At 39.1% G+C, this 72,089-nt stretch overlaps 1 long non-coding RNA gene across 1 annotated transcript; it reads right to left on the reverse strand.

Annotated features, from left to right (window-relative positions):
• Positions 1 to 44,909: 44,909 nt before the first annotated feature.
• Positions 44,910 to 56,643, reverse strand: LOC148007194 (uncharacterized). The gene is made up of 3 exons (XR_015649604.1): positions 56,478 to 56,643; positions 54,791 to 54,836; positions 44,910 to 45,397 (listed from the first exon to the last, which is right to left on the reverse strand). It is a non-coding gene; the product is annotated as an uncharacterized LOC148007194 (long non-coding RNA).
• Between the last annotated feature and the right edge of the window lie 15,446 nt (positions 56,644 to 72,089).

Below are 72,089 nucleotides of genomic sequence, written 5' to 3' on the forward strand. Positions count from 1 at the left end.
TGGTTTCTCCATCTATGTTAATTGAGAGTTTATGGATACAGTAACCTGGGATGGCATTTGTGTTCTCTTAGGCTCTGTATGACATCTGTCCAGGATCTTCTGGCTTTCATAATCTCTGATGAGAAGTTTGGTGTAATTCTTATAGGTCTGCCTTTATATATTACTTGACCTTGTTCCCTTACTGCTTTTTTTTATTATTAACTTGAGTATTTCTTATATACATTTCAAGTGTTATTCCCTTTCCCGGTTTCCAGGCAAACATCCCCCTCCACCCTCCCCTTCCTTATGGGTGTTCCCCTCCCAACCCTCCCCCCATTGCCGCCCTCCCCCCATAGTCTAGTTCACTGGGGGTTCAGTCTTAGCAGGACCCAGGGCTTCCCCTTCCACTGGTGCTCTTACTAGGATATTCATTGCTACCTATGAGGTCAGAGTCCAGGGTCAGTCCATGTATAGTCTTTAAGTAGTGGCTTAGTCCCTGGAAGCTCTGGTTGCTTGGCATTGTTGTACATATGGGGACCCGAGCCCCTTCAAGCTCTTCCAGTTCTTTCTCTGATTCCTTCAACGGGGGTCCTATTCTCAGTTCAGTGGTTTGCTGCTGGCATTCGCCTTTGTATTTGCTGTATTCTGGCTGTGTCTCTCAGGAGCAATCTACATCCAGCTCCTGTCAGTCTGCACTTCTTTGCTTCATCCATCTTGTCTAATTGGGTGGCTCTATATGTATGGGCCACATGTGGGGCAGGCTCTGAATGGGTGTTCCTACAGTCTCTGTTTTAATCTTTGCCTCTCTCTTCCCTGCCCTGCTAAGGGTATTCTTTTTCCTCATTTAAAGAAGGAGTGAAGCATTCACATTTTGATCATCCGTCTTGAGTTTCGTTTGTTCTAGGGATCTAGGGTAATTCAAGCATTTGGGCTAATAGCCACTTATCAATGAGTGCATACCATGTATGTCTTTCTGTGATTGGGTTAGCTCACTCAGGATGATATTTTCCAGTTCCAACCATTTGCCTACGAATTTCATAAAGTCGTTGTTTTTGATAGCTGAGTAATATTCCATTGTGTAGATGTACCACATTTTCGGTATCCATTCCTCTGTTGAAGGGCATCTGGGTTCTTTCCAGTTTCTGGCTATTATAAATAAGGCTGTGATGAACATAGTGGAGCACGTGTCTCTTTTATATTTTGAGGCATCTTTTGGGTATATGCCCAAGAGAGGTATAGCTGGATCCTCAGGCAGTTCAATGTCCAATTTTCTGAGGAACCTCCAGACTGATTTCCAGAATGGTTGTACCAGTCTGCAATCCCACCAACAATGGAGGAGTGTTCCTCTTTCTCCACATCCTCGCCAGCATCTGCTGTCACCTGAGATTTTGATCTTAGCCATTCTCACTGGTGTGAGGTGAAATCTCAGGGTTTTTTTGATTTGCATTTCCCTTATGACTAAAGATGTTGAACATTTCTTTAGGTGTTTCTCAGCCATTCGGCATTCCTCAGCTGTGAATTCTTTGTTTAGCTCTGAACCCCATTTTTAATATGGTTATTTGTTTCCCTGCGGTCTAACTTCTTGAGTTCTTTGTATATTTTGGGTATAAGGCCTCTATCTGTTGTAGGATTGGTAAAGATCTTTTCCCAATCTGTTGATTTCCGTTTTGTCCTAACCACAGTGTCCTTTGCCTTACAGAAGCTTTGCAGTTTTATGAGATCCCATTTGTCTATTCTTGATCTTAGAGCATAAACCATTGGTGTTTTGTTCAGGAATTTTTTTCCAGTGCCCATGTGTTCCAGATGCTTCCCTAGTTTTTCTTCTATTAGTTTGAGTGTGTCTGGTTTGATGTGGAGGTCCTTGATCCACTTGGACTTAAGCTTTGTACAGGGTGATAAGCATGGATCGATCTGCATTCTTCTACATGTTGACCTCCAGTTGAACCAGCACCATTTGCTGAAAATGCTATCTTTTTTCCATTGGATGGTTTTGGCTCCTTTGTCAAAAATCAAGTGACCATAGGTGTGTGGGTTCATTTCTGGGTCTTCAATTCTATTCCATTGTTCTATCTGTCTGTCTCTGTAACAATACCATGCAGTTCTTATCACTATTGCTCTGTAATACTGCTTGAGTTCAGGGATAGTGATTCCCCCTGAAGTCCTTTTATTGCTGAGGATAGCTTTAGCTCTCCTGGGTTTTTTGTTATTCCAGATGAATTTGCAAATTGTTCTGTCTAACTCTTTGAAGAATTGGATTGGTATTTTGATGGGGATTGCATTGAATCTGTAGATTGCTTTTGGTAAAATGGCCATTTTTACTATATTAATCCTGCCAATCCATGAGCATGGGAGATCTTTCCATCTTCTGAGGTCTTCTTCAATTTCTTTCCTCAGTGTCTTGAAGTTTTATTGTACAGATCTTTTACTTGCTTAGTTAAAGTCACACCGAGGTACTTTATATTATTTGGGTCTATTATGAAGGGTGTCGTTTCCCTAATTTCTTTCTCGGCTTGTTTCTCTTTTGTATAGAGGAGGGCAACTGATTTATTTGAGTTAATTTTATACCCAGCCACTTTGCTGAAGTTGTTTATCAGCTTTAGTAGTTCTCTGGTGGAACTTTTGGGATCACTTAAAAATACTATCATATCATCTGCAAATAGTGATATTTTGACCTCTTCTTTTCCGATCTGTATCCCCTTGATCTCCTTTTGTTGTCTGATTGCTCTGGCTAGAACTTCAAGAACTATATTGAATAAGTAGGGAGAGAGTGGGCAGCCTTGTCTAGTCCCTGATTTTAGTGGGATTGCTTCAAGTTTCTCTCCATTTAGTTTAATGTTAGCAACTGGTTTGCTGTATATGGCTTTTACTATGTTTAGGTATGGGCCTTGAATTCCTATTCTTTCCAGGACTTTTACCATGAAGGGATGTTGAATTTTGTCAAATGCTTTCTCAGCATCTAATGAAATGATCATGTGGTTCTGTTCTTTCAGTTTGTTTATATAATGGATCACGTTGATGGTTTTCCGTATATTAAACCATCCCTGCATGCCTGGGATGAAGCCTACTTGGTCATGGTGGATGATTGTTTTGATGTGCTCTTGAAATCGGTTTGCCAGAATTTTATTGAGTATTTTTGCGTCGATATTCAAAAGGGAAATTGATCTAAAGTTCTCTTTCTTTGTTGTGTCTTTGTGTGGTTTAGGGATAAGAGTAATTGTGGCTTCGTAGAAGGAATTCGGTAGTGCTCCATCTGTTTCAATTTTGTGGAATAGTTTGGATAATATTGGTATGAGGTCATCTATGAAGGTTTGATAGAATTCTGCACTAAACCCGTCTGGACCTGGGCTCTTTTTGGTTGGGAGACCTTTAATGACTGCTTCTATTTCCTTAGGAGTTATGGGGTTGTTTAACTGGTTTATCTGTTCCTGATTTAACTTCGATTCCTGGTATCTGTCTAGGAAATTGTCCATTTCCTGAAGATTTTCAAGTTTTGTTGAATATAGGTTTTTATAGTAAGATCTGATGATTTTTTAAATTTCCTCTGAATCTGTAGTTATGTCTCCCTTTTCATTTTTGATTTTGTTAATTTGGACGCACTCTCTGTGTCCTCTCGTTAGTCTGGCTAATGGTTTATCTATCTTGTTGATTTTCTCAAAGAACCAACTTTTGGTTCTGTTGTTTCTTTCTATGGTCCTTTTTGTTTCTACTTGGTTGATTTTAGCTCTGAGTTTGATTATTTCCTGCCTTCTACTCCTCCTGGGTGTATTTGCTTCTTTTTGTTCTAGAGCTTTTAGGTGTGCTGTCAAGCTGCTGACATATGCTCTTTCCTGTTTCTTTCTGCAGGCACTCAGCGCTATGAGTTTTCCTCTTAGCACAGCTTTCCTTGTGTTCCATAAGTTTGGGTATGTTGTACCTTCATTTTCATTAAATTCTAAAAAGTTTTTAATTTCTTTCTTTATTTCTTCCTTGACCAGGTTATCATTGAGGAGAGCATTGTTCAATTTCCACGTATATGTGGGCATTCTTCCCTTATTGTTATTGAAGACCAGTTTTAGGCCATGGTGGTCCGATAGCACGCATGGGATTATTTCTATCTTTCTGTACCTGTTGAGGCCCGTTTTTTGACCAATTATATGGTCAATTTTGGAGAAAGTACCATGAGGAGGTGAGAAGAAGGTGTATCCTTTTGCTTTAGGATAGAATGTTCTATAAATATCCGTTAAGTCCATTTGGCTCATGACTTCTCTTAGTCTGTCGACATCACTGTTTAATTTCTGTTTCCATGATCTGTCCATTGATGAGAGTGGGGTGTTGAAATCTCCCACTATTATTGTGTGAGGTGCAATGTGTGTTTTGAGCTTTAGTAAGGTTTCTTTTATGTATGTATGTGCCCTTGTATTTGGGGCATAGATATTTAGGATTTAGGGTCGTCTTGGTGGATTTTTCCTTTGATGAATATGAAGTGTCCTTCCTTATCTTTTTTGATGACTTTTAGTTGGAAATTGATTTTATTTGATATTAGAATGGCTACTCCAGCTTGCTTCTTCTGACCATTTGCTTGGAAAGTTGTTTTCCAGCCTTTCACTCTGAGGTAGTGTCTGTCTTTGTCTCTGAGGTGTGTTTCCTGTAGGCAGCAGAATGCAGGGTCCTCGTTGTGTATCCAGTTTGTTAATTTATGTCTCTTTATTGGGGAGTTGAGGCCATTGATATTGAGAGATATTAAGGAATAGTGATTATTGCTTCCCGTTATATTCATATTTGGATGTGAGGTTATGTTTGTGTGCTTTCATTCTCTTTGTTTTGTTGCCAAGACGATTAGTTACTTGCTTCTTCTAGGGTATAGCTTGCCTCCTTATGTTGGGCTTTACCATTTATTATCCTTTGTAGTGCTGGATTTGTAGAAAGATATTGTGTAAATTTGGTTTTGTCATGGAATATCTTGGTTTCTCCATCAATGTTAATTGAGAGTTTTGCTGGATACAGTAACCTGGGCTGGCATTTGTGTTCTCTTAGGGTCTGTATGACATCAGTCCAGGATCTTCAGGCCTTCATAGTGTCTGGCGAGAAGTCTGGTGTGATTCTGATAGGTCAGCCTTTATATGTTACTTGACCTTTTTCCCTTACTGCTTTTAATATTCTTTCTTTATTTTGTGCGTTTGGTGTTTTGACTATTATGTGACGGGAGGTGTTTCTTTTCTGGTCCAATCTATTTGAAGTTCTGTATGCTTCTTGTATGCCTATGGGTATCTCTTTTTTTAGGTTAGGGAAGTTTTCTTCTATGATTTTGTTGAAGATATTTACTGGTCCTTTGAGCTGGGAGTCTTCACTCTCTTCTATACCTATTATCCTTAGGTTTGATCTTCTCATTGAGTCCTGGATTTCTTGTATGTTTTGGACCAGTAGCTTTTTCCACTTTACATTATCTTTGACAGTTGAGTCAATGATTTCTATGGAATCTTCTGCTCCTGAGATTCTCTCTTCCATCTCTTGTATTCTGTTGGTGAAGCTTGTACCTACAGCTCCTTGTCTCTTCTTTTGGTTTTCTATATCCAGGGTTGTTTCCATGTGTTCCTTCTTGATTGCTTCTATTTCCATTTTTAATTCCTTCAACTGTTTGATTGTGTTTTCCTGGAATTCTTTCAGGGATTTTTGTTTCTCCTCTCTATGGGCTTCTACTTGTTTATTTATGTTTCCCTGGAATTCTTTCAGGGATTTTTGCGATTCTTTCAGGCATTTTTGCGATTCCTCTCTGTAGGCTTCTACTTGTTCTCTAAGAGATTTCTTCATGTCTTTCTTGAAGTCCTCCAGCATCATGATCAAATATGATTTTGAAAGTAGATCTTGCTTTTCTGGTGTGTTTGGATATTCCATGTTTGTTTTGGTAGGAGAATTGGGCTCCGATGATTCCATGTAGTCTTGGTTTCTGTTGCTTGGGTTCCTGCGCTTGCCCCTCGCCATCAGATTATCTCTAGTGTTACTTTGTTCTGCTATTTCTGACAGTGGCTAGCCTGTCCTATAAGCATGTGTGTCAGGAGTGCTGTAGACCTGTTTTCCTCTCTTTCAGTCAGTTATGGGGACAGAGTGTTCTGCTTTTGGGCGTGTAGTTTTTGTCTCTACAAGTCTTCAGCTGTTCCTGTGGGCCTGTGTCTTGAGTTCACCAGGCAGCTTTCTTGCAGCAGAAAATTTGGTCTTACCTGTGGTCCCGAGGCTCAAGTTTGCTAGTGGGGTGCAGCCCACGGGCTCACTGCAGCGGCAGCAACCAGGAAGACCTGTGCCGCCGTTTCCGGGAGCTTCAGTTCACCAGGGTTCCAGATGGTCTTTGGCTTTTTCCTCTGGCGTCCGAGATGTGTGTGCAGAGAGCAGTCTCTTCTGGTTTCCCAGGCTTGTCTGCCTCTCTGAAGGTTTAGCTCTCCCTCCCACGGGATTTGGGTGCAGATAACTGTTTATCCTGTCTGTTTCCTTACTGCTTTTAATATTCTTTCTTTGTTTTGTGCATTTGGTGTTTTCACTATTATGTAATGGTTGGAGTTTCTTTTCTGGTCCAATCTATTTGGAGATGTTTAGGCTACTTGTATTATTATGGGCATCTCTTTCTTCAGGTTAGGGAAGTTTCATTCTATGATTTTGTTGAAGATATTTATTGGTCCTTTGTGTTGGGAGTCTTCTCGCTCTTCTACACCTATTATCCTTAGGTTTGATCTTCTCATTTTGTCCTAGATTTCCTGTATGTTTTGGGCCAGTAGCTTTTTCTGTTTTACAATATCATTGACCATTGCGTGGATGTTTTCTATGGAATCTTCTGCTCCTGAGATTTTCTCCTCTATCTCTTGTATTCTGTTGGTGATGTTCGTATCTACGGCTCCTTGTTTCTTCCTTTGATTTTCTATATCCAGGGTAGTCTCCCTTTGTGCTTTCTTTATTGCTTCTATTACCACTTTTAATTCTTTCACCTGTTTGTTTGATTGTGTTTTCCTGCAATTCTTTCTGGGATTTTTGCATTTCCTCTGTATAGGCTTCTACTTGTATATTTGTGTTTTCCTGCACATCTCTAAGGGAGTTCTTTATGTTTTTCCTGAAGTCCTCCATCTTTATGATCAATTGTGATTTTAAATCTAGATCTTGCTTTTCAGGTGTGTTTGGATATTCAGTGTTTTCTGTGGTGGGAGAATTGGGCTCTGATGATGCCATGCAGTCTTGTTTGTGTTGCTTGGGTTTCTGCTCTCGCCTCTCACCATCAGGTTGTCTCTGGTGTTACCTTGTTCTGCTATTTCTAACAGTGGCTAGTCCGTCCTATGGGGCTGTGTGTCAGGCTTGCTGTAGACCTGTTTTCCTGTTTTCTTTCAGCAAGTTAAGGGGACAGAGTTTTCTGCTTTCAGGCGTGTAGTCGTTCCTGTCTACTGGTCTTCATCTGTTACTGTGGGTGTGTGTCCTGAGTCCACCAGGTAGGTCACTTGAAGAAGAAAAATTGGTCTTACCTTTGGTCTTGGGCCTGAAGATGCTCTTTGGAGCTGGTTTTCAGCTCTCTGTGAGGGCAGCACCCAGAAGGGCCTGTCCCACCTTCTCTGAGGTTCCTGTGCACTGGGGTCCAGTTGTTGTTAAGCATTTTCCTCTAGAGTCAGAAATGTGGGCAGAGAGTAGTCTTCTGTGGCTTCCCAGGTATACTGCCCCTTCCAAGGTCTAGGCCTCCCTCCCACATGATTTGGGTGCAGGGAGCTGTTTGACTGGGTCTCTTCAGATTCAGGCGAGGTCTGGACTGCAGTGTTCCTGCAGCTTGAGTTTCCCTATCTTCCTGTCCCCAGAGGCCCTGTACATTTTCCTTTTGGGCCAGGGATGTGGGGAAAAGTGGGCAGTACTTGTGGTCTCTCCTGCCCTGCAGTCTCAGGATTACACACTTGTCTGAGCGATGAGCTCTCTCTCTCTCACACGGGGTTTGGGATCAGGGAGCTGTGGGCCAGGATCATTGAAGTTCGGTCTCCATATAGAAACTGGAGTGTCTGGTCCCAGAGGAATTTTGCCTTTGTGTGTCCTGAGTCTACCAGGCAGGTCACTTGGAGCAGAATAGTTGGTCTTATCTCTGTTCTCGGGCCTGGAGTCACTCCTCAGGAGCTGCATTTCAGCTCTCTGTGAGGACAGCAACCAGAAGGGCTTGTGCTGCCTTCTCCAAGGTCCCTGTGCACAGGAGGCCCAGATAAAGCTAGGCGTTTTGCTCTAGAGTCAGAAATGTGATCAGAGAGTAGTCTCTTCTGGCTTCTCAGGTGAGTCTGCCTCTCTGAAACTCTAATTCTCCTTCCAGTGGGATTTGCGTGCAGGGAGCTGTTTGACCAGGTCTTTTCAGATCTGGGAGAGTTCAGGCCACACTGTTCCTGCTGCTTGAGTGCCCCTATGTTCCTTTTCCTAGAGGCCCTATACAGTTTCCTCTTGATCCAGGGATGTGGGCAAGGGTGGGCAGTACTGGAGGTCTCTCCTGCCCTGCAGTCTCAGGAGTGCCCACCTGTCTGGGTGATGAGCTCTCTCTCTCACAGGGTTTGGGACCATGGAGCTGCAGGCGTGAATCAGTGATATTCGAACTCCAGCTAGAAAATGGATGTGTCCGGTCCCAGAGGAATTTTGCCTTTGTGTGTCCTGAGTTTACCAGGCAGGTCACTTGGAGCAGAAAAGGTGGTCTTACCTCTGGTCTCAGGCCTGAAGTCACTCCTCGCGGGCTGTATTTCAGTTCTCTGTGAGGGCAGCAACCAGAAGGGCCTGTGTCACATTCTCCGAGGTCCCTGTACACAGGATTCCCAGATGGCTCTTGTCACCCGAATTCTTAATCTTTGCCATTCTGACTGTAGTAAGGTGGAATCTCCCAATTTTTTGTTTAGTATTTCTCTGATAACTGAGTATGTTGAACATTTCTTTAGGAGCTTCGCAGCCATTCAATATTCCTCAGTTGACAATTCTTTGTTTAAATCTGTACCCCGTTTTTAATAAGGATGTTTGATTCTCTGGAGTTTAACCTCTTGATTTCTTGTATATATTGGATATTAGCCTTCTACTTTACGTAGGATTGGTAAATACCTAATCGTATCTATTCTTTGCAATTTTGTCCTAAAAATAGTGTCCTTTGCCTTATAGAAGCTTTGAAATTTTGGGAAATCTTTTTTTTTCTTTTTTTTTCTTTTTTTTTTCTTTTTTTTTATTAACTTGAGTATTTCTTATATACATTTCAAGTGTTATTCCCTTTCCCGGTATCCGGGCAAACATCCCCCTCCCCCCTCCCCTTCCTTATCGTTGTTCCCCTCCCAACCCTCCCCCCATTGCCGCCCTCCGCCCACCAGTCTAGTTCACTGGGGGTTCAGTCTTAGCAGGACCCAGGGCTTCTCCTTCCACTGGTGCTCTTACTAGGATATTCATTGCTACCTATGAGGTCAGAGTCCAGGGTCAGTCCATGTATAGTCTTTAGGTAGTGGCTTAGTCCCTGGAAGCTCTGGTTGCTTAGCATTGTTGTACATATGGGGTCTCGAGCCCCTTCAAGCTCTTCCAGTTCTTTCTCTGATTCCTTCAACGGGGGTCCTATTCTCAGTTCAGTGGTTTGCTGCTGGCATTCGCCTCTGTATTTGCTGTATTCTGGCTGTTTCTCTCAGGAGCAATCTACATCCGGCTCCTATCAGTCTGCACTTCTTTGCTTCATCCATCTTGTCTAAATGGGTGGCTGTATATGTATGGGCCACATGTGGGGCAGGCTCTGAATGGGTGTTCCTTCAGTCTCTGTTTTAATCTTTGCCTCTCTCTTCCCTGCCAAGGGTATTCTTGTTCCCCTTTTAAAGAAGGAGTGAAGCATTCACATTTTGATCATCCGTCTTGAGTTTCATTTGTTCTAGGTATCTAGGGTAATTCAAGCATTTGGGCTAATAGCCACTTATCAATGAGTGCATACCATGTATGCCTTTCTGTGATTGGGTTAGCTCACTCAGGATGATATTTTCCAGTTCCAACCATTTGCCTACGAATTTCATAAAGTCGTTGTTTTTGATAGCTGAGTAATATTCCATTGTGTAGATGTACCACATTTTCTATATCCATTCCTCTGTTGAAGGGCATCTGGGTTCTTTCCAGCTTCTGGCTATTAGAAATAAGGCTGCAATGAACATAGTGGAGCACGTGTCTTTTTTATATGTTGGGGCATCTTTTGGGTATATGCCCAAGAGAGGTATAGCTGGATCCTCAGGCAGTTCAATGTCCAATTTTCTGAGGAACCTCCAGACTGATTTCCAGAATGGTTGTACCAGTTTGCAATCCCACCAACAATGGAGGAGTGTTCCTCTTTCTCCACATCCTCGCCAGCATCTGTTGTCCCCTGAGTTTTTGATCATAGCCATTCTCACTGGTGTGAGGTGAAATCTCAGGGTTGTTTTGATTTGCATTTCCCTTATGACTAAAGATGTTGAACATTTCTTTAGGTGTTTCTTAGCCATTTGGCATTCCTCAGCTGTGAATTCTTTGTTTAGCTCTGAACCCCATTTTTAATAGGGTTATTTGTTTCTCTGCGGTCTAATTTCTTGAGTTCTTTGTATATTTTCAATATAAGGCCTCTATCTGTTGTAGGATTGGTAAAGATCTTTTCCCAATCTGTTGGTTGCTGTTTTGTCCTAACCACAGTGTCCTTTGCCTTACAGAAGCTTTGCAGTTTTATGAGATCCCATTTGTCGATTCTTGATCTTAGAGCGTAAGCCATTGGTGTTTTCTTTAGGAATTTTTTTCCAGTGCCCATGTGTTCCAGATGCTTCCCTAGTTTTTCTGGTATTAGTTTGAGTGTGTCTGGTTTGATGTGGAGGTCCTTGATCCACTTGGACTTAAGCTTTGTACAGGGTGATAAGCATGGATCGATCTGCATTCTTCTACATGTTGACCTCCAGTTGAACCAGCACCATTTGTTGAAAATGCTATCTTTTTTTCCATTGGATGGTTTTGGCTCCTTTGTCAAAAATCAAGTGACCATAGGTGTGTGGGTTCATTTCTGGGTCTTCAATTGTATTCCATTGGTCTATCTGTCTGTCTCTGTACCAATACCATGCAGTTTTTATCACTATTGCTCTGTAATACTGCTTGAGTTCAGGGATAGTGATTCCCCCTGAAGTCCTTTTATTGTTGAGGATAGCTTTAGCTCTCCTGGGTTTTTTGTTATTCCAGATGAATTTGCAAATTGTTCTGTCTAACTCTTTGAAGAATTGGATTGGTATTTTGATGGGGATTGCATTGAATCTGTAGATTGCTTTTGGTAAAATGGCCATTTTTACTATATTAATCCTGCCAATCCATGAGCATGGGAGATCTTTCCATCTTCTGAGGTCTTCTTCAATTTCCTTCTTCAGTGTCTTGAACTTCTTATTGTACAGATCTTTTACTTGCTTTGTTTAAGTCACACCGAGGTACTTTATATTATTTGGGTCTATTATGAAGGGTGTCGTTTCCCTAATTTCTTTCTCGGCTTGTTTCTCTTTTGTATAGAGGAAGGCTACTGATTTATTTGAGTTAATTTTATACCCAGCCACTTTGCTGAAGTTGTCTATCAGCTTTAGTAGTTCTCTGGTGGAACGTTTGGGATCACTTAAATATACTATCATATCATCTGCAAATAGTGATACTTTGACTTCTTCTTTTCCGATCTGTATCCCCTTGATCTCCTTTTGTTGTCTGATTGCTCTGGCTAGAACTTCAAGAACTATATTGAATAAGTAGGGAGAGAGTGGGCAGCCTTGTCTAGTCCCTGATTTTAGTGGGATTGCTTCAAGTTTCTCTCCATTTAGGTTAATGTTAGCAACTGGTTTGCCGTATATGGCTTTTACTATGTTTAGGTATGGGCCTCGAATTCCTATTCTTTACAGGACTTTTATCATGAAGGGGTGTTGAATTTTGTCAAATGCTTTCTCAGCGTCTAATGAAATGATCATGTGGTTTTGTTCTTTCAGTTTGTTTATATAATGGATCACGTTGATGCTTTTCCGTATATTAAACCATCCCTGCATGCCTGGGATGAAGCCTACTTGGTCATGGTGGATGATTGTTTTGATGTGCTCTTGGATTCGGTTTGCCAGAATTTTGTTGAGTATTTTTGCGTCGATATTCATAAAGGAAATTGGTCTGAAGTTCTCTTTCTTTGTTGTGTCTTTGTGTGGTTTAGATATAAAAGTAATTGTGGCTTCATAGAAGGTATTCGGTAGTGATCCATCTGTTTCAATTTTGTGGAATAGTTTGGATAATATTGGTATTAGGTCTTCTATGAAGGTTTGATAGAATTCTGCACTAAACCCATCTGGACCTGGGCTCCTTTTGGTTGGGAGAACTTTAATGACTGCTTCTATTTCCTTAGGAGTTATGTGGTTGTTTAACTGGTTTATCTGTTCCTGATTTAACTTCGATTCCTGGTATCTGTCTAGGAAATTGTCCATTTCCTGAAGATTTTCAAGTTTTGTTGAATATAGGTTTTTATAGTAAGATCTGATAATTTTTTTAATTTCCTCTGAATCTGTTGTTATGTCTCCCTTTTCATTTCTGATTTTGTTAATTTGGACACACTCTCTGTGTCCTCTCGTTAGTCTGGCTAAGGGTTTATCTATCTTGTTGATTTTCTCAAAGAACCAACTTTTGGTTCTGTTGATTCTTTCTATGGTCCTTTTTGTTTCTACTTGGTTGATTTCAGCTCTGAGTTTGATTATTTCCTGCCTTCTACTCCTCCTGGGTGTATTTGCTTCTTTTTTTTCTAGAGCTTTTAGGTGTGCTGTCAAGCTGCTGACATATGCTCTTTCCTGTTTCTTTCTGCAGGCACTCAGCGCTATGAGTTTTCCTCTTAGCACAGCTTTCATTGTGTCCCATAAGTTTGGGTATGTTGTACCTTCATTTTCATTAAATTCTAAAAAGTCTTTAATTTCTTTCTTTATTTCTTCCTTGACCAGGTTATCATTGAGGAGAGCATTGTTCAATTTCCACTTATATGTGGGCATTCTTCCCTTATTGTTATTGAAGACCAGTTTTAGGTCGTGGTCGTCCGATAGCACGCATGGGATTATTTCTATCTTTCTGTACCTGTTGAGGCCCGTTTTTTGACCAATTATATGGTCAATTTTGGAGAAAGTACCATGAGGAGCTGAGAAGAAGGTATATCCTTTTGCTTTAGGATAGAATGTTCTATAACTATCCGTTAAGTCCATTTGGCTCATGACTTCTCTTAGTCTGTCTATATCTCTGTTTAATTTCTGTTTCCATGATCTGTCCATTGATGAGAGTGGGGTGTTGAAATCTCCCACTATTATTGTGTGAGGTGCAATATGTGTTTTGAGCTTTAGTAAGGTTTCTTTTACGTATGTAGGTGCCCTTGTATTTGGGGCATAGATATTTAGGATTGAGAGTTCATCTTGGTGGATTTTTTCCTTTGATGAATATGAAGTGTCCTTCCTTATCTTTTTTGATGACTTTTAGTTGAAAATTGATTTTATTTGATATTAGAATGGCTACTCCAGCTTGCTTCTTCTGACCATTTGCTTGGAAAATTGTTTTCCAGCCTTTCACTCTGAGGTAGTGTCTGTCTTTGTCTCTGAGGTGTGTTTCCTGTAGGCAGCAGAATGCAGGGTCCTCGTTGCCTATCCAGTTTGTTAATCTATGTCTCTTTATTGGGGAGTTGAGGCCATTGATATTGAGAGATATTAAGGAATAGTGATTATTGCTTCCCGTTATATTCATATTTGGATGTGAGGTTATGTTTGTGTGCTTTCATTCTCTTTGTTTTTTTGCCAAGACGATTAGTTTCTTGCTTCTTCTAGGATATAGCTTGCCTCCTTATGTTGGGCTTTACCATTTATTATCCTTTGTAGTGCTGGATTTGTAGAACGATATTGTGTAAATTTGGTTTTGTCATGGAATATCTTGGTTTCTCCATCTATGTTAATTGAGAGTTTTGCAGGATACAGTAACCTGGGCTGGCATTTTTTTTCTCTTAGGGTCTGTATGACATCAGTCAAGGATCTTCTGGCCTTCATAGTTTCTGGCGAGAAGTCTGGTGTGATTCTGATAGGTCTGCCTTTATATGTTACTTGACCTTTTTCCCTTACTGCTTTTAATATTCTTTCTTTATTTTGTGCGTTTGGTGTTTTGACTATTATGTGACGGGAGGTGTTTCTTTTCTGGTCCAATCTATTTGGAGTTCTGTAGGCTTCTTGTATGCCTATGGGTATCTCTTTTTTTAGGTTAGGGAAGTTTTCTTCTATGATTTTGTTGAAGATATTTATTGGTCCTTTGAGCTGGGAGTCTTCACTCTCTTCTATACCTATTATCCTTAGGTTTGATCTTCTCATTGAGTCCTGGATTTCCTGTATGTTTTGGACCAGTAGCTTTTTCCGCTTTACATTATCTTTGACAGTTGTGTCAATGATTTCTATGGAATCTTCTGCTCCTGAGATTCTCTCTTCCATCTCTTGTATTCTGTTGGTGAAGCTTGTATCTACAGCTCCTTGTCTCTTCTTTTGGTTTTCTATATCCAGGGTTGTTTCCATGTGTTCTTTCTTGATTGCTTCTATTTCCATTTTTAATTCCTTGATTGTGTTTTCCTGGAATTCTTTCAGGGATTTTTGTTTCTCCTCTCTATGGGCTTCTACTTGTTTATTTATGTTTTCCTGGAATTCTTTCAGGGATTTTTGCGATTCTTTCAGGCATTTTTGCGATTCCTCTCTGTAGGCTTCTACTTGTTCTCTAAGGGAGTTCTTCATGTCTTTCTTGAAGTCCTCCAGCATCATGATCAAATATGATTTTGAAAGTAGATCTTGCTTTTCTGGTGTGTTTGGATATTCCATGTTTGTTTTGGTAGGAATATTGGGCTCCGATGGTTCCATGTAGTCTTGGTTTCTGTTGCTTGGGTTCCTGCGCTTGCCCCTCGCCATCAGATTATCTCTAGTGTTACTTTGTTCTGCTATTTCTGACAGTGGCTAGCCTGTCCTATAAGCATGTGTGTCAGGAGTGCTGTAGACCTGTTTTCCTCTCTTTCAGTCAGTTATGGGGACAGAGTGTTCTGCTTTTGGGCGTGTAGTTTTTTGTCTCTACAAGTCTTCAGCTGTTCCTGTGGGCCTGTGTCTTGAGTTCATCAGGCAGGTCACTTGCAGCAGAAAAGTTGGTCTTACCTGTGGTCCTGAGGCTCAAGTTCGCTCTCAGGGTGCTGCCCTCAGGCTCCCTGTGGCGGCAGCAACCAGGAAGATCTGCGCCGCCCCCTCCCGGAGCCTCAGTGCATCAGGGTTCCAGATGGCCTTTGGTGTCTTCCTCTGGCGTCCGAGATGTATGTGCAGAGAGCAGTCTCTTCTGGTTTCCCAGGCTTGTTTGCCTCTTTGAAGGTTTAGCTCTCCCTCCCACAGAATTTGGGTGCAGAGAACTGTTTATCCGGTCTGTTTACTTCAGTTTCCTGAGGTGTCTAGTCTGTAGTTCAACTCTCCAACAATGATCAGCAGCAGTGGTGAACGGAAGTCCAAGGATATAGCAGTGGCTCAGTCCTACGAGGCAGGCAGGCAGGCCTATTTGTCGATTCTTAATCTTAGAACATAAGCCATCGGTGTTCAGTGCCCTTGTGTTTGGGGCTCTTCCTAATTTTTTTTCTTATAGTTTGAGTGTAGTTTTATGTGGATATCTTTAAGCCACTTAGATTTGAGCTTTGTACTGGGTGATAAAAATGGATTGATTTGCATTCTTCTACACACTGACCTCCAGTTGAACCAGCACCATTGGCTGAAAATACTATTATTTTTTTTCCCACTGGATGGTTTTACCTCCTTTGTCAAAAATTCAAGTGATAATAGGTGTGTGGGTTCTTTTCTGGGTCTTCAATTGTATTTTATTCATCTAACTGCTTGTCTCTGTACCAATACCATATATTTTTTTTATCACCATTGAACTGTAATACTGTATGAGGCTAGAGATGGTGATTCCACTGGATGTTCTTTTTATTGTTGACGATAGTTTTTGCTATCCTGGATTTTTTTATTCCAACTGAATTTGCAAATTGCTCTTTCTATCTCTATGAAGAATTGACTTGGAATCATAATGGAGATTGCATTACATCTGTAGATTGCATTTAGCAAGATGGCCATTTTTATAATATCAATCCTGTTAATCCATGAGCATGGGAGATATTTCTATTTTGTGAGATCTTCTTCAATTTCTTTCATGAGAGACTGAAGTTCTTGTCATACAGATATTTAACTTGCTTGGTTAGAGTCACATTCCAGTATTTTATGTTAGTTGTGACTCTTGTGAAGGCTGTTCTTTCCCTAATTTTTTTCAGCCTGTTTACCCTTTGAGTAGAGGAAGGCTACTAATTTTTTGAGTTAATTTTATATCCAGCTACTTTAAGTTGTTTATCAGGCTTAGTAGTTCTCTGGTGGTACTTTTGGAGTCATTTAAATATACTATCATATCATCTGCAAATAGTGATATTTTGACTTCTTCCTTTCCAATTTCTATACCTTTGACTTCCTTTTGTTTTCTGCTTCCTCCAGCTAGGACATCTAGTACTATATTGAATAAGTAGGGAGAGAGTGGGTAGTCTCTTCTTATCCCTGATTTTAGTGGGATTGCTTCAAGATTCTCTCCATTTAATTTTATGTTGACTACTGGTTTGCTATATATTGATTTTACCATGCATTGGTATGGGCATTGAATTCCTGATCTTTCAAAGACTTTTAAAATGGAGGTGTGTTGAAATTTGTTGAATGCTTTCTCTCTATCCTAAGAGATGATCAGGTTTTTGTTTGTTTTTTTGTTTGTTTTGTTTTGTTTACTTACATAGTGGTTTACATTGATGGATTTTCTTATATTGAACCATCTTGCAACTCTGGGATGAAACCTACTTGATCATAATGGATGATCGTTTTGATGTGTTCTTGGATTTGGTTTGCAAGGATATATTGAGTAATTTGTATTAATATTCATAAGCAAAATTGATCTGAAATTGTCTTTCTTTGGTCTTAGTGTGGTTTAGTTATAAATGAAATTGGAGATTCACAGATGAAACTGAATAGAATTCTGTCTGTTTCTACTTTGTGGAATAGTTTGGACAATATTGATATTAGGTCTTTTATGAATGAATGATTGAATTCTGCACTAAAGCTATCTGGTCCTGGGCGTTTTTTGGTTGGGAGACTTTTAATGACTGCCTCTATTTCTTAAGAACTTATAAGACAATTTAGATGGTTTACTTGATCCTGATTTAACTTTGGTACCTGGTATCCATCTAGAAAAGTGTCCATTTCAACAAAATTTTACAATTTAGGAGTATAAGCTTATGTAGTAGTGTCTGTTGATTTTTTTGTTTACTTTCTTTAGTATCTTTTGTTATGTCTCCTTTTTCACTTCTGAAGTTGTCAATTTGGATACTCTCTGTGTGCCCTCTGGTTAACCTGGTTACAGGTTTATCTTCATGATTTTTCTCATGTTTTGTTTGTTTGTTTGTTTGTTTTGAATCTATGTATAATACCTTTTGCTTCTACTTGGTTGTATTCAGCCTGAGTTTGATTATTTCCTTTTTGAAGGCACTCAGAGCTATGAGTTTCCTCATAGTATTGCTTTCATGGTGTTTCATAAGTTTGGTTATGTTGTGCCTTCATTTTCATTAAATTCTAAAAAGGCCTTAATTTTCTGTATTTATTCCCTGACCACGTTATCATTGACTAAAGTATTGTTCAGCTTCTGTGTTCATGTTGATTTTCTGTTGTTTTTATTCTTATTAAAGGACAGCCTTGACTCTGAAATCCTGAGAGAGAGAGAGAGAGAGAGAGAGAGAGAGAGAGCACTGAACACCCAGAAGTACAGGCAATCCTAAGACTGCAGGGCAGGACAGACTGCCACTCCTGGTCACATCCCTGGCCTATGAGGACACTGCATAGAAACTCTGGACATGGTAATATAGGAACAGTAAGCTGCAGGTTTCCTGCCCTACCAGATCTGCACTCAAACTTGATAAGAAGTGCTCAAACAATTCCCTGCCTCCAAATCCCATTTGGGTTGTGTTTGAGAGCAAGAGTCTAAGAAGTGGGGACACTCTTGTAAAACCAGAGGGAAATACTCTCTGCCCACAATCCTGACTCAGGAGGAACACTCCTAGGGCCATCTGTGCCCCCTGCATGCAGGAACCTAAGAACAGTAGGGACAGGACCCTTCTGGGTGCTGCCATCACAGAGCACTGAAAGTGAGCCACCAGTAGCATCTACAGGCCATAAAATAGAACACACTGATCCCATAACTGACAGATAGAAACCAGGAAAGTGGTCTACAGGAGAGCTGACACTCAGGTCCACAGGAGGATCAAGCCACAATCAGAAACAGCAAGACAAACTAACAACAGAGACAACCTGATGGTGAGAGGCAAACACAGGAACCCAAGCAACAGAAACCAAGACTACTTGGCATTGTTAGAGTTCATTTCTCCCACCAAAGCAAACACTGGATATCCCAACACACTGGAAAAGCAAGTAGATTTAAAATCACATTTTATCATGATGATGGAGGACTTTAAGAAGGTCATAAATAACTCCCTTATAGAAATGCAGGAACACAGAGGTAAACAAATATAAGCACTTAAAGTGGAAACACAAAAATCCCTTAACAAACTACATGAAAACACAACCAAACAGGAGAAGGAAACAAACAAAACCATCCAGGAGTTAAAAAATGGAAATAGAAACAATAAAAAAGGCACAAAGTGAGAGAACTCTGGAGATACAAAACCTAGGGAAGCGACCATGAGTCATAGATGCGAGCATGACCAACAAAATACAAGAGGTAGTAGAAAGAATCTCAGGAACAATAAGAGAAGAACGCTCACATATACATGGAAATTGAACAATGGTCTACTCAATGATAAGCTGGTTAAGGAAGAAAGAAAGGAAGAAATTAAAAACTTCTTAGAATTTATTGAAAATGAAGGTACAGCATACCCAAACTTATGGGAAACAATGAAAGCTGTGCTGAGGAAAACTCATAGCTCTGAGTGCCTGCAGAAAGAAACAGGAAAGAGCATATATCAGCAGATTGACAGCACACCTAAAAGCTCTAGAACAAAAAAGAAGGAAATATACCCAGGAGGAGTAGAAGGTAGGAAATAATCAAACTCAGAGCTGAAATCAACCAGGTAAAAACAAAAAGGAATATACAAAAAATCAAAAGAACCAATAGTTGGTTCTTTGAAAAAATCAACAAGAAAAATAAACCCCTAGCCAGAATAAGGAGAGGACACAGAGAGTGTGTCCAAATACACAAAATCAGAAATGAAAAGGGAGACATAACTAAAGAAGCAGAGGAAATTCAACTCCTATGACAAAAGCCTATATTCAACAAAACTTGAAAATATGGAGGAAATGGACAACTTCCTAGACAGATACGAGGTACCAAGGTTAAATCCGGAACCATGTAAACAACCACATAATTCCTAAAGATATAGAAGCAGTCAGTAAAGGTCTCCCAACCAAAAAGAGCCCAGGTCCAGATGGGTTCAGTGAAGAATTGTATCAGACCTTCATAGAAGAACTCATACCAATACTATCCTAACTATTCCACAACATTGAAACATATGGAGCACTACCGAATTCCTTCTATGAAGTCACAATTACTCTTATACCTAAGCCACACAAAGACCCAACAAAGAAAGAGAACTTCAGACCAATTTCCCTTATGAATATCGACATAAAAATACTCAATAAAATTCTGGCAAACAGACTCCAATTGCATATCAGAACAATCATCAATCATGATCAAGTAGGCTTCATCCAAGGCATGCAGGGATGGTTTAATATATGGAAAACCATCAACGTAATCCACTATATAAACAAACTGAAAGATAAAAACCACATGATCATTTCATTAGATGGTGAGAAAGCATTTGACAAAATTCAACACCCCTTCATGATAAAAGTCCTGGAAAGAATAGGAATTCAAGGCCCATACCTAACCATAGTAAAAGCCATATACAGCAAACAAGTAGCAAACATTAAACTAAATGGAGAGAAACTTGAAGCAATCCCACTAAAATCAGGGACTAGACAAGGCTGCTCACTCTCTCCCTACTTATTCAATATAGTTCTTGCAGTACTGGCCAGAGCAATCAGACAACAAATGAGATAAAAATGCAGATTGGAAAAAAAAGAAGTCAAAATATCACTATTTGCAGATGATATGATAGTATATTTAAGTGATTCCAAAAGTTCCAACAGAGAAGTACCAAACCTGATAAACACCTTCAGCAAAGTGCCTGGGTATAAAATTAACTCAAATACATCAGTAGCCTTCTACACAAAAGAGAAAGAAGCTGAGAAAGAAAATGGTGAAATGACACCCATCATAATAGTCCCAAATAATATAAAATACCTCAGTGTGAATTTAACTAAGTGTGTGAAAGATCTGTATGATAAGAACTTCAAGCCTGTGAAGAAAGAAACTGAAAAAAGTGTCAGAAGTTGTAAAGATCTCCCATGCTCATGGATTGGTAGAATTAACATAATAACAATGGCCATTTTACCAAAAGCAATCTACAGATTCAATGAAATCCCCATAAAAATACTAATCAAATTCTTCAAGAGTTAGACAAAACAATTTGCAAATTCATTTGGAATAGCAAAAAACCCAAGATAGCTAAAATTATTCTCAACAATAAAAGGATTTCTAGGGAGAATCACTCTCCCTGAACTCAAGCAGTATTACAGAACCATAGTGATAAAAACTGGATGATAAAAACTTGGTACAGAAACAAATAGGTAGACCAGTGGAATAGAATTGAAGACCCAGAAATGAACCCACACTTATGGTCGCTTAATTTTTGACAAAGGAGCCAAAACCATCCAATGGAAAAAAGATAGCATTTTTAGCAAAGGACACTGTTGTTAGGACAAAACAGCAACCAACAGATTGAGAAGAGATGTTTACCAATACTTCATTTGATAGAGGGCTTATGTCCAAAGTATACAAAGAACTCAAGATGTTAGACTGCAGGGAGACAAAGAAACCTATTAAAAAATGGGGTTCAGAGCTAATCAAGGAATTCACAGCTGAGGAATGCTGAATGGCTCAGAAGCACCTAAAGAAATGTTCAACATCTTTATTCACGAAGGAAATGCAAATGAAAACAACCTTGAAATTTCACCTCACAGGTAAGAATGGCTAAGATCAAAAACTCAGTTGACAGCAGATGCTGGCGAGGATATGGAGAAAAAACAACACTCCTCCATTGTTGGTGGGATTGTAGACTAGTACAACCATTCTGGAAATTAGTCTGGAGGTTGCTCAGAAAATTGGACATTGGACTACCTGAGGACTCAACTATACCTCTTTTGGGCATATACCCAAAAGATGCCCTAACATATAACAAAGACACATGCTCCACTATGTACATAGCAGCCTTATTTATAAAATAGCCAGAAGCTGGAAAGAACCCAGATGCCCTTCAACAGAGGAATGGATACAGAAAATGTGGTACATCTACACAATGGAATATTACTCAGCTATCAAAAACAATGACTTTATGAAATTCATAGGCAAATGGATGGAACTGGAAAATATCCTGAGTGAGGTAACCCAGCCACAGAAAAACACACATTGTATGCACTCATTGTAAATTGATATTAGCCCAAATACTCGAATTACCCTACATGTACCTAGCACATGAAATTCAAGAGGGATGACCAAAATGCGAATGCTTCACTCATTCTTTAAAAGGGAACAAGAATACTCTTGTCAGGGAATAGGGATGCAAAGTTTAAAACAGAGGCAGAAGGCACACCCATTCAGATCCTGCCCCACATCTGGCCCATACTTAAACAGCTACCCAATTAAATAAAATGGATGAAACTAGAAGTGCAGGCCAACAGAAACTGGATGTAGATCTCTCCTGAGAGACACAGCCAGAATACAACCAATGCATAGCAAGCATCATCATTAAACCACTGAACTGAGAACGGTACCTCTGTTGAAGGAATCTTAGAAAGGACTGAAGGGGCTTGAGACCCCATATGAACAACAATGCCCGCCAACCAGAACTTCCAGGGACTAAGCCACTCACCTAAGTTTATACACATACTGACCCTGGGCTCCAACCTCATAAGTAGCTATGAATAGCCTAGTAAAAGCACTAGTGGAAAGGGAAGTCCTTGGATCTACCAAGACTGAAAACCCAGTGAACATGATTGTTGGGGGGAGGGTGGTAATGAGGGGAGGATGGGGAAGGCAGCACACATAGAGAAGGGGTAGGTGCGGGGCTAGGAGGATGTTGGCCCAGAAACCGGGAAAGGGAATAACAATCGAAATGCAAATAAGAAATACCCAATTTAATGAAGATGAAAAAAAGTAAAAATGAGAAAAAAGAAAGGCAGGAAAATAAGGCAATGGAATTGTAATTTCAAAAAAATACTGAAATTAATATACAATTGAACTTTCTGAACCAGCCTTGGTGGTGCACATGTTTAATCCCAGTACTCCCCAGAGCACACAAGAATCTCTCCAGTGCAAGGGCAGCCTGGTTACATTCCTACTTTCAGGACAGCCAGGGCTATGTAGAAAAATCATATCTCAAAGTAAATAAATTTGAATGAAATAAAAAAATAAGAATCTCAGGCACAGAAGATACCATAGAAAACATCGACACAATGTCAAAGATAATGTAAAACCCAAAAAGCTCTGAGCCCAAAACATACAGGAAATCCAGGATACAATGAGAAGATCAAACCTAAGAATAATAGGTGTAGAAGAAAGTGAATCCTCCCATCTTAAAGGGTCAGTAAATAACTTCAACAAAATCAAAGAAGAAAACTTCCATAACCTAAAGAAAGAGATGCCCACAAACATACAAGAAACCTCCAAAAATCCAAAGAGATTGGACCAGAAAAGAATGTCCTCCCATCATATAATAGTCAAAACAGCAAATGCACAAAACAAAGAATATTAAAAGTAATAAGGGAAAAATGTCAAGTAACATATAAAGGAAGACCTATCAGAAGGACACCAGACCTCTGCCTAGAGACTATGAAAGCCAGAAGATCCTGGACAGATGTCACACAGACCCTAAGAGAACACAAATGCCAGCCCAGGCTACTATATCCAGCAAAACTATCAATCAACATTGAGGGAGAAATCAAGATATTCAATGACAACAGTCAATTTACACAATATCTTTCTACAAATCCAGCATTACATAGGATAATAAATGAAAAAGCCCAACATAAGGAGGGAAACAACACCCTAGAAAGCCAAAAGAAAAGAAGCACACAAGCACAATTCCACCTCAAATACGAAAATAACAGAAAGCATCAATAAGGATTCCTTAATATCTCTACGTAAATGGACTCAATTCCCCAATAAAAAGACACAGATTTATAGACTGGATAAGTAAAGTAGAACCAGCCTTTTGCTGCCTACAGGAAACGCACCTCAGAGGAAAAAAAAAAACAGATACTACCTCAGAGTAAAAGGCAGGAAAAAACTTTCCAATTTAAGGCTCCGAAGAAGCAAGTTGGTGTAGCCATTCTAATATCGAATAAAATCAATTTTCAAACAAAAGTCATCTAAAAAGACAAGAACGACACTTCATACACATCAAAGGAAAAATGCAGAAATATGAACTCTCAATCCTAAATATCTATGCTTCAAATACAAGGGCACCTGATATTATATAGGAAACCTTAATAAAGCTCAAAGCACGCATTGCACCTCACACAATAATAGTAGGAGATTTCAACACTCAACTCACGTCAGTGGACTGATCATGGAAACTGAAATTACACAGAGACATAGAAGGAGAAACAGAAGTTATGAACCAAATGGACTTAAATGATAGTTTTAGATAATTCCACCCTAAAGCAAAGGAATACACCTTCTTCTCACCACCTCATGGTACCTTCTCCAAAATTGACCATATAATTGGCTACTAAACAGGCCTCAACAGATACAGAAAGGTAGAAATATTCCATGCATCATAGCAGACCATTAGAGACTAAGGCTGGTCTTCAATTATAATAATAAGGAAAGAATTCCCACATATACATGGAAGTTGAAGAATGCTCTACTCAGTGACAACTTGGTCAAGGAAGAAATAAAGAAAGAAATTAAGGACTTCTCAGAATTTAATGAAAATTAAGGTACAACATACCCAAACTTATGAGACACAATGAAAGCTGTGCTAAGAGGAAAACTCATAACTCTTAGTGCCTGCAGAAAGAAAGAGGAGAGAGCATACATCAGCAGCTTGATAGCACACCCAAAAGCTCTAGAACAAAAAGAAGGAAATAAACACAAGACGAGTAGAACGTAGGAAAGAGTAAAACTCAGGAAAGAGTGAAATAAGTAGAAATAAAAAGGATGGTAAGGCGAATCAACAGAAACAAAAGCAAGTTCTTTGAGAAAATCAACAAGATAGATAAACCCTTTTCTATACTAACAAGATCTCAGAAAGTGTGTCCAAATTCACAAGATGAGAAATGAAAGTGGAGGTATAACAACAGAATTTGGGGAAATTAAAAAAAATCATCGGATCCTAAATCAAAAGCGTATATTAAACAAAATTTGAAAATCTGGAGGGAATGGACATTTTTTTAGACAAATACTAGGTACCAAATTTAAATCCGGAACAGATAAACCATCCAAACAACACCATAACTCCTAAAAAAAACCCCAAGAAGCAGGCCTTAAAAGTCTCCCAACCATGGGGTTGGGGATTTAGCTCAGTGGTACAGCGCTTGCCTAGGAAGCGCAAGGCCCTGGGTTCGGTCCCCAGCTCCGAGAAAAAAAAAAAAAAAACAAACCAAAAGTCTTCCAACCAAAATGAGCCCAGGACTAGATGGGTTAAGTGCAGAACTCTATCAGTCCTATCCATACTATTACACAAAATAGAAATAGATTGAACACTACCAAATTCCTTCTATGAAGCCACAATTACTCTTATACCTAAATCACACAAAGCTCTAACAAAATAAGAGAACTTCAGATCAATTTCCCTTATGAATATCAATGAAAAAATATTCAATAAAATTCTTCCAAACCTAATCCAAGAACATATCAACATGATCATCCATCATGATCAAGGAGGCTTCATCCCAGGTATGCAGTGATGGTTCAATATATGGAAAACCATAAACGTAATCCAATATATAAAGAAATTCAAAGATAAAAACCACATGATCATTTTACTAGATGCTGAGAAAGCATTTGACAAAATTCAAAACCCCTTCATGATAAAAGTCCTAGAAAGAACAGGAATTCAAGTCCCATACCTTAGCATAGTTAAAACCATATACAGCAAACCAGTAGCTAACAATAAATTAAATGGAGAGAAACTGGAAGCATTCCCACTAAAATCAGGGACTAGACAAGTCTTCCTACTCTCTTCACTAGTTGTTCAATATAGTTCTGAAAGTCCTAGCCAGAGCAATCAGGCAACAGAAGGAGATTAAAGCGATACAAATTCGAAAGGAAGGAGTCAAAATATCACGATTTGCAGATGATATGATAGTACAATTTAGTGACTCTAAGGTTCTATCAGAGAAACAGGAAGCATAATAAAAAAACTTCAGCAAAGTGGCTGGGTATAAAATTAACTGAAACAAATCAGTAGCCTTCCTCTACTCAAAGGATAAATAGGCTGAGAAAGAAATTAGTTAAATGACACCCTTCATAATAGTCGCGAATAATGTAAAATACCTTGGTGTGACTTTAACCAAGAAAGTGAAAGGTCTGTAGGATAAGAAATACAAGTCTCTGAAGAAAGAATTTGTAGATCTCAGAAGATGGAACGACCTCCCATGCTCATGGATGGGCAGAATTAATATAGTAAAAATGGCTATTTTACCAAAAGCAATCTACAGATTCAATCCAATGCCAATCAAAATTCTAATTCAATTCTTCATAGAGTTAGAAAGAATAATTTTCAAATTCATTTGGAATAAAAAACCCAGGATGGCTAAAACTATCCTCAACAATAAAAGGACTCTTGTGGGAATCACCATCCCTGACCTCAAGCAGTATTACAGAGCAATAGTGATAAACTGTATGGCATTGTTACAGAGATAGGCAGATAGACCAATGGAATTGAATTGAAGACCCAGGAACAAAACCACACACCTTTGGTCACTTGGATTTTGAAAAAGAAGCCAAAACCATTCAATGGAAAATCATAGCATTTACAAAAAATGGTGCTCATTCAACTGGAGGTCAGCATATAGAAGAATCCAAATTGATCTATTATTATCACTGTGCCCAAAGCTTAAGTACAAGTGGATCAAGGTCCTCCACATCAAACCAGCTCAAAGAAGAGAAAGTGGTGGGGAAGAGTCTTGAACACATGGGCACTGAGGGAAATTTCCTGAACAGAATACCAATGGCTTATGCTCTAAAATCACAAATCAGCAAATTGGACCTCATAAAACTGGAAAGCTTCTATTAAGCAAAGGACACTGTCATTAGAACAAAACAGCAACCAAAATATTGGCAAAAACCATTAACAATCCTCCATCTAGTAGAGGACTAATATCCAAATATACAAACAACTCACAAATTTAGACTCCAGAGAGCCAAACAATCCTATTATAAATGGGGTTTAGAGCTAAACAGAGAATTCACAACTAAGGAATATCAAATGGCTGAGAAGCACCTAAAGAAATGTTCAACATCCTTAGTCATCAAGGAAAGGCAAATCAAAACAAACCAGAGATTCCACCTCACACTGTTCAGAATTGTTAACATCAAAATCTCAGGCGACAGCAGATTATGGAGAGGATGTGGAGAAAGAAGAACATTCCTCCATTGTTGATCGGATTGCAAACTGGAAAATCCTCTCTTGAAATTACTCTGCAGATTCCTCAGAAAGTTGGACATTGCACTATCTGAGAACTCAGCAATACCACTCTTGGTCATACACATACAACAAGGATACATGCTCTACTATGTTCATTGCAGGCTTATCTATAAAATCTAGAAGTTGGAAAGATCCCTGATGCCCTTCAACAGAGGAATGGATACAGAAAATATGGTACATCTAACCAATGGAGTACTATTCAGCTAACAAAAACTATGACTTCCTGAAATTCATGGACGAATGGATGGAACTAGAAAATATCATTCTGAGTGAGGTAACCCAACCACAGAAAAGCACACATGGTAAGCACTCTTTGATAAGTGGATTTTAGCCCAAATGCTTGAATTACAAAAGAGGCTATGCATGGAACATATGAAACTCAAGAAGCATTACCAAAGTGAGGATGCTTCACTCCTTCCTTAAAATGGGTAACAAAATATCTGTAGGAGGGAATAGGGAGACAACATTGAGAGTAAATGCTGAAGGAACTGCCATTCAGAGCCTGCCCCATAAGTGGCCCATATATATATATATATATATATATATATATATATATATATATATATATATATATATATATATATATCTCCACCAAAACTAGATAAGATGGATGAATCTAAGAAGCACATGCTGACAGGAACTGGATATAGATCTCTCCTGAGATACATAGCCAGAACATGTCAAATACAGATGCTTGTGCTAGCAGCAAACCACTGAACTGAGATCAGAACCCTTGATAGTGGAATTCAAGAAAGGACTGAAAGAGCTGAAGGGGCTTGCAACCCCATAACAACAACAATGCCAAGCAACCAGAACTAAACTACTACCCAAAGACTATAAATGTACTGGTCCTGGGCTCCAACTGCATATGTAGCAGTGAATAGCCTGGTTGGGGCACCATTGGAAGAGGAAGCCCTTGGTCCTACCAAGGTTGGATGCCCCAGTGTATGGGATTGTTGGGGACGTGGTAATGGTGGGGGTGGAAGAGGAGGGGAACACCCACATAGAAGGGAGGGGGAGGGTCTAGGGGGCTGATGGACAGAAAACCTGAAAAGGGAATAACATTTGAAATGTAAAGAAGAATTAACCATTTAATAAAAACAGGAATAATAAGATAAAGAAAAAAGGAAAGAATGTCCTTAGTCCATGGTGATCTGATAGGATGCATGAGATTATTTCAATCTTTTTGTATCTGTTGAGGCCTGCTTTGTGAGATTGTACCATGAGGTGCTAAAAAGAAGTATATGTATATATATATATATATATATATATATATATATACATATATATATGTATATATATATATATATGATGAAATGTTCTATAGGTGACTATTAAATCAATTGGTTCATAAATTCTATTACTTTCTCCTTGTCTCTCTTTAGTTTCTGTTTCCATGATTTGTGCATTGATGAGAGTGGGGTGTTGAAGTCTTCCACTATGATTGTGTGATATACAAAGTGTGCTTCCAGCTTTAGTGAGGTTATATTATGAATGTAGGTGCCCTTGCATTTGGAACATAGATATTCATGATTGAGAATTCACGTTGGCGGATTTTTCCTTTGATGAATACAGAATATCCTTCCTTATTATTTTTGATAACTTTTGGTTGAAAGTCAATTTTATTTCATAGTAGAATATCTACTCCAATGTGTTTCTTCATACCATTTGAATAGAAAATTGTTTCCCAGCCTTTAACTCTGAAGTAGTCTCTGTTTTTGTCACCGAGGTGTGTTTTCTGTATGCAGCAAAGTGCTGGGTCGTCATGGTGTATCCAATCTGTTAGTCTATGTCTTTTATTGGGGAATAGAGACCATTAGTGTTAAGATATATTAAGGAATAGTGATCGTTTTTTTCCTGCTATTTGTGTTGTTAGAGGTGGAATGATCTCTCTGTGGCTCTCTTGGGTTTGTTGCAAGAGGATTACTTTCTTGTTTTATCTAGGGGGTAGTTTGTCTCCTTGTGTTGCAGTATTCCATCACTATCCTTTTTAGGGCTAGGTTTGTTGGAAGATATCCTGTAAATTTGGTTTTGTCATGGAATATCTTTGTTTCTACATCCATGTTAAATGAGAGTTTTGCTGGATATAGTAGCCTGTGCTTCCATTTGTGTTCTCTTAGGGTCTGTATGAAATCTGCCCCAGATCTGGGTTCACAGTCTCTGTTGAGAAGTCTGGTGTAATTCTGATAGATCTGTCTTTATATGTTACTTGACATTTTTCCCTTACTGCTTTTTATATTCTTTCTTCGTTTTGTGCATTTGGCGTTTTGAGTTTTATATGACATGAGGAATTTCTTTTCTTGTCCAAACTTTTTGGAGTTCTGTAAGCTTCTTTTATGTTTATAGGTGTCTATTTCTTTAAATTAGGGAAGTTTTCTTATATAACTTTGCAGAAGATATATACTGGCCCTTTAAGTTGGGAGTTTTCCCTCTTTCATACCTATTATCCTTAGGTTTGATCTTCTCATTCGTGTCCTGGATTTCCTAGATATTTTGGGTTAGGAGATTTTTGTGTTTTACATTTTCATTGACTGTTGTGTCAATGTTTTCTATGGTATCTTCTGCCCCTGATATTCTTTATTCTATTTCTTGCAATTCTTTTGGTAAGTGCTTGCATCTATGACCTCTGATCTCTTTCCGAGGTGTTCTATCTTCAGGATTCCTCACTTTGGGATTTTTCTAATCTTTCTATATTAATTTTTAGCTCTTGGATGGTTTTGTTCAATTCCGTTACCTGTTTGAATGTGTTTTCCTGTAATTCTTTAAGGAAATTTTGTGATTCCTCTTTCATTGGTTCTAGCTATTTACCTGTGTTGTCCTGTATTTGTTGAAGTGTATTAGTTATGTCCTTTTTATTGTCCTCTAACATCATCATGAGTAATGATTTTAAACAGTATCTTCCTTTTCCAGTATGTTGGGGTATTCAGGGCTTACTATGGATTCTGATGAATCTAAGTAGTCTTGGTTTCAGTTGCTTAGGTTCTTGCCCTTGCCTTTTGCCGTCTGGTTATCTCTGGTGTCACCTGGTCTTTCTATCTCCCAAATTAAAGATATTAGAACATAGGAGTGAAGGTTCTATACAAGCATCAGCTTCACCTCTCTCTATTCAGTGAATTGTGTGAGTGTCATCTTCAGCATTGTGGGTTTGACATCAGTTTATAGATAGCAACCTATTTGGTGGCAACAGCCTGAATTTTTTAGTATTTCCATTAGACTTTTTGCCAAGGAGTCAATTGGATGTAACCCAGTCCTTTCTTGTACATGAAACTTATTTACTGGACAAGAGATATCCAAATGGGATTCGACCTCTCCCACAATTTGGGGAATTATCTTTTTTCCTCATTTTTATTAAATTGGGTATGTCTTATTTATATTTGAAATGTTATTGTCTTTCCTGATTTCCAGTCCATCAACCCCCTAACCCCTTCCCCTCAACTTCTTTATGGGTGTTCCCCTCATCCACTCCCCACTACCACCACCCCCAAACAATCCCCTACACTGGGGGTCCAACCTTAGCAGGACCAAGGACTTCCCCTCCCACTGGTGTCCCAACAAGGCATTGACTGCTCCATATGCCGTTGCACCTCGGGGTTAGTCAGCGTATAGCCTTTGGTTAGTGGTTTATTTACTGGAAGTTCTGGTTGGTAGGCATTGTTGTTTTTATGGGGTCAAAAGCCCCTTTAGCTCTTTCAGTCCTTTCTCGAATCCTCCAACTGGGGTCCCATTCTCAATTCAGTGGTGTGCTGCTAGCATTCACCTCCGTATTTGACATGTTCTGACTGTGTCTCTAAGGAGAGCTCTATATCGGATTCCTGTCAGCATGCACTCCTTAGCTTCATTCATCTTCTCTACTTTTGGTGGCTGTGATATGTATGGGCCACATGTGGGGCAGGTTCTGAATGGCTTCCTTCAATCTCTGCTATAAACTTTGCCTCATTACCCCTCCTATGGACATTTTGTTTCCCTTTTTAAAGGAGTGAAGCATCTGTGCTTTGGTCACCCTTCTTGAGTTTTAGGTGGTCCATGCCACTTCTTGTGTAACTCAGACATTTTGGCTAATATCCACTTATCAAGGAGTGTGTACCCTGTGTGTTTTCCTATGATTGGGTTACCTCACTCAGAATATTTTCTAGTTCCATCCATTTGCCTATGAATTTCATGAAGTCATTGTTTTTGATAGATGAGTAATAGTCCACTGTGTAGATGTATCACATTTTCTGTATCCATTGGTCTATTATAGGGCATGTAGGTTCTTTCCAGCTTCTGACTATTATAAATAAGGCCATACATAGGTGAACATAGTGGAGAATATGTCTTTGTTGTACATTGGGGCATCTTTTGGGTATATACCCAGGAGAGGTATAGCTGTGTCCTCAGGTAGTACAGTGTCCAGTTTTCTGAGGAACCTCCAAACAGATTTCCAGAGAGTTTGTACTAGTTTGCAAAGCACCCCAAAATGGAGGTGTTCCTCTTTCTCCACATCCTCTCAAGCATCTGCTGTCACCTTAGTTTTTGATCTTAGTCATTCTGACTAGTGTGAGGTAGAGTCTCAGGGTTGTTTTGATTTGCATTTACAGGATGACTAAGGATGTTGAACATTGCTTTAGGTGGTTCTCAGACATTCAAAAATCCTCAGCTGTGAATTCTCTGTTTACCTCTGACCTACATTTTTAATAAGGGTATTTGGCTCTCTGGAGTCTAACTTCTTGAATTCTTTGTATATTTTGATTATTAGCCATCTATCAGGTGCAGGATTGGTGAAGATCTTTTTTTCAATGTGTTGGTTGCCGTTTTGTCCTAATGACAATGTCCTTTACCTTACTGTTTTTGCTGTTTTATGTGGTACCATTTGTCAATTCTTGATCTTAGAACATAAGCCATTAGTGTTCTGTTCAAGACATTTTCCCCAGTGCCCATGTGTTTGAGACTTTTCCCCACATTTTCTACTATTACTTTGAGAATATCTGGTTTGATGTGGATGTCGTTGATCCACTTGGACTTAAGCTTTGTCCACTGTGATAATAATAGATCGATTTGCATTCGTCTACATCATGACTACCAGTTGAACCAGCACAATTTTTTGAAAATGTTATGTTTTTTTCCATTGGGTGGTTTTGGCTCCTTTGTCAAAAATGAAATGATCATAGGGTTGTGGGTTCATTCCTGGGTCCTCAATTCTATTTCACTGGTCTGTCTGCCTGTCTCTATACCAATACCATACAGGTTATATGACTATTGCTCTGTAATACTGCTTGAGTTCTGGGATGTTGATTCCCTCAGAAGTTCTTTTATTGTTGAGGATAGTTTTAGCTATCCTGTGCTTTTTGTCATTCCAAATGAATTTGAAAATTGTTCTTTCTATCTCTATGAAGAATTGAATTTGAATTTTGATGGAGATTGCATTGAATCTGTAGATTGCTTTTTGGAAATGGATATTTTTCCTATATGAATCCTGCCAATCCATGAGCATGGGAGATTTTTCAATCATCTGAGATCTTCTCCAATTTCTTTCTTCAGAGACTTGAACATCTTATTACACAGATCTTTTACTTTCTTGGTTAACATCCCAAAAAGGTAATTTATATTAGTTGGACTATTGTGAAGGGTGTCCTTTCCCTAATTTCTTCCTCAGCCTGTTTATCTTTAGTGTAGAGGAAGGCTACTGGTGTGTTTGAGTTAATTTTATACCCAGCCAGTTTCCTGAAGTTGTTTAACAGGTTCAGTATTCTTCTGGTGGACCTTCTGAGGTCATTTAAATATACTATTATATCATCTGCAAGTAGTGATATTTTGACTTCTTCCTTTCCAATTTGTATCACTTTGACCTTCTTTTGTTGTCTGATTTCTCTGGCTAGCACTTTAACAACTATATTGAATAAGTGTTGAGAGAGTGGGCAGCCTTGTCTATACCCTGATTTTAGTGGGATTTCTTCATATTTCTCTCCATTTAGTTTAATGTTAGCTACTGGTTGCTGTATATGTCTTTTACTGTGTTTAGGTGTGGGCCTTGAATTCCTGTTCTTTCCAGGACTTTTATCATGAAGGTGTGTTGAATTTTGTCAAATGCTTTCTCAGCATCTAATGAAATGATCATGTGGTTTTTATCTTTCAGTTTGTTTATATAGTTGATTATATAGTTGATTACTTTGATCATTTTCCATATATTGAACCCTTCCTGCATACCTTGAATGAATCCTACTTGATCATGATGGATGATCATTTTGATGTGTTCTTGAATTTGGTTTGCAAGAATTTTATTTATCATTTTTGTGTTGATATTCATAAGGGAAATTGGTCTGAAGTTCTCTTTCTTTGTTGGGTCTTCGTGTTTTTTAGGTATAAGAGTAATTGTGGCTTCATTGTTGAGGCATGTTTTGTGGCCGATTATATGGGCAATTTTGGAGAAGGTACCATGAGGTGGTGAGAAGGTACATCCTTTTGTTTTAGGATGGAATGTTCTATAAATATCTGTTATGTTCTTTTGGTTCATAACTTCCTTTAGTCTTCATATGTTTATAAGATAGCACTTTATAATGTTTAATTTTTTTTATATAGACACGTTATAAGAAAGTACAGACAACATGACTTCCTGGAGTGTTGTTCTGCAGTTTTCTTACCTATTGGCAGAACCATAAATCTGGCAATGTAATATTATAAGAATATAATTCTTTCTTATATTCTATGATGATATATATCTTTTGCTGAAAACATAAAACATAGCAGCTAAAAACAAACTTCTAAAATGAAAAAACATTTATGGATATTTTTTGATAAACAGTTATGCCTTGATACAGTTTGTTTTCTTGGTCACTTTAGGTCAGTTGGAGCCAGTGACTTAATGCCTTGTAATACTCGTTTAAAGATTTCTGAAAAGTATCTTGTTCCTTCCCCCATGTGATGCTTTCATTGCTGTTCAATAAAAACAGCAAAGCTCTTTGTTAAGGACAGACAAATAGAGACAACAAAAAGGCACATACACAGATACAGAAGACAAACAGAGGGATACATTGACAAGACAGCCTTCAGGCAGGGAAATAATCAAACTCATGAAATAGACAGAATATGGAAGGCACAAGGAATATTTGAAATAGAAAATTCAAATATGGGCTCACTTTTAGTTAAATGACTCCAAGGGAAAAAGCATTCATTTCTTTCCTTAACTCAACTCAGATGCTTTATTAATCACTAATTCCTTTATTCCATTCACATATTCAAAATCTTTTAGCTGATGACATTGTTTGTTTGCTTGTTTGTTTTGCATAAACATAAGCTGGGACACAATAAAACTCACCAAAGTGAGAAACAATTAGCCCTGTCATTTGAAAGGTATGGGCTCAGAACCCTGAGCTTTCAGGACAAACCTTAGCTCTGGGTTTGTGTTTCTGAGCTCCCACCTTCTTGGGATCCTGTTTAATCTGTCATGATCATGAAAGCACAACTTAAACCCCAGATTACATTATCGAAATCTGGTCCTCATAATCATGAAAAATCTGTTTCTTAGACTCTGTAAAGAGACTATGGTAATTCTGTAGCATCTTTTTCCCAGCCTATGCAGGCATGTATGGGTGTACACAGAGAATTATAGAGAATAATCAGGAAGACATCTACAAATTGCTAAACAATGTAGTGTCTATGGTAGTTTAATTTTTATGTTTTTTTTTTTGTGAAAAATCTAGACAGTTTTCCAAAGCGTCTTCTCTAGTTTACACTCCCATAATTAACATATAAAAATGTCCCTTTCCTAACAATCATGTGAAAACTAATTCTAGTAATGGTCATTCTGATTGAGGTGAGATGAAATCTTAAAGAAGATATTGTCTCACCCGCGGATCCCGGCCCGCAGCAGCTCTCTGCTCCCAGACCCTGTGGGAAAGAGACCTCACCGCCTGGTCAGGTGGGCACTCCTGAGGTTGCAGAGTGGAAGAGACCACCAACACTGCCCACCCCTGCCCACATCCCTGGCCCAAGAGGAAACTGTATAAGGCCTCTGGGCTCCCGTGGGGGAGGGCCCAGGAGCGGCAGGACCCCTGCCTGAGACGCCGCCGGAACCTGAAGGAAACAGACCGGATAAACAGTTCTCTGCACCCAAATCCCATGGGAGGGAGAGCTAAACCTTCAGAGAGGCAGACAAGCCTGGGAAACCAGAAGAGACTGCTCTCTGTACATACATCTCGGACGCCAGAGGAAAACACCATAGGCCATCTGGAACCCTGGTGCACTGAAACTCCCGGAAGGGACGGCACAGGTCTTCCTGGTTGCTGCCGCCGCAGAGAGCCCATGGGCAGCACCCCACGAGCGAACTTGAGCCTCGGGACCACAGGTAAGACCAACTTTTCTGCTGCAAGAAAGCTGCCTGGTAAACTCAAGACACAGGCCCACAGGAACAGCTGAAGACCTGTAGAGACAAAAAACTACACGCCCGTAAGCAGAAAAATCTGTCCCAATAACTGACTGAAAGAGAGGAAAACAGGTTTACAACACTCCTGACACACAGGCTTATAGGACAGTCTAGCCAATGTCAGAAATAGCAGAACAAAGAAACACTAGAGATAATCTGATGGCAAGAGGCAAGCGCAGGAACCCAAGTAACAGAAACCAAGACTACATGGCATCATCGGAGCCCAATTCTCCCACCAAAACAAACATGGAATATCCAAACACACCAGAAAAGCAAGATCTAGTTTCAAAATCATATTTGATCATGATGCTGGAGGACTTCAAGAAAGACGTGAAGAACTCCCTTAGGGAAACACAGGAAAACATTAATAAACAAGTAGAAGCCTACAGAGAGGAATCGCAAAAATCCCTGAAAGAATTCCAGGAAAACACAATCAAACAGTTGAAGGAATTAAAAATGGAAATAGAAGCAATGAAGAAAGAACACATGGAAACAACCCTGGATATAGAACACCAAAAGAAGAGACAAGGAGCTGTAGATACAAGCATCACCAACAGAATACAAGAGATGGAAGAGAGAATCTCAGGAGCAGAAGACTCCATAGAAATCATTGACTCAACTGTCAAAGATAATGTAAAGTGGAAAAAGCTACTGGTCCAAAACATACAGGAAATCCAGGACTCAATGAGAAGATCAAACCTAAGGATAATAGGTATAGAAGAGAGTGAAGACTCCCAGCTCAAAGGAACAGTAAATATCTTCAACAAAATCATAGAAGAAAACTTCCCTAACCTAAAAAAAGAGATACCCATAGGCATACAAGAAGCCTACAGAACTCCAAATAGATTGGACCAGAAAAGAAACACCTCCCGTCACATAATAGTCAAAACACCAAACACACAAAATAAAGAAAGAATATTAAAAGCAGTAAGGGGAAAAGGTCAAGTAACATATAAAGGCAGACCTATCAGAATCACACCAGACTTCTCACCAGAAACTATGAAGGCCAGAAGATCCTGGACTGATGTCATACAGACCCTAAGAGAAAACAAATGCCAGCCCAGGTTACTGTATCCTGCAAAACTCTCAATAAACATAGATGGAGAAACTAAGATTACATGTCAAAACCAAATTTACACAATATCTTTCTACAAATCCAGCCCTACAAAGGATCATAAATGGTAAAGCCCAACATAAGGAGGCAAGCTATACCCTAGAAGAAGCAAGAAACTAATCGTCTTGGCAACAAAACAAAGAGAATGAAAGCACACACACATAACCTCACATCCAAATATGAATATAACGAGAAGCAATAATCACTACTCCTTAATATCTCTCAAGATCAATGGCCTCAACTCCTCAATAAAAAGACATAGATTAACAAACTGGATACGCAACGAGGACCCTGCATTCTGCTGCCTACAGGAAACACACCTCAGAGACAAAGACAGACACTACCTCAGAGTGAAAGGCTGGAAAACAACTTTCCAAGCAAATGGTCAGAAGAAGCAAGCTGGAGTAGCCATTCTAATATCAAATAAAATCAATTTCCAACTAAAAGTCATCAAAAAAGATAAGGAAGGACACTTCATATTCATCAAAGGAAAAATCCACCAAGATGAACTCTCAATCCTAAATATCTATGCCCCAAATACAAGGGCACCTACATACGTAAAAGAAACCTTACTAAAGCTCAAAACACACATTGCACCTCACACAATAATAGTGGGAGATTTCAACACTCCACTCTCAAAAATGGACAGATCATGGAAACAGAAATTAAACAGAGATGTAGACAGACTAAGAGAAGTCATGAGCCAAATGGACTTAACAGATATTTATTGAACATTCTATCCTAAAGCAAAAGGATATACCTTCTTCTCAGCTCCTCATGGTACTTTCTCCAAAATTGACAATATAATTGGTCAAAAACTGGCCTCAACAGGTACAGAAAGATAGAAATAATCCCATACGTGCTATCGGACCACCACGGCCTAAAACTGGTCTTCAATAACAATCAAGGAAGAATGCCCACATATACTTGGAAATTGAACAATGCTCTACTCAATGATAACCTGGTCAAGGAAGAAATAAAGAAAGAAATTAAAAACTTTTTAGAATTTAATGAAAATGAAGGTACAACATACCCAAACTTATGGGACACAATGAAAGCTGTGCTAAGAGGAAAACTCATAGCACTGAGTGCCTGCAGAAAGAAACAGGAAAGAGCATATGTCAGCAGCTTGACAGCACAGCTAAAAGCTCTGGAACAAAAAGAAGCAAATATACCCAGGAGGAGTAGAAGGCAGGAAATAATCAAACTCAGAGCGGAAATCAACCAAGTAGAAACAAAAAGGACCATAGAAAGAATCAACAGAACCAAAAGTTGGTTCTTTGAGAAAATCAACAAGATAGATAAACCCTTAGCCAGACTAATGAGAGGACACAGAGAGTGCGTCCAAATTAACAAAATCAGAAATGAAAAGGGAGACATAAGAACAGATTAGAGGAAATTCAAAAAATCATCAGATCTTACTATAAAAACCTATATTCAACAAAACTTGAAAATCTTCAGGATATGGACAATTTCCTAGACAGATACCAGGTACTGAAGTTAAATCAGGAACAGATAAACCAGTTAAACAACCCCATAACTCCTAAGGAAATAGAAGCAGTCATTAAAGGTCTCCCAACCAAAAAGTGCCCAGGTCCAGACGGGTTTAGTGCAGAATTCTATCAAACCTTCATAGAAGACCTCATACCAATATTATCCAAACTATTCCACAAAATTGAAACAGATGGATCACTACCGAATACCTTCTACGAAGCCACAATTACTCTTATACCTAAACCAAACAAAGACCCAACAAAGAAAGAGAACTTCAGACCAATTTCCCTTATGAATATCGACGCAAAAATACTCAACAAAATTCTGGCAAACCGAATCCAAGAGCACATCAAAACAATCATCCACCATGACCAAGCAGGCTTCATCCCAGGCATGCAGGGATGGTTAAATATACGGAAAACCATCAACGTGATCCATTATATAAACAAACTGAAAGAACAAAACCACATGATCATTTCATTAGACGCTGAGAAAGCATTTGACAAAATTCAACACCCCTTTATGATAAAAGTCCTGGAAAGAATAGGAATTCAAGGCCCATACCTGAACATAGTAAAAGCCATATACAGCAAACCAGTTGCTAACATTAAACTAAATGGAGAGAAACTTGAAGCAATCCCACTAAAATCAGGGTCTAGACAAGGCTGCCCACTCTCTCCCTACTTATTCAATATAGTTCTTGAAGATCTAGCCAGAGCAATGAGACAACAAAAGGAGATCAAGGGGATACAGATCGGAAAAGAAGAAGTCAAAATATCACTATTTGCAGATGATATGATAGTATATTTAAGTGATCCCAAAAGTTCCACCAGAGAACTACTAAAGCTGATAAACAACTTCAGCAAAGTGGCTGGGTATAAAATTAACTCAAATAAATCAGTAGCCTTCCTCTACACAAAAGAGAAACAAGCCGAGAAAGAAATTAGGGAAACGACACCTTTCATAATAGACCCAAATAATATAAAGTACCTCGGTGTGACTTTAACCAAGCAAGTAAAAGATCTGTACAATAAAACTTCAATACACTGAGGAAAGAAATTGAAGAAGACCTCAGAAGATGGAAAGATCTCCCATGCTCATGGATTGGCAGGATTAATATAGTAAAAATGGCCATTTTACCAAAAGCAATCTACAGATTCAATGCAATCCCCATCAAAATACCAATCCAATTCTTCAAAGAGTTAGACAGAACAATTTGCAAATTCATCTGGAATAACAAAAAACCCAGGAGAGCTAAAGCTATCCTCGACAATAAAAGGACTTCAGGGGGAATCACTATCCCTGAACTCAAGCAGTATTACAGAGCAATAGTGATAAAAACTGCATGGTATTGGTACAGAGGCAGACAGATGGAATAGAGCAGTGGAATAGAATTGAAGACCCAGAAATGAACCCACACACCTATGGTCACTTGATTTTTGACAAAGGAGCCAAAACCATCCAATGGAAAAAAGATAGCATTTTCAGCAAATGGTGCTGGTTCAACTGGAGGTCAACATGTAGAAGAATGCAGATCGATCCATGCTTATCACCCTGTACAAAGCTTAAGTCCAAGTGGATCAAGGACCTCCACATCAAACCAGACACACTCAAACTAATAGAAGAAAAACTAGGGAAGCATCTGGAACACATGGGCACTGGAAAAAATTTCCTGAACAAAACACCAATGGCTTACGTTCTAAGATCAAGAATCGACAAATGGGATCTCATAAAACTGCAAAGCTCTTGTAAGGCAAAGGACACTGTGGTTAGGACAAAACGGCAACCAACAGATTGGGAAAAGATCTTTACCAATCCTACAACAGATAGAGGCCTTATATCGAAAATATACAAAGAACTCAAGAAGTTAGACCGCAGGGAAACAAATAACCCTATTAAAAAATGGGGTTCAGAGCTAAACAAAGAATTCACAGCTGAGGAATGCCGAATGGCTGAGAAACACCTAAAGAAATGTTCAACATCTTTAGTCATAAGGGAAATGCAAATCAAAACAACCCTGAGATTTCACCTCACACCAGTGAGAATGGCTAAGATCAAAAACTCAGGGGACAACAGATGCTGGCGAGGATGTGGAGGAATAGGAACACTCCTCCATTGTTGTTGGGATTGCAAACTGGTACAACCATTCTGGAAATCATTCTGGAAGTTCCTCAGAAAATTGGACATTGAACTGCCTGAGGATCCAGCTACACCTCTCTTGGGCATATACTCAAAAGATGCCCCAACATATAAAAAAGAAACGTGCTTCACTATGTTCATTGCAGCCTTATTTATAATAGCCAGAAGCTGGAAAGAACCCAGATGCCCTTCAACAGAGGAATGGATACAGAAAATGTGGTACATCTACACAATGGAATATTACTCAGCTATCAAAAACAACGACTTTATGAAATTCGTAGGCAAATGTTTGGAACTGGAAAACATCATCCTGAGTGAGCTAACCCAATCACAGAAAGACATACATTGTATGCACTCATTGATAAGTGGCTATCTGTCCAAATGCTTGAATTACCCTAGATGCCTAGAACAAATGAAACTCAAGACGGATGATCAAAATGTGAATGCTTCACTCCTTCTTTAAAAGGGGAACAAGAATACCCTTGGCAGGGAAGAGAGAGGCAAAGATTAAAACAGAGACTGAAGGAACACCCATTCAGAGTCTGCCCCCCATGTGGCCCATACATATACAGCCACCCAATTAGACAAGATGGATGAAGCAAAGAAGTGCAGACCGACAGAAGCCGGATGTAGATCGCTCCTGAGAGACACAGCCAGAATACAGCAAATACAGAGGCGAATGCCAGCAGCAAACCACTGAACTGGGAATAGGACCCCCGTTGAAGGAATCAGAGAAAGAACTGGAAGAGCTTGAAGGGGCTCGAGACCCCATATGTACAACAATGCCAAGCAACCAGAGCTTCCAGGGACTAAGCCACTAACTAAAGACTATACATGGACTGACCCTGGACTCTGACCTCATAGGTAGCAATGAATTTCCTAGTAAGAGCACCAGTGGAAGGGGAAGCCCTGGGTCCTGCTAAGACTGAACCCCCAGTTAACTAGACTGGTGGGGGGAGGGCGGCAATGGGGGGAGGGTTGGGAGGGGAACACCCATAAGGAAGGGGAGGGCGGGAGGGGGATGTTTGCCTGGAAACCGAGAAAGGGAATAACACTCGCAATGTACATAAGAAATACTCAAGTTAATAAAATAAAAAAAAAAGAAGATATTGTCTGCATCTCCCTAACAGAATTTATACTGGACTTTTTGTCAACAGTGACCCGAGAAATACCCAAGCTAACTGCAGAGCCCATTCAGTAGACATGAGTCTACAAACGCATCTGTCACCTAATGAGGTTAAGGACGTCTAGTAATACGTTCGAGACTCTAAAAGAAATGGGTAAATGCCCTGATTCATACCACATACCAAAATTGCGCCAATATACAACAAATGGATAATTAACAGCAAAACATTAAATCAGCAATAAATGCACACTCATTAAAAAAATCTGAATGATTAATAATTCATCACAGAATTCTGTCAACCCTCAGAAAATAACTGATACCGAAGCTACTTAAAATATTCCTGGATGTAAAAATGAAGCAAGGCTTCCAGACTCTTTATATAGATAATATTATCTGATCACATGTCAGATAAAAACATTAAAAATGAAATTATAGACTTATCATTATTATCAATTATTGCTATTTGTCATTTCACATGGAATAACTCTGGTAGTGCACACTGTAATTCTTTACTCACTACAATTCTGGTCCATACTTCCAACTAACCTTTCCTCTCCCTTTCTCTCACTTTCATATTCATTTCTATTCATTTTGTTTTGTGACCCATCGTGATTAATCAGGATCATCAGTGAGACTGTAGCTTTGGAACTACGTGTTGAAAGCTGGTTGTCTCAGCAGGTGAGACACAACTAAGCACAGAAATTCGCCATCCCCTCAAATCTACTTATAGCTACAGTTAGTGTGAGGGTCCTTTGTCCCTCTCCCCTTCTGAGACTGATTGTGGCTAGGGCTGGTCTTGAATGAGTTCAGTTCAGGAAGTACAGTTACTGTGAGTTACTGATTACAATAGTTGTATGGAATCTGGAGAATGGCATGTCATGCCCATCTGACCTTTTCTTCTTACTGCTTTCTCCCTCCTCTTCCTTAATATTCCCAGCGCTATAGATGGCATAGTGTACCTGATTTGTTTATTACTGTGCTCATATACATTGTTTATTTTCCCCATCTTTGTCAGCCCCACCTTTCTGCATTACCAATGAATTTCATAAAGAATTTTTGTCCTTTAAATAAAAACATGTTTAGCATCGTTGCAGAAGAGTAATTTTTTTTAATTAGCAAAAGGACAATTTCCCCATCTAGTGGTGACAATTGTATGACTCAGAATGAACTCAGCACTAGGCTGCTAATATGCTGCTTGACAAACTGAGACACCTATTTTATTTCAAAATCCTACGTTCTTCAAATGTCTTCCCCAAGTCAGTATTGCTAAGATTGTGTTTCAAGACTAACTGGTAGTAGTGAATGTCTGTGTGAGAAGACTATAAATGACTCTTTAGTGTCACTTCATTTACATAGTGGTGGAAATGATTATCCAGGGTGAGTTACTGTGTCTAAAATTTAGAATATTTCATATAGAACCTTCAGCTGGAATTTCATTTTTACGTTTAAGGAGTTCTATTTACATATAGCATTTAATTTAAATTCATTCATCATTTTCTTTGACTGAGCTGTCCAGCTCCTCTATCTTGACTTCCAGTCTGATATTTTGTGCCCCACTTAATCTCTCTGAGTTATTATTATTTGGCTTACATTCTTATGTTTTTCATTTGAGCTTGTTTTTGTTTTATTTTGTTTTGTGTTTTTTTCCCATGTTCTGCATTGTCTTCTTTCAGATATTGGCTTTTTTTTTCTTGCCTGTGAATAATTTTTTTCCTTTTTTGAGTTTATTAACATACTTTACAAGCTTTGACCTTCTTGAACATGACTTTGGTTTTTCAGTTCTCTATATTGAATATTTAAACTTCTTTCCTTAGGGGATACAGATATGATTAGTGCTTAGAGGCAATGATGGTCAATCTTTGTTTTACTTTGTTGGGGAGTAGTCTGAGCGTCAGAAGTGTGTGTGTGTGTGTGTGTGTGTGTGTGTGTGTGTGTGTGTGTGTGTGTGTGTGTGTGTGTGTGTTTAGTCCAGGGGCCTGGTATTCCAAGGTGGGAAGTTAGAAGGAATAACTTATATCTCAAGGGATCAGAACCCAGGTTGGGGGTCAGATACCAGGTGGATCATCCTATTTGATCAAGAGTCAGTGCAGAACAAAGAGCAAGTCCAGGTCAGCCTGGCAGCTGGAGCTGTGTGGCAGGCTGCCCAACACCGAGTGGGAGGAGCTGCTCCTAATAGGTGGACACCCCTGCCTGATCAGAAGACTTTACAGGGTTAATAAAACCAAAACCAGCTGGAAAGTATTGGAAGCTAATTACATTTAAAAAAGCCTATAGTAAGTGGGTTTAAAGGAATCACATAACAGGAAGTGGTCTATGTTGGGTGGGTACTGGAGGAGCCTCTCTAAGAAAGCAAGCTTGAGAGACAGGAAATTCCACCTTTCCCTGGAGGACTCAGGGAGCTGCGTGGTCTGTAAGGGGGGGTTGAAGACCCTGGGCTTTAATTGGGGTATCTGAAAACTCCCTTAAGCTTCAGTGGCCTCAAGGGTTCTTTTTGACAGAGTCAGCAGCATGGTAAGGGGAACCTCCCAGGTCAGAGGAGCCGTGGGCCTGCAAAATGGACTGGGTAGAGCAGCAGTGTATTTTCCACAGCCAGTCTTTATGGTGCAGCTCTTACAATTGTGTTGTAGATATCTTGGAATTGTCAGGAAGTTTGAGATCTGGGAAGAACTGGGGTTAGCCTGATGTTTTCACTTATCTTATGGTTGCCAGAACACTGCCCTAAAATAATCTCATGGATCATTTGCAGTGTCTGCAGTTTGTATGCTGAGTTCTCTTTGCTCCAGCAGTTACAAAGCTCCTCGAATTCAAATTCATCCATGGTTTCTTAACTCCCCTGTTCCATCACACTGGTCTGGAGAAAAGGCCTTCTCAGAGAGTTTTGCATATATTAGTCAGATCAAGCATCAGTTAATATTTAATTGAGTCAAAAATGTGTTAGAAAGCACCACAGTTACAACTGTGAACTTTAAATTTTATTAAACGTTATTATTTTATTTTCCATCTTATTTGTATGAATTCTTTGATGTAAAAATAGCAGTCAGAAATGTGTCTTTATACGTTGAGTACAACTGTTATGCCTTAGGTCTGAATGAAAACCTAGGACATGACTGCTGTAAGGTGTGGTTGAGAAGATTGGTTGTAGCTTATGTTAATCCTGATATTTGCCTGAGAAAAATTCATACCACCTTTTGGGCAATCATTACTAGATATTAAATACTGACCAAGCTTTGGACTTGGGTCTTATGTTACAGGGATTTCTAAGGACAAACCTATATATATATATATATATATATATATATATATATATATATATATATATGTATGTATATAATTATCACATATATATATATGTATATAATTATCACACATATATATATATATATAACATATATATATATTCATTCCCCTATGAGTTTGTTATTTTCCCGAGAACTACAACTCCTAGCATTTTAGGAAGTTTTTTGTTTCTTGGTAGGTAGTGCTTATGCAGTAACTTTGGCTTTCCAGTATGAGAGAAAATACAGCCAGAGGCATCTGGAAGTGTCCACACTTAAACTGGCCATGAATGGGGGGAGGGGCTGGGAGTGGGGGGAAGTTAGTGGAGAGGAGGCTCACAAGAGAGGAACCAGGTACCAAGACAACACCTAGCAAAGATATCCACTGTGATATATTAATAAGCACTTCAGTTACTCATTTTTCCTATGTTTCTTTGATATCTCACTATGCCCAGACCAGTATGCATGCTGTGGAAGGGCAATATCAGGCTGCCCTGTTTTTATAGGGAGAAAAGTCACTATAGATTAAATAAAAATTGAAAGCAGTTTTTGAATAGTTATGATTGCTCACTTACATCAGAAACATTTCTCCTTAGTTCAAGAAGAGCACATGTGGGCAAACAGTTATTTCATGGTTTGTTGACACTGAATTCTGTGACTGGATTTCTTGCCTCGACCGTGTTGTCAGGACTTTTTTTTAAAGACCTCCTTTTGTAAAAGTACATCAGTCTGGATTCTGTGGGTCGGCATAATTATCTTGCAGTCTTCCTTGCTCCTCCTCAGAGTTACTGGGAAACAACTCTTCATGTGTGTGAACTCTGTTTGATTAAGTTTCACATTTCATGGAGGAAAGTGAAATCCTCAGAGAAAGAGACAATTGCCATGCTATTTTGTCTTTGCTTCATGTTTATCCTTTGGCAGATGTAAGCTTTTTTTCTACGAAAAGTTCCAAGTACTCTCTGAAGTATTTCCTTCCCATATGCAGGTCTCCCAAAGCCAGATCTGCTCACCTGTGAATCAACTGAGGACCCTGGATGGTGAAGCAATAGTAAAGAATTCAGGTATGTTAGAAGAATTGAACAAGGGGTGAAGTAGGGCTCAAGTGACAGTAAAAAGAGAAATGAAGTTGATTTTCCCAGACTCTATTTCATAAATCACTCTGCAAAATTTCACTGAGAATAATATTAGATGTTGGTAAAGGGATTACCCATTATAGTTAGTAAACAGTCAGGTTTTCTCAGTATTTGATTAATTTTGGGTCTCTGAAATAACTGTTGCCCATTGGAAACAAAGTTTCTTTGACATAGACTGATAGCAGCACCAAGCTATCTATGTGAATCAAGCCATTTGACCATGTAGCAAATGTCCGAAGCAGATTTCCTTCTAGGGGCTGTGACCTTTATTTTGACCAGGTTTCCACTATAACCCATATATTTTTACACCCCTAACCCAAATGTGGTACTGGCCTCAGATTGAACCGGAAAACCTTCTGTTACCCACAAATCGTATTGGCACTATGGCATCGGTGCACATGCCTCACATAGCAGATTAAGATTGTAGCTCATAGGATCTATAGCTGGGTGTGGACATTGATACCACTATCTGAAGCTCCAGTCTGCATAGCAGTTTTTGGCACCATGAATGCTACCACCAGGCTGTCTAAGAAATTCCTAGATAGTATGAACAGTCTAATGTGAGGTAGGTGTTTGTTCTGTTATTCCCCTCCAGAAGGTCCAATTTTTCCTGCCTATCCCCTTTTGTCCCCGTTAAGATTTTACCTGACCTTGAATTGTGTACTCACTAGTATAACTCAAGTTAGTTCTGACTAGAGGACAGTAACTGCACTTGTCCTAATTTTTATACTGTTTGCATTAGCTGTGCTTCTCTTTGTTTTTATAATCCTGACATGTTTGTCTGTCCTCACATTTTTGAGGTCTTTTATACTCAGCAAATGTCACATTTTATCACAGAGTTTCTTGTATCTATTTTTTTTTTTTTGGTTCTTTTTTTTTCGGAGCTAGGGACCGAACCCAGGGCCTTGCGCTTCCTAGGTAAGCGCTCTACCACTGAGCTAAATCCCCAGCCCCCTCTTGTATCTATTGACATAGGTATTTTTCTTCTCTCACTGAGTCTATGTCTTTGGTATATAACATTGATTAGTTCGTAGGTGTTAAAATAGTTTTGCATTCTTGGTGTGAACTCAACTTTGCTTGCATATCTGTGTAATATCGAAACTGTGTCTGCATATATCCTGGAAACTGGTCTTTGGTTTTTCTTTGCACGAAGTGGTATGAGCTCCCCTGCTTTGGGCATTGAGGTAAAAGCCTGCTTCCTGTGATGACTTTCTAGTGTTCCTCTTCTTTGTATTCTAGGTAATAATTTCCTTTAGGCAAATCTCCTAAGGTTTGTTGAAGGAAAGGAAAATTCCATACTCAGTCCAGTTCTCAGATGCTCTGAACCCCATCTCAGAAAACTCCCTGCTTCAGTCTTAGCACCTGTTTGATGTATGTTCAAGTTTCTTTTTTATTAATTTTTTCCATCTTTATTAAATTGGGAATTTCTTATTTACATTTCAAATGTTATTCCTTTTCCCAGTTTCCAGACCAACATCCCATTAACCCCTCCCCCTCCTCTTCGAAATAGGTGTTCCCCTCCCCATCCTCCTCCCACTACCGCCCTCCCACAAGAATCATGTTCACTGGGGGTCCAGCCTTGGCAGGACCAAGGGCTTCCCCTTCCACTGGTGCCCTTACTAGGCTATTCATTACTACCTATGTAGATGGAACCCAGGGTCAGTCCATGTATAGTCTTTGGGTAGTGGCTTAGTCCCTGGAAAGTCTGGTTGGTTGGCATTGTTGTTCATATAGGGTCTCAAGCCCCTTCAGCTCTTTCAGTCCTTTCTCTGATTGCTTCAACGGGGGTTTCATTCTCCTTTCAGTGGTTACTGCTGACGTTCACCTATGTATTTGCTGTATTCTGGCTATGTCTCTCAGGAGAGATCTACATCCAGTTCCTGTCAGTCTGCACTTCTTTGCTTCATCCATCGTATCTAGTTTGGTGACTGTATATGTATGGGCCACATGTGGGACAGGCAATGAATGGGCGTTCCTTCAGCATCTATTCTAAACTTAGCCTCCCTGTCCCTCCCAAGGGTATTCTTGTTCTCGTTTTAAAGAAGGAGTGAAGCATCTGCATTTTGCTCATCCTTCTTGAGTTTCATGTGTTCAGTGCATCTAGAGCAATTCGAGCATTTGGGCTAATATCCACTTATCAATGAGTGCATACCATGTGTTTTTTTCTCTGATTGGGTTACCTCACTCGGGATATTTTCCAGTTCCATCCATTTTCCTATGAATTTCATACAGTCATTGTTTTGATAGCTGAGTAGTAAACCATTATATAGATGTACCATGTTTTCTGTATCCATTCCTCTGTTGAAGGGCATCTGGGTTCTTTCCAGCTTCTGGTTATTATAAATAAGGCTGTTATGAACATAGTGGAGCATGTGTCTTTGTTATATATTGGAGCATCTTTTGGGTATATGCCCAAGAGAGGTATAGCTGGGTCCTCAGGTAGTGCAATGTTTAATTTTCTGAGGAACCTCCAGAATGATTTCCGGAATGGTTTTAGCAGTCGGCAATCCCACCAACATTGGAGGAGTGTTCCCCTTTCTCCACATCCTTGTCAGCATCTGTTGTCACCAGGCTTTTTGGTCTTAGCCATTCTATCCAGTGTGAGGTAGAGTGTCAGGGTTGTGTTGATTTGCATTTCCCTTCTGACTAAAGACGTTGAACATTTCTTTAGGTGCTTCTCAGCCATTCGACATTCCTCAGCTGTGAATACTTTGTTTAGCTCTGAACCCCATTTTTAATAGGGTTATTTGTTTCCCTGCAGTCTAACTTCTGTGTTCTTTGTATATTTTGGATATAAGCCCTCTATCAGTTATAGGATTGGTAAAGATCTTTTCCCAATCTGTTGGTTGTCATTTGTCCTAACCACAGTGTCCTTTGCCTTACAGAAGCATTGTAGTTTCATGAGATCCTATTTTTTTGATTCTTGATCTTAGAGCATAAGTCATTGGTGTTTTGTTTAGGTAGTATTCTCCAGTGCCCTTGTGCTCGAGATTCTTCCCTATTTTTCTGCTATTAGTTTGAGTGTATCTGGTTTGATGTGGAGGTCCGTAATCCACTTAGACTTCAGCTTTGTACAAGGTGATAAGAGTGGATCGATCTGCATCTTCTATATGCTGATCTCCAGTTGAAACAGCACCATTTGCTGAAAATGCTATATTTTTTCCATTGGATGGTTTGGCTCCTTTGTCAAAAATCAAGTGACCATAGGTGTGTGGGTTCATTTCTGGGTCTTCAATTCTGTTCCATTGGTCTATCTGTCTGTCTCTGTAGCAATACCATGCAGTTTTTATCACTATTGCTCTGTAATACTGCTTGAGTTCACGGATAGTGATTAACCCGGAAATCCTTTTTTCTTGAGGATAGTTTTAGCTATCCTGGTTTTTTTTAATTCCACATGATTTTGCAAATTGTTCTGTCTAACTCTGTGAAGAATTGGATTGGTAGTTTGATGGGGATTGCATTGAATCTGTAGGTCGCTTTTGATAAAATGGCCATTTTTTACTACATTAATCCTGCCAATCCATGAGCATGGAAGGTGTTACTATATTATGAGATCTTCAGATTCTTCCTTCAAAGGCTTGACATTTTTTATCATACAGATCTTTCACTTGCTTGGTTAAAGTCACAAAGGAAGTATTTTATATTATTTGGGAGTATTATAAAGGGTGTCTTTTCCCTAATTTCTTTCTCGGCTTATTTCTCTTTTGTGTAGAGGATGGCTTCTGATTTATTTGAGTTAATTTTATTCCCAGCCACTTTGCTGAAGGTGTTAATCAGGTTTAGTAATTTTGGGATCACTTAAATATACTATCATAACATCTGCAAATATTAATATTTTGACTACTTCCTTTCAATCAGTATCCCTTTGATCTCCTTTCGTTTTCTGATTGCTCCTAACTAGTACTTCGAAAACTATATTGAATAAGCAGGGAGAGAGTGGGCAGCCTTATCTAGTCCCTGATTTCAGTGGGATTGTTTCAAGTTTCTCTCCGTTTAGTTTAGCTACTTGTTTGCTATATATATCTTTTACTGTTTAGGTATGGGTCTTGACTCCTGTTCTTTCCAGGACTTTTATCATGAAGGGGTGGTCAATTTTGTCAAGTGCTTTCTCAGCATCTAATGAAATGATCATGTGGTTTTTATCTTTCAGTTTGTTTTTATAGTGGATTACATTGATGGTTTTTGATTTATTAGACCATACCTTCATCCTTTGGATGAACCCTACTATATCATGTTGGATGACTGTTTTTATGTGCTCTTTGATTTGGTGTGCAAGAAATTTATTAAGTATTTTTGCATCAATATTCATAAGGGAATTTGGTCTGAAGTTCACTTTCTTTGCTGAGACTTTGTGGGGTTTAGTTATAAGAGTAATAGTGGCTTCATAGAAGGAATTCGGTAGCACTATGTCTATTTCAATTTTGTGGAATATTTTGGATAGAATTGGTATGAGGTCTTCTATGAAGGTCTGATAGAATTCTGCACTGAACCCATCTGTTCGTTGGCTCTTTTTGGTTGGGAGACTTTTAATGACTTCTTCTATTTCTTTAGGAGTTATGGGGTTGTTTATCTGTTCCTGATTTAACTTTGGTACATGGTATCTGTCTAGGAAATTGTCCATTTCCTCCATATTTTCAAGTTTTGTTTAATATAGGCTTTTGCAGTAGGTTCTGATGAATTTTTGAATTTCCTCTGATTCTCTTGTTATGTCTCCCTTTTTATTTCTGATTTTGTTAATTTGGACACACACTCTGTGTCCTCTGGTTAGTCTGGCTAAGGGTTTATCTATCTTGTTGATTTTCTCAAAGAACCAGCTTTTGGTTCTGTTGATTCTTTGTATAGTTAATTTTGTTTCTACTTGGTTGATTTCAGCTGTGAGTTTGATTATTTCCTGCCTTCTACTGCTCTTGGGTGTACTTGCTACTTTTTGTTCTAGAGCTTTTAGGTGTGCTGTCAAGCTGCTGATATATGCTCTCTCCTGTTACTTTCTGCAGGCACTCAGAGCTGTGAGTTTTCCTCTTAGCACAGCTTTCATTGAGTCCCATAAATTTGGGTATGTTGTACCTTCACTTTCATTAAATTCTAAGAGTCTTTATTTTCTTCCTTTATGTCTTCCCTTACCAGGTTATCACTGAGAAGAGCATTGTTCAACTTCCATGTATATGTGGGAATTCTTTCCTTATTGTTATTGAAGAACAGCTTTAGCCTGTGTTGGTCTGATAGGATACATGGGATTATTTCTACCTTCCTGTATCTGTTTAGGCCTCTTTTATGACTTATTATATGGTCAGTTTTGGAGAAAGTACCATGAGGTGGTGAGAAGAAGGTATATCGTTTTGTTTTAGGATAGAATGTTCTATAAATATCGGTTAAGTCCATTTGGTTCATGACTTCTGTTAGTCTGTCTATGTCTCTGTAAAATTTCTGTTTCCATGATGTTTCCATTGATGAGAATGGGGTCTTGAAATATCCTACTATTATTGTGTGAGGGATTTTTGTGGGGGAGGGCAGCTATGGGAGGAGGATTGGAAGGAGGACACCGGTATAGTAGGGGAGGCAGAGGGGTTATGGAGATGCTGGCATGGAAACCAGAAAAGGGAATAACATTTGCAATGTAAAAAAAAATACCCAATTTATTAAAGATGGGACAAAATATTGAGAAAAAACAAAAAAAGCAAATAAAAATCTCCTAATATTTTTCTGTGATGTGAAATTTGTGCTATGAGCTTTAGTAACGATTCTCTTATGTATGTGGATACCATGATATTTGTAGCACAGATATTTAGGATTGAGACGTCATCTTGGTGGATTTTTCCTTTGATGAATATGAATTGTCCTTCCTTATCTTTCTTGATTAATTTTTGGTGGAAAATCAATTTTATTCGATGTTAGAACAGCTACTCCAGCTTGCTTCTTCAAAGCATTTGATTGGAAAGTTGTTTTCCAGCCTTTCTCTCTGAGGTAGTGTCTGTCTTTGTCTCTGAGGTGTGTTTCCTGTAGGCAGCAAAATGCTGGTTCCTCATTACATATCCAGTTTGTTAATCTGTGTTTTTTTGGGGGGAATTGAGTCCATTGATGTTAAGAGATATTAAGGAATAGTGATTGTTGTTTCCTGTTATCTTCGTACTTGGAAGTGAGATCATGTTTGTGTGCTTGTCTTCTCTTTGGTTTTTTGTTGTTGTTGTTGTTGTTTTTTCAAAATGATTAGTTTCTTGCTTTTTCTAGGGTGTAGCTTGCCTCCTTGTGTCGGGCTTTCCCATTTATTATCCTTTGTAGGGCTGGATTTATAGAAAGATATTGGGTAAATTTGGTTTTGTCATGGAATATCTTGGTTTCACCATCTATGCTAATTGAGACTTTTGCTGGATACAGTAACCTGGGCTGGCATTTGTGTTTTCTTCGAGTCTATATGACATCTGTCCCAGATGTTCTGCCTTTCATAGTCTCTGGTGAGAAGTCTGATGTAATTATGATAGGTCTGCCTTTATATATTACTTGACCTTTTTCCTCTACTGCTTTTAATATTCTTTCTTTGTTTCATGCATTTGGTGTTTTGACTATTATGTGACAGGAGGAGTTTCTTTTCTGGGCCAATATATTTGGAGATCTGTAGGCTTCTCGTATTTTTATGGGCATCTCTTTCTTTACGTTAGGGAAGTTTAATTCTATGATTTTGTTGAAGATATTTACTTGTACTCTGAGTTGGGAGTCTTCACTTTCTTCTATGCCTATTATCCTTAGGTTTGATCTTCTGATTTTGTCCTAGATTTCCTGTATGTTTAGGCCAGTAGCCTTTTCCATTTTAAATTATCTTTTACAGTTTTATCAATGATTTCTATGGAATCTTCTGCTCCTGAGATTCTCTCTTCTATCTTTTGTATTCTGTTGGTGATACTTGTATCTATAACTCCTTCTCTCTTCCTTTGGTTTTTTATATGCAGTGTTGTTACCCTTTGGGCTTTCTTCATTGTTTCTATTTCCATTTTTAATTCCTTCAACTGTTTGAATGTGTTTTCCCGTAATTCTTTCAGGGATTTTTGTGTTTCCTCTCTAAGGGCTTCTACTTGTTTACTTGTGTTTTCCTGAATTTCTCTAAGGCAGTTCTCTATGTCTGTATTAAAGTCCTCCATCATCATTATCAATTGTGATCTTAAATCTAGATCTTGCTTTTCTGGTGTGTTTGGATATTCAGTGTTTGCCTTGGTGGGAAAATTGGACTCTGGTGATGTCATGTAGTCTTGGTTTCTGCTGCTTGGGTTCCTGTGCTTTCCTCTCACCATCAGCTTGTCTCTGGTGTTACCTTGTTCTGCTATTTCTGACAGTGGCTTGACCATCCTATAGGCCTGTGTGTCAGGAGTGCTGTAGACCAGAGTTCCTGTTTTTTTGAGCCAGTTATGGGAAGAGAGTGTTCTGCTTTCAGGTGTTAAGTCATTCCTGTCCACTGACTTGCAGCTGTCCTTCTGGCTGGGAACCAGAAGGGCCTACCACTACTTCTCCTGGGTCCCTGAGCAAAGAAATATGGGCAGAGAGTAGTCTCCTCTTGTTTCCCAGGCCTGTCTGCCCCTCTGAAGGTCTAGCTCTCCTTCCCATGGGATTTGGGTGCAGGGAGCTGTTTGATCAGGACCGTTAAGATCTCGGAGCAGTCTGAACCACAGGGCTCCTACATCTTGACTGCAGCTATCTTCCAGTGCCCAGAGGCCCTATACAGTTTCCTATTTGGCCAGGGATATGGGCATAGGTTTGCAGAAGTGGCAATCTCTCCTGTCCTGCAGTCTCAGGATTTCTCACAGGTCTGGGAGATGAAGATTCTCTCCTACGTGGTTTGGGAGCAGGGAGCTGTGGGCCTGGATCAGCGAGGTTCAGGGGCCTCAAGTTTTATAATATAAGAGGTTGATTTATTCACTTGTTTGTAGGAACTCATCATTTCTTCTTCAATTCTGATTCTTTCATTTATGACTTTCCACAGCCCTGCATGAGGCAATATTGGCATTTCCACGTATATTATATCATGTGGATTATATGAGTAAGAATTTTCTAGAGATACTGCTTGATATAGTGCACAAGCCATCTATTTGAAAGTATTGATTGATGTCCCTTCTAATGGCTTTCTTTTCTTATCTTTTGGAGGAGGAAGTCTCCCACACTCCATGTTTGCCCTTTCCCTGTAGCTATGTTTTCTGTAGGTAGAGATTTTTGAGAGAGGTTATATTAGACAGACTTCCCTTTCTTTCTTTAAACTATTATTTAAGTATGGGAGTGTACATCTGCATTTTTATGTGCATTGTATTCACATGAAGCCCATGGAGCCCTGATACAGTCATTAAATCCATGGCACAGAAGACATACAAAATCCTAAGTTTCCTTGGATATAGAGAGAATAAAATTTCTATCTAGAAACAGTGAGCACCCTTTTGCGCTGGAGACACTACTCCAACACCTACATTTATATATCCGGTGCACTTTGATGATAGAGCCAGAATATAACCCTGAGTTTTATTTTTTGAAAAATGAAGGAAGAATCATAAATGATATTTTACTGGGCAACCTAAAATATGTTAGATGATTGAGCTCAAGTAGTGACGAAAATAATAGAGCTGAAATCAAAAGATTCAGGTTTCCAATTGAGCAGTAATATATTCATAATTAATCAAGAGTTAGTAGAATTCTTTTATAACTTAGTACAATTGTTTTGATCACAGGAACTCTTTCTCCTTCCCCAGAATGCATTGTCACACATACATTTATTTAGATATGTATCCCTAACTCTTTTGTACTTAAACCTTATGGGATTACTGAAATTATTATTATCTATCTGTATTGTCTGTATGACCTTCTAGCAAACTTGGATAATATTAATGCTACATAATGCTAACTTTTCTGTTTACTTCATGGTTGTCAGATACTGTTATAAAATAACATCACAATATATTTGATTCTATGTGTTGTTTGTAATGTTCTGTGTATGCACTGATGTTACACTCCTTATTGTTTCCAAAAACTTTTTTGGCTTGTAGTTCATCCATGCATTCCTCATTTCATATTTTACCTTCTTTTCTTCCAGAAAAGGAACAGAAATATATCTAGGCCTCAGGATCTCACCTGCGCATGATAGAATAGTCAGGCAGGTGAGTCCTAGCTGTTGACAGTTGAATGAGTTTGACATCTGTAGAGGTTGGAAGCACGGTTTTACTCATCATAAGTTACCATCTGAGATGTTTCATTGGGATTTATTTGAGATCAGCATAGAGTTCTTAGATGTACATTCATGCATCTAGACCTCAAATGATTACCTTTTATTCTCTGAATCTTTGCTCAATGTGAGACCATCATGTCATCCTGTATTTTACAAAGAAAAGAAGATACAATATATAACTATTTTAGAAAATGAATTTTACTAAAATTATATTTCCATTTTAGTTATTTGTGTGTTAGTATATTTGACTCAATGTATATACTGTACCATGTAGGCCTCAAGCCTCTAAAGTTAAGAATAGAGGACTGGATCCCATGGAACAGACATAAAAACTATTGTGTTGCTGGGAATGGTGGCACACACCAATTTTTTCCCAGCACTGAGGAGGTAGAGGCAGTTGTATGTCTGTGAGCTCCATGCCAGCTTGGTCTTCAAAGAGATTTCTAGGACACCCAGTGCTACTAAACAAAATCCTGTCTTAAAATATTAAGAAAGAAAAGAGTAATATCTGATGTGTAGTCCTGTGATAGTGCTAGGAACCTAACTGCACTTTAATAGACACTACAGATTCTGAACTAGAGAGAAAACGTAAAACTGTACTGATATTGGCAATTCCAGCAGCACATATCAAATGAGTAATTTTCTATGACAGTGCCTGTTAATGTTCAGAAATGGGGCTGTGGAATGCTTACAGGATGAATTGGAATGTTTAGACTGTACTCAGAGGGCATTGTACAAAAATGTGATCTTGGAGAATGCAGCAATCTATTCTTTGTTGGGAAGAATACTCTTCTTATAGAATTTCTGATACATCCTTTGTTTTTATCTGCTTTGTGTATATGTGTGAACTTCCTATACTGTCTAGAAACTCCTAGAAATAAGGGACATTTGGTTATGAACATAATCCTATGTGGGTGCTTGCTTTATATTTTTCTGTGTTCTCTTGAAGTGTGACCAGTGTTATATTCTGCATGTTCTCTCTGGCTATCTAATTTTATCCAAAGGGTAAGTGGTGGTAGTAACACTGTGTAACCACACTAGATGCAGCAGTTCTGGAGATCAGTGGTGTATGTAATAGAGAAAGCCCAACTGCTATGCTGGGCTTGTTTTATGATAACTTGACATACAAACTAGAGTTATCTGAAAGGAGGATAGTTCAAGTTGGAAAATGCCTCCATATATCTAGCTATAAGCATTTTTTTCTTAATTTAGGATTGATGAGAAATGGTCCAGTCCAGTGTAGATAGTCATCCTTGGGCTGGTAGTCCTGTGTTGTATAAGAAAGCAGCCTGAGAAAGTCATGAGACGCAAGCCAATCAATAGAATCTTTCCATGGCTTATGTGTCAGCTCCTGCCTCCCATATCTTGCCCTGTTAGAGTTATTGTCCTGATGTCCTTTAGTGATGAAAAGTGTTATGTAAGCAAGTCAGCCAAATAAACACTTTCTCTCCCGCTTGCTATTTAGTCATGGTGTTTCATCAGAGCAGTAGCATCCCTAAGACACAAGAGATCTACTTAGCTCTGCCACCTGTATGCAAAGATTACAGGAGTGAACCTGCAGAGCTGACTCATAAACTCACAGTATTTATGAAAGTTTTGTGGTTGCATACTTTTCCTAAGAAGAGGGGCAAAGCAAAGATGCCTCTTAGTTGACTTTGCACAGAGACTGGATGTTGCAGCAGGCTGGTTCTATGTGAGGATCCTTTACAGTGTCATATCACCTCCTCAGGAGTCCAGAGAATTCTGCTGTGCAAGTTTCTGAGCTCTGTGTAAATCAGTCTTACCTGTCACAGAGAAATCCTCAGAGGGAAAAAACATTCATTATGTTCTTCCTGTTCATCCTTTTGGGAGGTATAAAGCTTCCTTCCGTGATAGATTAAGAAGTTCAGAAGTGTTAGTTATTGTCATTCTCATCATTGAGTTCCTTTTCAGCTTCCAAGATTGCTTGATCTGTAATTGGAAGTGGTAGAACTCAAGTCAAAGCTAACTGAAAATTCTTACAGAACATTTTCAATATTCTTCTACTATACAGCTATTGGAGATTCATTTGTAGATTCCCCTTTCTGTACTGGTACTGTAATGTATTAGAAATTCTAATTAATTCTGAAGAATGCTTTTCTTATATGGTTGTCTAACTGATAAGCTAAAAGCAAAAGCAAAAAATCCTGTAAAGTAGAGAGAAAAACTGTAGCAAAAGACCATGTATCATTTGGAGGAATTGAGGTAAGATTAGTGAGGAGTTCCAGGGAGTGTGAAAATGGGATAAGAGGAGCATTGAAGAGATGCCCCAGTGATGAGTAGTACTTGCTTATCTTAAAGACACTTGTATGCAGTTCTTAGCATCCCTTAGTTGTCTCCAAACTATGTGTCCCTTCAGTTCCAGGAGATCTGATGACTTCTTTGGACCTCTGCAGGAATCCTGCACAAAGAGAGTACATATATACATGATGCAGAGCACTACTGCCCATAAGCTAAAATAAAAACATACTAAAGATTTAAAAGAAATATAAATGATGCATGAGATTGGTTTTATCCACATTCTGATCCTATAGAAATGGTTCTGAACTATTCTACTGTAAATCACGTCATGATTAGCCTGTTTTGCACATTACTGACTTCCTATGTGGTATTATTAGAACAAAATATATTTTATTTCTGCATGTGTGACATCCTTACTCTGTATCATTTTGGGGGTTCATATCAATGTTATATAAATTTCTTCAATGCATTTAAGCTAAGTAGTGGGGTACAGCATCCTCATAGATCAAGCTTGTTCTAAGCAGGTAACATGCTTGTGGGGTAGCTGTGATTGTGTAGAGCAGGTCCAGAGCATCTTGACAGCTATGTGAATGACGGCCAGAGACAGAGTGGGAGAGATAGGTCAAGATATAGAATGAAAAATAGGGGTTAAGGTTAGAGGAAGTGCCTGGCCTGGACAGAGTTAAAGGTGAAATAAAACTTTAAGCACAGTCATTGTGGGTTGAACTTGGGGACGCCCCAAGGAGTCAAAGCCCTGGAGGACTGCAAAAAGACATCTCTTGACATATCTCTAATATTCTCATTCTGTGGGATCAAGAATATGCCTGCCACTCAGAGCTTCTGTTCCCATGCTGTAAACCACTAGTTTTAAACAAACTCCTAACAAATTTTTTGAAGTCAATAATGTAAGGGTGCAAGCCTTACCTGTTCTTATTCTATCTCTTAAATAACTGGCACAGAGACCTGGCATTTTGACTTTCAAGCTGCAAGCCTAAGCTGGCATGTTCTGAGCTATTCTAACCCACTAAGTCTGCTTATTCCCCATGTATATGGTACTTTACCTTTAAGATGAACATGGTATTAACTCATGCTGATTCCTTCTTTCTCACCATGACCTCAGCCTAAATCATCCTGTTTTCTTCCCCTGTTACTCCACAACTTGCTCACTTTGTGGTTCTTTCAACACTACCTCTCTCACTGAGAGCCATGACTCCAAGTATTTGTTCTTACATAAAGTTAGAAATATACAATAGGCTAATCTTGACATTATGTACAATAGAATACTCCGGATCCCTTTATTGAGAAATAGGTTGTGGAAATCCTATCTCACTTCTCATTTATACATTATTGTTTTAAGAAAGATTATGAGACAGGTTTCTGTCTGTGCCTGGGCTGAACTTGTCCCACTGCTCTCTGTACCCAAAACCTGTCAGGGAGAGAGCTGGACTCTCAGCAGTGTAGACAATCCTGAAAGCTCAGGGGAGACCAAGAATTCTGCTCACGTTTCTAGCTAAAGAGGAAACTGCCAAGTGCCCTCTGGACAAAGGAACATAGGAGCAGGCAAGGGAAGGACAATAGCTATTCCAGCAAGGTATTGGATGAGCAGTTTTAAATGTCTTACAGTTAGGTCTCAAGGATTTATATTTCAAATATGTCTACCCCTTCACCAAAAAAAGTCTTGGGATGTGGAGGATTCAATATTTGAACAAAAATTTTAAAACCAGGAATGTATTTTTCTATAATGGTGTGCAAATACCCTCAGAGAGTCAATGTTAAAGTCTCTCTTAATTGTGTTGTCATCCCACTATGAAGTAGTGATTCTTATTTTTTGTATATTCAAAGATTTCCATGTTCTATAGTGCATAACAAAATATGGTCTGTGAAACAGCATTTGCTGCCACTGTAAGGACTTTTTTGTAACACATTTATACTCTTGTGACATATAGCAGTCAGTTGATTGTAATCATGCCCACAAAAGCTTAGTTGTTGTGTTTTATAAAAAGAGCTAAGATATGTTTTGTTCACTCTATGGTATTCTGGGAGGGTTGGCCTGGAGGGTCATTGGGCAGGGGGAACACCCACTTAGAAGAAGGGAAAGGGGATGGGATAGGAGGCTTACGGACGGGAAACCCAGAAACAGAATAACATTTGGAATGTAAAGAAAAATTATCCAATAAAAAAAGAGATAATATGGAATAGTGACTTTGTTTCCTGTTATTATTTTCTAGAGGTGGAATTATCTCTGTAATTATCTTTTTTTGGGTTTATTGCAGGAAGATTAGTTTCTTGCTTTTTCTAGAATCTAGTTTCGTTTCTTGTGTTGGAGTTTTCCATCTATTATTGTTTGTAGGGCTTGATTTGTGGAAAGGTATTGTGTAAATTTGATTATGTCATGAAATATCTTGATTTCTCCATCATGTTAATAAATTGGCAAATTGCTCTTTCTAATGCTATAAAGAATTGGGTAGGGATTTTGATGGGGATTGCATTGAATCTTTAGATTGCTTTTGGCAAAATGGCCATCTTTACTATATAAATCCTGCCAATCCATTTACACCAGAGATATTTTCGTCTTCTGAGATCTCCTTCAATTTCTTTCTTCAGAGACTTGAAATTTTTGTCATACAGATCCTTCATTTGCTTGGTTAAAGTCACACCAAGATATTTTATATTATTTTATATTAAAAAATTGTGAAAGGTGTCATTTCCCTAATTTCTTTCTCAGCCTGTTTATCCTTTGAGTAGAGGAAGGTTACAGATTTGTTTGAGTTAATTTTATACCTGAACAAGTTGTTCACATTGTTTATCAGGTTAAGTAGTTCTTTGGTGGAAAATTTGGGGTCACTTAAGTATACTACCATATCATCTGCAAATAGTGGTATTTTGATTTCTTCCCTTCTAATTTGTATCCATTTGACCTCCTTCTGTTGTCTGATTGCTCTGCCTAGTACATTGAGAACCATACTGAATAAGTAGGGAGAGAGTGGAGAGTCTTTTCTAGTTCCTGATTTCAGTAGAATTGCTTCAAGTTTCTCTTCATTTAGTTTTATGTTAGCTACTGCTTTTCTGTATATTGCTTTTACTATGGTTAGTTATGGGCCTTGAATTCCTGATCTTTCTAGGACTTTTATCATGAAGGGGGGTTGAATTGTGTCAAATGCTTTCTCAGCATCTAATGAAATGATCACAGGTTCTTTTCTTTGAATTTATTTATAAAGAGGATATCGTTGATGGATTTCCATATATTAAACCATTCCTCCATCCCTGGGATGAAGCCTACTTGATAATGATGGATGATCTTTTGATGCGTTATTGGATTCGGTTTGCGAGTATTTTATTGAGAATTTTGCATCAATATCCATAAGGGAAATTGGTCTGAAGGTGTCTTACTTTGTTGGGTGTTTGTGTGGATTTGGTATAAGTGTAATTGTGGCTTCATAGAAGGAATTTTGTTGTGTTCCATCTGTTTCTATTTTGTGGAACAATTTGGACTGTATTGGTATGAGGTCTTCCAGGAAGGTCTAATACAATTGTGCACTAAACCCACCTGGTACTGGGTTCTTTTTGGTTGGGAGATTTTTAATAAATGTTTCTATTTCTTTAAGAGTTACGGGGTTATTTAGATGGTATATTTGTTCCTTATTTAACTTTGGTACCTGGTATTTGTCTAGAAAATTTTCCATTTCCTCCAGATTTTCCGGTTTTCTTGAATGTAGTCTTTAGTAGGAGGTACCGATGGTTTCTTAAATTCCTAGATTTTGTGGTTATGTTTACCTTTTCATTTCTGATTTTGTTAATTTGGATACACTGTCTCTGCCCTCTGGTTATTCTGACTAAAGGTTTATGTATCTTATTGATTTCCAAAAGAGTCAGCTCCTGGTTTTGTTGATTCTTTGTATACTCTTTTTCATTTCTACTTGGTTGATTTTAGCTGTTAGTTTGATTATTTCCTGCCTTCTACTACTCTTGGATTTATTTATTTCTTCTTGTTCTAGACCTATTTGATGTTCTTTCAAGCTGCTGACATATGGTGTCTCCTGTTTCTTTCTGCAGGCCCTCAGAGCTCTGAGTTTTCCTCTTAGCACTGCTTTCATAGTGTCCCACATATATGCATGTGTTGTATCTTCATTTTTATTTGATTCTAAGAAGCCTTTAATTTCTTTATTTCTTCCTTGTCATTGAGTAGAGCATTGTTCAACTTCCAGGTGTATGTGGGCTTTCTGTTGTCATTATTGTTATTCAAGTCCAGTCTTAGTCCATGGTGATTTGATAGGATGCATGGGATAATTTCTATCTTCCTGTAGCTGTTGAGGCCTGTTTTGTGACCAATTATATGGTCACTTTTGGAGAAGGAACCATGAGCTACTGAGAAGAAGGTACATCCTTATGTTTTAGGAGGGAATGTTCTATAAATATCTATTAAATCCATTTGGCTCATAACTCCTGTTAGTTTCTCTTTGTCTCTGTTTAATTTCGGTTTCCCTGAACTGTTCATTGATGAGATTGTGGTATTTAAATTTCCTACTATTATTGTGTGAGGTGCAATATTTGCTTTGAGCTTTAGTAAGGTTTCTCTTATGAATGTAAGTGCCCTTGCACTTGGAGAATAGATATTTAGGATTGACAGTTCATCTTGGTGGATTTTTCCTTTGATGAATACGATGTGTCCTTCCTTATCTTTTGTAATTACTTTTGGTTGAAAGACAATATTATTTGATGATAAAATTGCAACTCTAACTTGTTTCTTCAGGTCATTTGCTTCAAAAGTTGTTTTCCAGCCATTTACTCTGAGGTAGTGTCTGTCTTTGTCTCTGTGGTGTGTTTCCTGCATGCAGCAAATGCTGAGTCCTCTTTATGCATCCAGTCTGTTAGTCTATGTCTTTTTATTGGGGAATTGAGTCCCTTGATGTTGAGAGATATTAAGGAATAGTGATGTTGCTTCCTGTTATTTTCATAGTTAGAGGTGGAATTATGTTTGTGTTAATCTGTTTTGGTTTCATTGTAGGGAGATTATATTCTTACTTTCTTTATGGTGTAGTTTCTCACCTCGTGTTGGAGTTTTCCATCTATTATCCTTTGTAGGGCTGGATTTGTAGAAAGATCTTACATAAATGTGTTTTTGTCATGGACTATCTTGGATTCTCCATCTATGCTAATTGAGAGCTTTGCTGGATACAGTAGCTTGGCCTGAAATTTGTGTTCTCTTATTGTCTGTATGACATCTGTCCAGGATCTTATGACTTTCATAGTCTCTACTGAAAAGTCTGTTGTAATTCTGGTAGGTCTGCCTTTATATATTACTTGACCTTTTTCCCTTGCTGCTTTTAATATTCTTTCATTGTTTTGTGTATTTGGTGTTCTAACAATTATGTGATTGGAGGAATTTATCTTCTGGTCCAATCAGTTTGGAGTTCTGTATGCTGCTAGTATGCTTATTGTCATCTCTTTCTTTAGGTCATGAAAGTTTTCTTCTATAATTTTTGAATATATTTAATGGCCCTTTGGCGGGGGGAGTCTTCACTTTCTTCTGTACCTATTATCCTATTAGATTTGATCTTCTCATTGTGTCCTGGATTTCCTGGATGTTTTGCGTTAGGAGCTTTTTGAGTTTTTATATTATCTTTTACAGTTGAGTTAATATTTTCTATGGTACCTTCTGCCCCTGGAATTATCTCTTCTATCTCTTGTATTCTGTTGGTGATGCTTGTATCTATGACTCCTTGTCTCTTCCTTAGGTTTTCTATATCCAGGGTTGTTTTGCTTTGTGCTTTCTTTATTGTTTCTATTTCCATTTTTAAATCCTGATCAGTTTTGTACAATTCCTTTACTGGTTTAGTTGTATTTTCCTGTAATTCTTTCAGTGGTTTCTGTGTTTCCTCTCTAAGGGGTTCTACTTGTTTACTTGTCTTGTCCTGCATTTCTCCAAGGGAGTTCTTTATGCTCTTCTTAAGGTCTCCAACATTATCATAAAATGTGATCTTAAGTCGAAATCTAGCTTTTCCGATGTGTTTGGATATCCAGTATTTTCTTTGGTTGGAGAACTGATGATTCCAAGTAGTCTTGGTTTCTGTTGCTTAGGTCCCGATGCTTGCCTCTAGCCATTGGGTTGTCTCTAGTGTTTGCTTGTCTTGCTGTTTCTGACAGTGCATTGACACTCTCCTGTAGGCCTCTGTGTCAGCATTCCTTTAGAACTGTTTTCCTGTTTTTTTTCAGTCTTTTCTGAGTACACGTTCTCTGATTTCAGGTGTGCATGCAATCCTGGTGACTATCTTTCAGCTCTAGGCACAGGCAGGAATCAGAAGGGTCCTGCCCATGATTGCTCCTAGTTCCTTGCACCCAGGTGGCACAGTTGTCAATAGATTATTCTGTCTTGTGTCTGCAATGTGGCAGAGGTAGTCTCCTCTGACTTCTCAGGAGTATCCACACTTCTGCGGGTCGAGCTATCTTCTCCACGGGTTTTGGGTTATGGGAGCTCTTTGTTTGGTTCAGTTCAGTTCTGGGTGCAGACTAGAACTGCAGGTACAGGCAGTTGACTGTTCCTTTCTCCCTGTGTCCAGAGGCACTGTGCCCTTTTCTCTTGATCCTGGGATGAGAGCAGATGTGGGCAGACATGGGCATTCTGTTTTGCAGTCTCAAGATGTCTGCCATGCATTTCCTTAAAGGAGTAATTTGTATCATTTTCAAAGTTCTCAAACCACATCATGAGTTTGGAATTTAAGTCAAAATCTTGTTTTTACAGGCTGGTGGGTTATCCAGGGCTTGCTGTGGTATGGGAACTGGGTTCTGATGATGCCAAGTCATCTTGGTTTCTGCTGCTTAGGGTATTGACATTGCCTTTTACCATCTGGTTATCTCTGGTGTTAGGTGGTCTTGCTGTCTCTGACTTGACTCCTATGCCTCCTGAGTCCTGAGTTGTCTTGGTGGTCTCTCTTTTGAAAGTCACTGGAGCAAAAGTGGGGATCCAGTTTTGGGTTTAAGAGAGAGACCACTCTTGGCAGACCAGCTCTCTGTGGGCAGGATTTGTGTCTAAAGTATTGTGGGCCAGCCTCAGCTCTGGGCTCAGATGGAGAAAGGAAGGGTCTCGTCCCAGTCTGCTTTGTGGTTCCTGGGCCCTGCCTACTCCTGCTGTGTCTTTCTTTGAATAGTCTGTAGAGAGAAAGTGTACTCCTACTTGCAGGCTGTGTCCTTAGGGGTGAGAGTGCTCCTGGAAGACAAGCTCTCTGTGGGCAGTGTTGGATCTAAGTGCTGTGGGACAGCCCCAGTTCTGAGCCCAGATGGAGGCAGGTTTCTTTCTTTTTTTTTTTTTCTTTTCTTTTTTTCTGGGGACCGAACCCAGTGTCTTTCGCTTGCTAGGCAAGTGCTCTACCACTGAGCTAAATCCCCAACCCCTTGGAGGCAGGTTTCTTTAAGTTATTGATGTTCTTCCCTTGGGGATATCATTCATTTTCTTTATAAATTGGTTTCAATACCTTCTTTGTTCTTCGAATGTGATATAATATGAAGAACTTGTGCTATGTACCTGGTTTTAGGCTATGACATTTTGCCTTGAATAATTTTGAAGTTTTTTTCTTTTTTTTACACTTGTGTCAAGGCATTTGGGTTGTGGTTATTATAGGTGTAGGTACCACTTTTGAGTTAAATTTTTATGGATGTTTTGTTCTTTCCATTCTGTTTTCTTTCTGGACATCTGAATGATGTGGATTCTTGTAGTTTAGCTGATCACCACTCTAGTTGGAGGCCAGATTTCTTGGGGCTGGCATGACCTCTTGTACAGCATAGGTTCTTCACCCAAGTTCAAAACTTGTAAATGCTGACAGAGAAATGGAGGTGTTTGGTTGTAGATGTGATGGTGGGAGCACTGAGAATGTGGAGTAAGAACATGGGCAGTCTTCCTGCCTGGACTTTGTGTGTGCTCCACATTCTCTCTGATAGCCTGGAATCTCCTGCAGGTAGAGCAGGGAATCTCTCACAGAGATTTGTGGATTTGGCAGAGTGTGATATGGAAGGGACAAGAGATAGAACTTGTAAAGTAGACACAGAGGCAGTTTTGGAGGTCTATTTTTTGATAGCCTACGTGTAATTCTGGAGGCCAGGGTGGTCTCTGTTAGTACAGTCAGTCTATGCCACTGTTGGAGAATTGGATACTATGAAGCAAATGTGGATAACTAGGGATAAGCTGGATGAGCACCTACAAAGTGAGAGTGTAGGAGAGTTAGGCTTATAATGCCATTCCTGATTATCTGGTTGCCTGCATGGTCTCTGGTAGAGGCTTGATTCAACCGTGTAGACAGAGATTTAGTCATGTGTGTTGGTTGGTCAGTGGTACTCTATATTTTAAATAGTCATTTCTTTACTTCTCAAAAATGTTTTCTCAATGCTCAAAGCAAATGTATCAATAGGAAACAGTTCTGAACTGATAATTATCAAAATTTTTATTTGAAATAGAACAATTAAATACTGTGTTTTTGAAACAGTTTACAAGTTGCATCTTATGGCTATATTTCAGCCTTGGTAAAGAACATACATCAAATGTACTTTGCTCAATGTGTTTCAAAATGGTATGCTTGTTGTGAAAGTAACTGTATTTTCGAAACAATGCAACCAAGCAAACCTCACACCCTCCTCCCAACTTCACCAAGACATAACCATGTATGACCTTCATTATCTCCCCCTGACCCTGTTGCCAGTTGATCAGTTAAGTCTGTACTTGTTAAATTCTCTCCTTATGCATTGTTTTATCAGGTCTTTAACTCCAGAAGAAATGCCCTGAGACCAGACAGGCCAGTCCAGCCAAAAAGCATATTCACTGCAGATGTTCATTTCACCTTCATTTCCTCCAAAAACCAATTTTGTGGTCCTATACTCAGCTCTGTATCAAATCAACAGCATCAGGAATGCACTTCAAATTCTTCAGTATATGGCACAGGTCTTCCTCTCCACAATTTCTTCTCCATATCCTTTTCTTTATCGCAACCAACTAAATACATAGATTATGTTATGGACTACTCAGGGAAATATGGCCAGAAAAGCAAGTAGGCTACAAAGTGAACATCAACTTTCCATCCATTTTCCTTATCCCAACTTCCCATTATAATTTTTAGCTTTGCAACAAACCTTCTGATGTGGACTTTCCTCACTTTCAACTCTAAAATGGTCTACTGGCAAAATGGTCAGGGGGAGAAAACGGAGCCCAAACCTTGTCATTTGCCTTGCAATCGTCCCTCATTTGAACCATTCAACACCTCCCTTCATGCCTCAACTTCATTCCTAAATGTCAGCTATTAATACCTTCAAAGACATTTTTTTTCCTTGGAAATATCTGTAGACACTTTTGTAATTTGTGAGTTTTTATAAATAATCATTCTAGGAAAGAGAGTCACTGCCTGTTAATTATAGGCTTTTCAGCATCAGAGTGAGCAGGATCTGAAGGACAGAACCCTGGAGTGCATCAGTGAACCTCTTTTCATTGTTACACAAAAATTTGCGAGTTAATTCCTTCATAAACAAAACTTCTGTATGATCTAGGGGTTAACATGTAAGACCCATTACCTAAGAAATTCTCAGCCACAGGATACCTCCTAGACTCTCAAACCCCTCACTTGGACTAAGATATGCAAAAACTCTGAGGAATCCTTGAAAGAGTATTAAGATATCAATAAGACTCAGGGTAAAAATAATACTTCAAGCCCAGAAGCAGATGGGTTCATAGAAGACCTCATATGAATAATGTCCCAACTATTACACAAAATTAAAACAGGGAGAGCACTACCCAAGTCTGCCTATGAAGACACAATTCTGCTTATACCACCACACAATGGCCCAACAAAGAAAGAGAATTTCAGGCCATTTTCCCTTAGGCATATTGATACAAAAATACTCAATTAAATTCTCATAAACCGAATCCAAGAACACATCAAAACGATCATCCATCACGATCAAGTAGGCTTCTTCCCAGGGATACAGGTATGGTTCAATATATTGAAATTCATCAACATAATCCACTCTATAAATCAATTCAAAGTGAAAAACTACATGGTCATTTCATTAGAGGCTGAGAAATCCTTTGACAAACTTCAACATACTTTCATGATAAAAGTCCTGGAAAGAACAGGAATTCACGGCCCATACCTAAACAGAGTAAAAGCAATAAACAGCAAACCAGTAGCTAACATGAAACTAAGTGGATAGAAACATGAAGCAATCCCACTAAAATCAAGAACTAGACAGGACTGCCCACTTTCTCTCTACTTATTCAATATGGTGCTCAATGTCCTAGCCAAATCAATCTGAGAAATGAAGGACCTCAAAAGGATATAATTTTGAAAGAAGAGGTCAAAATATAACTCTTTGCAGATGATATGATAGTATACTTAAGTGACCCCAAAAGTTCCACTAGAGGACCTGATAAAGAACTTCAGCAAGGAGGCTGGGTATATAATTAATTCAAACAAATCAGAAGCCTTCCTCTATTCAAAGGATAAACAAGCTGGAAAAGAAATTCTGACCCTTCACAATAGTCCCAAATAATGTAAAGTACCTTGGTGTGACTTTAACCAAGCAAGTGAAATATGTGTATGACAAGAACTTCAAGTCTCTGAAGAAAGAAATTGAAGAAGATCTCAGAAGATGGGAAGACCATCCACGCTCATGGATTTTCAGGATTAATACAGGAAAAAAATGGCCATCTTCCCAAAATCAATCTACAGATTCAATGCAGTCCCCATCAAATTTCCTACTCAATTCTTCCCTGAGTTAGAAAGAGCAATTTGGAAAGTCGTTTGGAATAACAAAAAACTAGGATAGCCAAAACTATACAAGAGAGTTTCTGGGAGAATCACAATCCCTGACCTCAAGCAGTATTACAAAGCAATAGTGATAAAAACTGTATGGTGTTGCTACAGAGACAGGCAAATTGTTCAGTGGAATAGAACTGAAAAATTAACCCACACAAATATGGTAACTTGATCTTTGACAAAGGAGCTGAAACATCCAATGGGGAAAACAGCATTTTCAAGAGACTGGAAGTCAGCATGTAGAAGAATGCAAACCAATGCATTATCACCCTCTATGAAACTCAAGCCCAAGTGGATCATGAACCACAACATCAAATAAGATACACATAAAGTAATAGAAAAAAATGGGATGGAGTGTTGATTACATGGGAACTGGGGAAAATTTCCTGATCAAAATACCAATGGCTTATGTTCTAAGATCAAGAATTGACAAATGCTACCTCATACAGCTGCAAAGCTTATGTAAGGCAAAGGACACTGTCATTATGACAAAAAGGTAACCAACAAACTGGGCAAAGGTTTTTACCTATCCTACATCTGATAGAGGGCTAATATTCAAAATATACAAATGACTCAAGAAGTAAATCTCCAGAGAGCCAAATAACCCTATTAAGAATTAGGTACAGAACTAAACAAAGAATTCTCAGCTGAGCAATATTGAATGGCTGATAAGTACCTAAAGAAATGTTCAACATCCTTAATCGTCATGGAAATGCACATCAAAACAACCCTGAGATTCCACTTTATTCCAGTCACCATGGCTATGATCAAAAATCCAGGTGATAACAGATGCTGGCAAGGATGTGGATAAAGAGGAACACTCCTCCATTGTTGGTGGGATTGCAAACTGGTACAACTATTCTGGAAATCATTCTGGGGTTTTCTCTGAAATTTGAACCTGAGAAATCTACTATACCACTCTTGGTTGAATACTGGAAAGATGCTCCAACATACAACAAAGACACTTGCTCCACTTTGGTCATAGCAGCCTCATATATAATAGCCAGAAGTTGGAAAGATCCAAGATTCCCTTCAACAGAGGAATAGATACAGAAAATGTGGTACATCTACACAATGAAGTAATACTCAGGGTCTCTGGGAAACGGCGGCGGAGATCTTCCTGGTTGCTGCCGCTGCAGAGAGCTCGTGGGCAGCACCCCACGAGCAAACTTGAGCCTTGGGACCACAGGTAAGACCAACTTTTCTGCTGTAAGTGACGTGCATGGTGAACTCGGGACACACAGAGGCAGAATTCCTCTAGGACCTGGCACTCCCTGTGTTTACCAGGTGTCCCACACCCGCTGGCCACGTCCCGCAGCAGCTCTCTGCTTCCAGACCCCGTGGGAGAGAGACCTCACCGCCTGGTCAGGTGGGCACTCCTGAGGCTGCAGAGCGGAAGAGACCACCAACACTGCCCACCCCTGCCCACATCCATGGCCCAAGAGGAAACTGTATAAGGCCTCTGGGTTCCCGTGGGGGAGGGCCCAGGAGTGGCAGGACCCCTGCGCCTGAGACACCGCCGGAACCTGAAGGAACAGACTGGATAAACAGTTCTCTGCACCCAAAGCCCGTGGGAAGGAGAGCTAAACCTTCAGAGAGGCAGACACGCCTGGGAAACCAGAAGAGACTGCAATCTGCACACACATCTCGGACACCAAAGGAAAACACCAAACGCCATCTGGAACCCTGGTGCACTGAAGCTCCCGGAACAAGGGCGCAGATCTTCCTGGTTGCTGCCGCCTCAGAGAGTTCTTGGGCAGCACCCCGCGAGCAAACTTGAGCCTTGGGACCACAGGTAAGACCAACTTTTCTGCTGCAAGTGACCTGCCTGGTAAACTCAAACACAGGCCCACAGGAACAGCTGAAGACCTGTAGAGAGGAAAAACTACACGCCCGAAAGCAGAACACTCTGTCCCCATAACAGGCTGAAAGAAAACAGGAAAACAGGTCTACAGCACTCCTGACACACAGGCTTATAGGACAGTCTAGCCACTGTCAGAAATAGCAGAACAAAGCAACACTAGATATAATCTGTGGCGAGAGGCAAGCGCAGGAACCTAAGCAACAGAAACCAAGACTACATGGCACCATCAGAGCCCAATTGTCCCATCAAAACAAACATGGAATATCCAAACACACCAGAAAAGCAAGATCTAGTTTCAAAATCATATTTGATCATGATGCTGGAGGACTTCAAGAAAGACGTGAAGAACTCCCTTAGAGAACAAGTAGAAGCCTACAGAGAGGAATCGCAAAAATCCCTGAAAGAATTCCAGGAAATCATAAATAAACAAGTAGAAGCCCATAGAGAGGAGTCACAAAAATCCCTGAAAGAATTCCAGGAAAACACAATCAAACAGCTGAAGGAATTAAAAATGGAAATAAAAGCAATCAAGAAAGAACACATGGAAACAACCCTGGATATAGAAAACCAAAAAAGAGACAAGGAGCTGTAGATACGAGCTTCACCAACAGAATACAAGAGATGGAAGAGAGAATCTCAGGAGCAGAAGATTTCATAGAAATCATTGACTCAACTGTCAAAGATAATGTAAAGCGGGAAAAAGCTACTGGTCCAAAACATACAGGAAATCCAGGACTCAATGAGAAGATCAAACCTAAGGATAATAGGTATAGAAGAGAGTGAAGACTCCCAGCTCAAAGGACCAGTAAATATCTTCAACAAAATCATAGAAGAAAACTTCCCTAACCTAAAAAAAGAGATACCCATAGGCATACAAGAAGCCTACAGAACTCCAAATAGATTGGACCAGAAAAGAAACACCTCCCGTCACATAATTGTCAAAACACCAAACGCACAAAATAAAGAAAGAATATTAAAAGCAGTAAGGGAAAATGGTCAAGTAACATATAAAGGCAGACCTAAGAGAATCACACCAGACTTTTCTCCAGAAACTATGAAGGCCAAAGATCCTGGACTGATGTCATACAGACCCTAAGAAAACACAAATGCCTGAGGTTACTGTATCCTGCAAAACTCTCAATTAACATAGATGGAGAAACCAAGATATTCCATGACAAAACCAAATTTACACAATATCTTTCTACAAATCCAGCACTACAAAGGATAATAAATGGTAAAGCCCAACATAAGGAGGCAAGTTATACCATAGAAGAAGCAAGAAACTAATCGTCTTGGCAACTAAACAATGAGAAGAAAAGCACACAAACATAACCTCACATCCAAATATGAATATAACAGGGAGCAATAATCACTATTCCTTAATATCTCTAAATATCAATGGCCTCAACTCCCCAATAAAAAGACATAGATTAACAAACTGGATACGCAATGAGGACCCTGCATTCTGCTGCCTACAGGAAACACACCTCAGAGACAAAGACAGACACTACCTCAGAGTGAAAGGCTGGAAAACAACTTTCCAAGCAAATGGTCGGAAGAAGCAAGCTGGAGTAGCCATTCTAATATCGAATAAAATCATTTTTCAACTAAAAGTCATCAAAAAAGATAAGGAAGGACACTTCATATTCATCAAAAGAAAAATCCACCAAGATGAACTCTCAATCCTAAATATCTATGCTCCAAATACAAGGGCACCTACATACGTAAAAGAAACCTTACTAAAGCTCAAAACACACATTGCACCTCACACAATAATAGTAGGAGATTTCAACACCCCACTCTCATCAATGGACAGATCATGGAAACAGAAATTAAACAGAGACTTAGACAGACTAAGAGAAGTCATGAGCCAAATGGACTAAACAGATATTTATAGAACATTCTATCCTAAAGCAAAAGGATATACCTTCTTCTCAGCTCCTCATGGTACTTACTCCAAAATTGACCATATAATTGGTCAAAAACGGGCCTCAACAGGTACAGAAAGATAGAAATAATCCCATGCATGCTATCGGACCACCTCGGCCTAAAACTGGTCTTCAATAACAATAAGGGAAGAATGCCCACATATACGTGGAAATTGAACAATGCTTTACTCAATGATAACCTGGTCAAGGAAGAAATAAAGAAAGAAATTAAAGACTTTTTAGAATTTAATGAAAATGAAGGTACAAAATACCCAAACTTATGGGACACAATAAAAGCTGTGCTAAGAGGAAAACTCATAGCACTGAGGGCTTGCAGAAAGAAACACGAAAGAGCATATGTCAGCAGCTTGACAGCACACCTAAAAGCTCTAGAACAAAAAGAAGCAAATACACCCAGGAGGAGTAGAAGGCAGGAAATAATCAATCTCAGAGCTGAAATCAACCAAGTAGAAAAAAAAAGGACCATAGAAAGAATCAACAGAACCAAAAGTTGGTTTTTTGAGAAAATCAACAAGATAGATAAACCCTTAG

The sequence above is a fragment of the Rattus norvegicus genome, chromosome 1 (assembly GCF_021556685.1).
Source record: "Rattus norvegicus strain SHRSP/BbbUtx chromosome 1, alternate assembly SHRSP_T2T, whole genome shotgun sequence".
Lineage (NCBI taxonomy): Eukaryota > Metazoa > Chordata > Mammalia > Rodentia > Muridae > Rattus > Rattus norvegicus.